General features: G+C 36.0%; 1 protein-coding gene across 1 annotated transcript; it reads left to right on the top strand.

Moving 5' to 3' along the window:
* Nucleotides 1–31,325: 31,325 nt before the first annotated feature.
* Nucleotides 31,326–53,299, top strand: LOC132550172 (transcription factor SPT20 homolog). Its single transcript, XM_060214200.1, has 24 exons — nt 31,326–31,343; nt 32,618–32,700; nt 33,621–33,691; nt 34,275–34,341; nt 35,415–35,570; nt 36,537–36,572; nt 37,272–37,310; nt 38,932–39,039; nt 39,253–39,446; nt 40,095–40,245; nt 40,660–40,716; nt 41,468–41,524; nt 42,282–42,439; nt 42,973–43,005; nt 43,134–43,332; nt 45,164–45,254; nt 45,343–45,463; nt 46,428–46,480; nt 46,775–46,978; nt 48,133–48,461; nt 49,777–49,900; nt 50,149–50,297; nt 50,942–51,086; nt 51,303–53,299. Exons 2-24 carry the CDS (start codon nt 32,665–32,667, stop codon nt 51,560–51,562), a joined length of 2,838 nt encoding a protein of 945 aa, XP_060070183.1. The 5' UTR covers nt 31,326–31,343; nt 32,618–32,664; the 3' UTR covers nt 51,563–53,299.
* Nucleotides 53,300–72,089: the final 18,790 nt, after the last annotated feature.

The following is a 72,089-nucleotide window of genomic DNA, read 5'->3' as shown; positions in this document are numbered from 1 at the left end:
AAAATGAGATGAATTTCTAGGATGTTAAAATGAGACAATTGCTAAAATGTTAAAATGAGACAAATTTCTAGAACAAAGTACTTTACTACAGCAGTCTTTAAGTATTGGTACTTTGAGCTCTAAAACAAATGTACTGAGAATGTTCCACAAAAAAATGTTTAAGAAATGTCAAGGATGTAAAGTATTCAGAAAAAGTTACCAGCTAGTCCACATATGTGTTGCTAAGACTAGAGTAACAAATCTAAACCTAAGTATACTAATTGATTTCCTGGATTTTGATAATTTAATCAGAAGGATTCATCTCACCAATGGAATATGCCACAGATGCCTACTTTTAATTGAGGACATTTACAATGAGCTATTTGTTAATAACTAAAATCACCAAGTATGGGGGAAAATGGATTATTTGAAACATAAAAACATTTCAACAAATAGCTATCACCCAAGTTCTCTTATTACCACATTGATTGAACTGGAAAAAAAATCTAGATGGTAAGATTAAGGAAAAGTAGAATAAGGAATGAACTGTCAGTACATTTGTATCCACATACTGATAACACATCATCAGAATATTAAATAAATAAATAGACCCAACGTCAGTATCAGGTAAGTGGTTTCTTCAGTGAGGCGCTTCACTTAAGCTTGGATACCAAAGGTATGCAGGGCGATTAACGAAATATTAAATAGTAGACAATTAGTAAAAATTACCCACTAACTGGTGACACTTGTTCTTGTTGCGATTGATTCTCCTACGGTTTTATATCATCAGAATATGTCATTTCAATATGTTTTAAAAACAAATGTCTGTCAGGAAACCAAGATGTCAAAAACGTGAGAAAGCTTATTGTGCTACAGGCCCTAACAAACTGAGATAAAATCAGGTGACATCACCATAAATACAAACATTACATCAATAAAACAGGAAGTAAACTGTCCTACAGGCAAAAGGGAAATAACTCTGTACCAGTATAGAAAAAAACTCTGTACCTGTAAATAAAAGAACTACCTGTACAGAAAAAAACTATTGGTATGATAAAAAGATAGACCTGTACAGTAAAAAAACTATTGGTATGATAAAAAGCTGGACCTGTACACAAAGAACTACCTGTACAGTAAAAAAACTATTGGTATGATAAAAAGATAGACCTGTACACAAAGAACTACCTGTACAGTAAAAAAACTATTGGTATGATAAAAATATAGACCTGTACACAAAGAACTACCTGTACAGTAAAAAACTGTACCTGTACAGATAAAACTATTGGTACAGTAAAAAAAATACTGGCAATGTACAGATAAACTAAACTTTACCCACGCTGATAAAACTAAACTGTACCTATAAAGTAAAACCTGGACCTGTAGAGATGAAATTGGACCTAAACAGAGAAAACTGGCCCTGTACAGAGAAAACTAGACCCAAGCAGAGAAAACTGGACCTGTACAGAGAAAACTAGACCCAAGCAGAGAAAACTGGACCTGTAGACATAAAATTGTAACTGTACAGTGAAAACTGGACCCATATAGATAAAAGAATGCCTGTACCAAAAACCTTGTACTGTACAGAGAAAACAGGCCCAGGTAAACTAGCTATTGTCCAAACATAGTCATGTATCCATCAACTTGATGTTGATTTTATCTGACTTCTGTCACTTTTATTTAATATGCTATACAGTAGATGACAATCTTTTAATTATAATGTGAAAGGCTGTATGATTTATGATACACATTATCGGTGTATAATTATAAAATTCAGAAATCAGAACTTATTGGTAAACAACCAACAATCTAATCTTAAATGGAAACAAAAGTACCATCATAAGTATATTAACATGAAAACAATTCTAATTAAGTAGGGATGGGAAAAACCTAGAAACTTTTATACTAATTCCTCTGTAAAACATTTGATCTTTTTGATATAACGTTTTTAGATTTGTGATCTCAATTAGAAAAAAAAAGTTAAAAATCTTTTCACCTTACAAATTCGAAAAATTTTGTCCTTACCTGACACTTGTCACCTGGCGAGAAAGTGAAATGACGGAACTTTTCTCTGTGAATTGCTTCTGAAAAAAATAAAAACCTTTTAAAACAAAACAGATTATTTCCTTCTGTATACTTAAGTACATATATAACATAAGTTGTATAATGGATCTCAACCAAAAGAAATCTTATCTACAAGTACAAACATGTAAATGACTTATTACCTTTTTAAAGGCAAAACATTAAAAAGTTAATAACTTCCCTCTGTCCTAAACTGGTACACTGTATTGCCTATGGTAATTAACTCAATCTATGTCTACAATCATTCTATAGTTTTAGACAATCGTTAAAGAATGAAAGTAGAGAATATTTTACTATTAATATCACCAAAAGTAAAACAAAAAGTTTGATCAACCGTAAATAAAAATTGTGATGGATAAAAGCATAAAATTTCAAGTTTTTCAATAATTATAGTACACTTTATCAATCTGAAAATTAACAATAAGAAAACATATGGCAATTTATATAATCTATCACCAAAAACCTGTTATATATAGTTTTTTTCTTTTTGAAGGTACACATATATATCTTTTAAGATACCTACCTTTGTTTGTATTTTATGTAAAGAATACGAATGTAAATGTAATATACTTCCAAAATATATGATACTACTTGGCTACTGTGAAGTGCATATTTCAATAGCTGGAAGAGTATTGAAGTGATACTGGTAAGTTTTCCATATTTAACCAAAGTTACTCCAGTATAGCCCACAGGTTTAGAATTGTTGTATGCAATTTTGAACATGCTTATGACAATAACTTGCCCCAAGGCTGGACAACACACTTAACAGTAAAGTCAGTTGTAGTATTGTTATGAAATGCCCAGCAGCATATGATATCTTAAGGTTCATTTCTCTTTGCTAATGGAGCAAATTTGTTTTCATTTAGAAAATTATTTCAGACACTGATAACAGTTTTGCTGTCAAATTTACTGTTGAATGTAACTGCGGTCTCTTCATGATATGACTTGTTGGACACTTAATTGTTAAGATAAGATCAGATTTCCCATCATTGGAGAACATCTAATACAAGCTATATCAATATTGACCCTAGGAAAATCTATTACTAATAGTGTACTTCTGATCAAAGATATTCATACAAAGAAAATTTCACCATCATATCTATAAAAGTAGAAATCACTCTCAACAATAAATCTCATCAAAATACACATAATTGTTTGTACCAATTTTGTCAACTACAGAGAATCTGAGTTCCCTTTAAACTACAATGTATTAATTAAAAATCCCCTTCCAACAAGATTTATAAAAAAAAAATCCCATCAAACAATGGTAATTACAGTTCCCTTCAAACTATGTTGATCATATCAAAAATCCCCTTCCTACTATGGTAATCAAAAGTTTCCTCCCAACTATAGTTATCTATTTTCTCTTTCCAACTTAGGTAATCAACGATGCCCTTCTTACTAAGGTGCTGAAAGCTTCCTTCCATCTAAGGTTATCAAGAGTCAACTTCCAACTTAGGTAATGAAAGGTTCCCATGCATCACACTAAGATAATCAAAGGTTCCCTTCCAACTCAAGTAATCAAGTCCCTTTCCAACTTAGCTAATCAAAGATGCCATTCCAGCAAGTGAGTGGGGACATTTAACATAGTTGGAAATCGATCTAAATCACAAGGTATCAGATCAAAACAAAACTATGTTTATTTCTTCTCATCATGCAATCATATCCTGATTACAAGGTAAATGTTTGGATAGCTTCCACTTTATGTGGGAAAACTCAGAACCAAACCTTCAACATTATTAACACAATGTCCCAAATTCTGGTCATAAGGCAGTGTTTTAAAAAGTTTCCATACCATAACACAGGGATAAAACCTAAAGCTGATGTGTCCCAGTTATGTCCCAAGTTATAACCCAGATAGCAAAGATCAGGTCCTGACTTTGACCATGGGGATAGATCTGGTAAGAAGAACAAGTGCATCTCCTTGTGTCTACTATTTATTGTTACTGAATGACCTAATAACAGCCAAGGTCATGTAAGGATGTGTCAAGTTTGAGGGTTGGGGGAAAGCCCAAGTTTCTGAAAAAAAAACACTGACCTACTGCCATGTTAGCTAGTGACTGTTCCACCTACTTTGAACCCACCACCAGAGGTGGAGGGCTAGTGATAAAGACAGTCTGACACCTTAACCACTTCGCCACCGCAGCCCTGCATCTCGTCGATACAAGTTTTAGCAGATATTTGGTTATATGATAAGGACTGGTGTAGCATTGTATTGTGAAGCATGTGGAAATGTCCCCACCCATGTAATTTTTGTTTTGTTTTATTATGTATTGTGGAATATAATTAAGTCAACTGATAAAAAATTTAGTGAAGAAAAATCAATTGAAATCAAAGTGTAAAGCAGCTCCACTTTACCTTAGGGGAGGGGGAGGTTCACTTAAAACTTTGGCTTCACTTTACCATACTACATCAGAAAAGTATCAGTTTTATGACCCAACCACTGTGACATTCAAAGTATGTAGGACATTTATTTAAAGAACTAATACAAATTGTATTGAACTTTACCAGAAATATCAGCATCACTGACTCCTCTGATTTTCTGGCACCCTCACCTGTAGATTGTTCAGGTGTGTAGTACTTTACATATGCAAAGGAATGTCACAACCCTTTTAATAGCAACAACTTTGTTATTTATGATTATCTTTGAACAACTCCTTGAACAACTCATCTTCATATGCTCTGTATATAAATACAAGTAATAACTTGACTCCAATTAGGATGGACTCTTTAACCTACAGGTATTCACATCTTTAAAGGTCAAAGGTACTAATAAGGGGTTTTTCAAGACAAGCATGATTACCCTAGAGGTAAGTATTACATGTAAGCCCATGTAGACAGTATTTTTTTTAGTTTTTGCCCCAGTAACTGGATTTTACACCCTTACTCTCATAACAAGAGTACCAGAGGTTGAACAGCATTCATTGCATATGGTAACATGAGATCCCAGAGGGATCTTGGCGCCCACCATTTGAGGATCTGTTTTCAGTTCTTGAAGATTTGTTTATTTTTTTTTGTTTGTTACAGGTGTTGTTAATGTTCATGAACTGGTCTTCATTGAATGTACTCAATGACGGCACAAGATATTTTTATTAAGCACCTATTAGCAAATATCATTTGAAAAAGATCCCAAAGTATTATTAGATAGCAGTCAGTTACAGGTGGATAATGGACAATATGCTTGTGCTGTATTACTGTCGACATCCAAGATGGCTGACTGTGGGCCACCTTGATTTCAAATCAGTCCAAAAAAGGTACAATGCACAACTAGGGACCAAGGGAAACCAATATCTATGAAATATCAGAAGGATCCATCCAGTACTTCCTCAGATATAGCAGTAACAAGATTTTACTCCCAAAATCAAAGATGGCTACCTGTCAGCCATCTTGATTTCGGATCAGTCCAAAAAGGTATAATGCACAACTTGGAACCAAAGGGAACCTGCATATGAAATTTGAGAAAGATCCATCCAGCACTTTCCAAGAAATAGCAGTAACAAACTTTTACATTCAAAATCCAAGATGGCCACCTGTCTGCCATCTTGAATTCGAATCAGTCCGAAAAAGGTACAATGCACAACTAGGGACCAAGGGAAACCAATATCTATGAAATATCAGAAGGATCCATCCAGTACTTCCTCAGATATAGCAGTAACAAGATTTTACTCTCAAAATCAAAGATGGCTACCTGTCAGCCATCTTGATTTCGGATCAGTCCAAAAAGGTATAATGCACAACTTGGAATCAAAGGGAACCTGCATATGAAATTTGAGAAAGATCCATCCAGCACTTTCCAAGAAATAGCAGTAACAAACTTTTACATTCAAAATTCAAGATGGCCACCTGTCTGCCATCTTGAATCCGAATCAGTCCAAAAAAGGTACAATGCACAACTAGGGACCAAGGGGAAACTGCATATGAAATTTGAGAAAGATCCATCCAGCACTTTCCAAGAAATAGCAGTAACAAACTTTTACTTCCAAAATCCAAGATGCCTGGCTGTCGGCCATCTTGAATGCGAATCAGTTCAAGAAAGGTACAATGCACAACTAGGGACCAAGGGGAACCTGCATATGAAATTTGAGAAAGATCCATCCAGTACTTTTCCAGAAATAGTGGTAACAAGAATTGTTTACGGACGGATGGACGGACGGACCACGGACGCAGGGCGATTTGAATAACCCACCATCTATTAGATGGTGGGCTAATAATGAGTCAAAAAATCAAGAGTGCTATATATTTCAATGGTTTGGTGGGGAGGTGGAGAGGCTGAAAGGAATCTGTGGAAAAGATTAAAACACTGAAATGAAGGAAAGAGCAATATGAAATATGGGAGGGATTGGGAATCAAAATGCTCAGTTTTCACAAAAACAAGACTATCCAGCTTCAAAGAAACTGGTTAAAAACTCAGAGAGGAGATATCTGAACAAGAAAAAAAATGTTAAAAAAACACAATCGTCAATAACTCTTTCCAAAATCCCAAAATCAAACGGCCATGAAGGTACACACAATTTCATGTCATGGTTTTAAAGTCTACAATGTTAAAAGAGAAAATGTTGTAAAAATGAGGAAGGATCTCATTGCAAAATTAAAATACTAAAAAAGCAAAGGGCAATAACTCCTTCAGAAATTGTTGAATCCAACTGCTATGAAAACAATAAGAGACAGTAACTCTTCCATGTACAGTCAGATAAAACTGCCAATCAAGAAAACACAACTTCATTGTCATGAGAAATAAATCTACCAATTTTGAAAGAAATATGTCGAAAACTGAGAGAAAAGCTTGACATATGAGATTATATCATTATGAAAACACACAGGGGAAAAGCTCTTTCATGTCATGGTGATTAAGCCTACTAAGTTTCAAAGAAACAGTCAAAAACTAAAAAAAAAAATCTCTGGACAAGATTAATATTAGAAAACAACAGAGGACAGAACTCTTCCATATTCAGTTGCATAATGCCATTCAGGAAATCACAACTTCATTGTCATAAGGTTGAACCTACCATTTTTGAAAAAAATTAGTTAAAAACAGAGAGGAGAGATTTCCAGATAAGATTCACATTATGAAACCCACAAGGGGCAGTAACTCTTCCGAATACAGTTGAATCAGCCTACCAAGAAATCACAACTTCATGTCATGGTGATTTGGTTAGAGCAAGATCGGATAAAAACTGTGAGAGTAGATCTGTGGAGAAATAAAAGTTCATGAGGAATGCACCATACCGAAGTACCTTCTGTGAAAATGTCCAGTATAAAATGATTTATGTGATAAACTTTCAATTCAATTTTCTGAAATAAAGACAAAGTGAACAGAATCCCACAAAGATATACCAGTCAACACAATCCTAATTGAATCAGGAAGGGGTGTATAGGATCTGTAACCTAACTCACTGAATATTTCAAGAATGGTAAACTGTATTCATAAAGCAGTTAGCCTCGACAAATGACCTACAAAATAAAAGGTTTAAAAACCATGATCGGAACCTGAAGTACTAGGAATGGCATAAAATTTACCTCTACGATCTTCTTCCCAGATGTCTAGCTCTGTATTACGGTATATGAGAGGATCCAACGCCTTTGCTATCCGGTATGGTAGGGGTGGTGTTGTCTTCTTAAGTTGTCTGTCCTGTCAACAAACCAAACCATGACAAATCTATTAAATCTACAACATAAATCAGTTTCAAACTTCTGCTTGTGATTACTCCATTCTCTTTTGTCTAAAATTATACGATTTCCCTACTGTCATGCTGGTAGATGTCATAAAAATATTTCAACAGAAAATTCTTTATTTCAGAATTATTTAATTAGCTGAGAGGTGATTTACTTTTTATTATGGAATTACTTCAAAGATTATGTCAAGATTTACTTTTTAAGACAAAGATTTGAAAATCATGAAATCAACAAAAACTTTAACAATAATGACATTCTTCCCAAAATGATTCCCAATGTAAAGTAAAATTGCAAATTTTTTTCGACAGTAAGTCGGATAGCACAGGCTCCATCCCTAATCCATTAGAAGGCGAGGAAGAAATGACTGACTATAAAGCACTTGGATATAGGAGCAAGGGAATGGACTGCTAAGACAAAAAAAGACTAATATATATATATAGATATAAGGTAAAACATAGCATTACAGCATTTTAATCACAATGGTAAATAGGATAATTGTTATATTTTGAAATCAAGTAAAAAAAAATGTACATTTGAAATAATGTGGTAATTAGAGTTACTGCACCTGTGAAAATGGAACAATATGATGAGGGTACCATTTTGAGGGTACATTAGGGGCAAAAAAATAGTTGTAATTTTACCCTGATGAGCTGTAACTGGCAAAATATTTTGCAGGTTGGCAAAGAATTAAATTATACCTAATACTTAATTTGCTGAAGCTGGTTGATGTTAAGAAAACTCCTACTCATGATGATTGGTTTCCAAGGGTTACGAGACCAGCAGCAAGAATATCTCATATCATTTTCCTATGGTTGGTAATGTATATTGCATAGATGTTCTAATATCACAACCAGTTCGAACATTTATGCAATATTTCAATAACTACATGACACCATGTAAAGATGAAACTGTATAGTATAGTGGTTGTGATATAAGGGTGTGTTTTTAATAGCAGCAGGAATCACAATTCCATGGATTTTCTGCAAATTTTTCATCATCACGCTGGATCTACATAAGGATTTATAATTATATTTAATATAGCAAGATCATATTCCATGCCTGCCAAACTTTAATACGGACACATCTAAAGTTAAATCTGGAATTTTGTATAAAACCCAATACTAAAAAATATCACAATTTAACACAATTCAATTTTTAAAGCAATATATGACAAGATCAATTTTGTCCAATAACCACTATTGATCTGATGATGAATGACCTGTTGAGACTTGTCAACAGTAGTTTAAGTATGCTTCACCTGGAAACCCTGAAATATAAGCTCATCCAAAGTACTTCCATTCTTTATGCTCAATACTCAGGTATGAAAGATGACAGCTAAGATGTGACAGCTGGAGGAACAAATGCTCTGCCATCAAGATAAAATTATTTGATCTTCTTCAATTACCTAACATAGAAGTTACAAGAGCGTATGTACCGAATGTCCTAATTATAAAACTGTCAGAACAGTGAAATAGATAATCCTCATACCTGAGACTGGTCTGATTGAGGACTGATTCAATAGTTTGGTTTTCTTCAAATTATTATTTCAGTATTAGCTTTATGAATGAACAATATCTTATTTATGTGTGATGCAAATAAAACCAATGTTTTCAATAAAAACAGAAACAAAGCTCACACATATATTCCCACTTCTAATTCATTTCTATTGACAAGGGTAACCTTTGATACCTTGACAAATGACCACCAACAGATGACGAACTTAGTGTGGTTATGCTATGGATTGAATATAATTTATCATTCTATGGGTTCATGAGATCTGTGACTTACTGTTCTGAAAGAAAGTAGTTAAAAAAACGGGGCTAATTATAACCAAAATAAATCATGCAGAGCAGTGCATTCAATTTATATCAATGACAAATCATGTGTGTAAAAGAAAGTTTAAAATCCATTATGCCTAGACTACAATACAACCTGACACAGGACAAAACTACAGCAAGAACTGATATCACAGTGGACATCAATTCTGTAGATTTATCTGCTTTGTCAATTTTTATGATGTTTTCCCCAAATGTGAAATGTGAAAGTAATGGCTTTCATAAATGGCATCAGATTATGTCGGAACAACATATCTATTTTATGTTGTTGAAACCATACATACACCTTGTTTGCTAAGCCTAGTACCGCTTCCCTGATGTGCTCTCCGTTTTACGTTGGGCTGTGTACACAGACTACAACTGTCTGTGTTTTTTGGAAAGATGTCCACGATCACTAACTCTGTCAATATTAACAGAGTGACATCTGTGTATACAAGCCAGATTGGAGACTTCTAGACACAATATTGTTGGGTAAAATCTCTTCTACTAGCGCTACCCTATCTTTACAGAATTCCTATTTCGATTAATAGCCAAATTTGCATAAAACAATACACAAGATGAACCTACATTGCTCATCTGGTATTCAAATCATTTCACAAATACATCTACATCTCTGATTATTGATGCTACATGAAGGTATTCAAACCAACAAGGAAAATTATCAGGCATGCATATAGGTTAACATACTTTTTCTTATCTTATGTACAGGACATTGATGTGGTTTTTTTTTAGCATATTAAACCCATAACCTTGAAAGTAGGATATCCATATAATCCTTCAGCTATGGAAAATAAACCCTTCACAAAATATTTTTGGAATTGAGATATTGTTTAAAGGAGAATGTAACAAGAGGCCCAAAAGGTCTGTATCGCTCACCTGGATATTTAAGTCAACAAGAGGCCTATGGGCCTTAATGGTCATCTGACTATAAAGACCTATATATGAATGAGGCAAAATAGGCCTAAAATAAATTACTCATCTACTCTACTGCTTCCACAGAAGATATTGTTGGTTCATCAAGATATTTTCTGCAAACTTGAAATCATATTCTTTATACATGCACTACACAAATGCCATTACTCTGGACACATTGCTTGTTGAAAAAAAACTACATGCCCAATGTCTAGACCCTTGGCCTCTCAGTTATTGGAAAGAAGTTGTTTAAGCATTTTAACACATTTGACCCCTGTGACCTTGAAAGTGGGTCAACATCATCCATATTAACAAAGTTGTTAGCCATACATCCTAGCATGCTACAGGACCAATATCATCATCCTGGGCCTTCTGGTTATTGAGAGGAAGTTGCTTAAGCATCTCAACACATTTGAATTTCTTAATTTAAGAAATGATTCCCCACCCTCTATGAAATTTAAGACTAAATTTGGTTGAAATCCTTTCAAGCATTAAAAAATTTTGAAGCAATATCTTCTCTAGCTTCCCCTTTTGGGGCCCCAAAGTCCCTAGGGGTCAAATCAACTTTCTGAATTCAAAACATAATTTCTTACTATCAATGATGTTTCAAGCCAATTTTGGTTGAAATCCACTCAGGCATTAAAAAGGAGTAGCTTTATAAATCAAAATATTGTCTTATTTTCAATTTTGGTGCCCCGCTCCCAAGTCCCTAGGGGTTGAATCAAATTTCTGAATTTAAGAAATGATTCCTCACTTTCAATGAATTTTCAAATCAAATTTGGTTGAAATCTATGAGTCAAATCAAATTTCTGAATTAAAGAAATAATTGCCTACTCTTTATGATGAATCAGGCCAAAGCTTGTTGGAATCCACCCATGCAGAAAGGAGGAGTAGGGTTTTAAATCTAACTCCATTACCTCCCCCTTTTGAGCCCAGTCCCTTGACCCCTAGGGATCGAATCAAATTTCTTAATTATGGAAATGATTACACTCACCCAATGGTGCATCAGACCAAATTTAGCTGAAATCCATCCGGGTACCAAAGAGCAGTATGTTTTTCAAGAAAAAATTTACGCATGACACATGACAACAGATAAAACACAATGACTCTTAAGTCATCTTGACCCTTTGGGCCAGGTGAGCTAACAAACAACTCAGGGATGTTGTGCTATAGAATAAGCTCACTTTATCATTCTAGTGAAATAACATCGGACAGAAAACAGATAATTATTGGATTAACATTAGCTTGACTACATCCTTGTATCGCCATCTGCTACATAACTTGATAGTTTTTTCTGGACATTTCTTAGCTTGATGTACTCTTCATCTCAAGTTTGTTCAAAAGTATGGAATGGCACATATCTAGGAGAAGGGTACAGATAGCCAAGTACCTTTATAATTCCTGTATGTTACATTTTTCTGTGAATGAACAGTGCCTTGAACGACAAATTTTAATGTATTCCTCCATTGAAATTCTAAACATTGAAATTATGAATTAATTAAAAACTAAAGACCATGATAGAAAGGATTGATCAAAGAACAGAGTATTGAATATACCATCCACAGACACTTGGTTTCATTTGTGAGGAGTAAGTGATGGTCTATAATAAACTTCTGATTACTAGAATACCCTTTATTCCTCAAACTAATGACATGGCTCCAAGATATCTGCCTTAATGAGGTTTCATTTACAACAAATCAAAGGGTTATATATTAGGTAATCAGAAGAACAGGTACAGAAATATCTAGTACATAATAAACAGTACAGGTGAATCACAGTACAGGTGAATCACAGTACAGGTGAATCACAGTACAGGTAAATCACAGTACAGTAATATTTAGTACATAATAAACAGTACAGGTGAATCACAGTACAGGTGAATCACAGTACAGGTGAATTACAGTACAGGTAAATCACAGTACAGTAATATCTAGTACATAATAAACAGTACAGGTGAATCACAGTACAGTAATATCTAGTACATAATAAACAGTACAGGTGAATCACAGTACAGGTGAATCACAGTACAGTAATATCTAGTACAAAATAAACAGTACAGGTGAATCACAGTACAGGTAAATCACAGTACAGTAATATCTAGTACATAATAAACAGTACAGGTGAATCACAGTACAGTAATATCTAGTACATAATAAACAGTACAGGTGAATCACAGTACAGTAATATCTAGTACATAATAAACAGTACAGGTGAATCACAGTACAGGTGAATCACAGTACAGTAATATCTAGTACATAATAAACAGTACAGGTGAATCACAGTACAGTAATATCTAGTACATAATAAACAGTACAGGTGAATCACAGTACAGGTGAATCACAGTACAGTAATATCTAGTACATAATAAACAGTACAGGTGAATCACAGTACAGTAATACCTAGTACATAATAAACAGTACAGGTGAATCACAGTACGGGTGAATCACAGTACAGTAATATCTAGTACATAATAAACAGTACAGGTGAATCACAGTACAGTAATATCTAGTACATAATAAACAGTACAGGTGAATCACAGTACAGTAATATCTAGTACATAATAAACAGTACAGGTGAATCACAGTACAGTAATATCTAGTACATAATAAACAGTACAGGTGAATCACAGTACAGAAATATCTAATACATAATATCAGTACATAATAAACAGTACAGGTGAATCACAGTACAGAAATATCTAGTACATAATAAACAGTACAGGTGAATCACAGTACAGGTGAATCACAGTAAAGTAATACCTAGTACATAATAAACAGTACAGGTGAATCACAGTACAGTAATATCTAGTACATAATAAACAGTACAGGTGAATCACAGTACAGTAATATCTAGTACATAATAAACAGTACAGGTGAATCACAGTACAGTAATATCTAGTACATAATAAACAGTACAGGTGAATCACAGCACAGTAATATCTAGTACAAAATAAACAGTACAGGTGAATCACAGTACAGAAATATCTAGTACAAAATAAACAGTACAGGTGAATCACAGTACAGAAATATCTAGTACATAATAAACAGTACAGGTGAATCACGGTACAGAAATATCTAGTACAAAATAAACAGTACAGGTGAATCACAGTACAGGTGAATCACAGTACAGAAATATCTAGTACAAAATAAACAGTACAGGTGAATCACAGTACTGAAATATCTAGTACAAAATAAACAGTACAGGTGAATCACAGTACAGAAATATCTAGTACAAAATAAACAGTACAGGTGAATCACAGTACAGGTGAATCACAGTTCAGAAATATCTAGTACAAAATAAACAGTACAAGTGAATCACAGTACAGAAATATCTAGTACATAATAAACAGTACAGGTGAATCACAGTACACGTGAATCAAAGTACAGTAATATCTAGTACAAAATAAACAGTACAGGTGAATCACAGTAAAGGTGAATCACAGTACAGTAATATCTAGTACAAAATAAACAGTACAGGTGAATCACAGTACAGTAATATCTAGTACATAATAAACAGTACAGGTGAATCACAGTACAGTAATATCTAGTACATAATAAACAGTACAGGTGAATCACAGTACAGGTGAATCACAGTACAGGAATATCTAGTACAAAATAAACAGTATGAACATTTCTTTGAAGTTCACAGCATAATTTCAATTATGTATTAATCCATCAACCAATTTATAAATATATGCTGTAAATTAGCTAGACATTTGAAACAGAAATAGTGAGAGAATAGAATTAAAGGTTTTGATGTTACATTGTCTACTGTAAGTAAAATACTCACCTTGTTCCGCTGATCCCTTACTTCACTGTTGCTGCTGCTGCTGCTGTTACTACTGGTAACAGATCTAGGACTGTCACTGAAAAAGTTAAGAAATTCAAGAAGTGAATATTAAGAAAGAAATTAGGAATTCAGTTGGATAATGGAATAAAAATTGTACTTCTACATTTTACCTCCCATATATTGATTGTTATAATATCACCTCAATGGTAACAGCACCTTACAGCATGCATTGTCTGCTCTTCACATTACAGTCTTTTTGATTGATTTACTCAATGCTCTGAAATGTTATAATCAATGACAATGTATAAAACAGCTGTGACAGGATAAAAATTTGTCATTGTGGTGTCTGTCTTTATACAACAATGACAGGCTAAAATCTATTTTGTTTTGCATGCTTAACAGTACCTATATATTAACTAAAACAATAAGTTTATTCACGGAAATGTTCAAGGTTTTTCATACATCTGTTTACCTTTACATTTCATCATTGATACTAATTTAATATCTATTCTTTATAACAAACAATACATGGATATCCTTAATAAATCAGAGCTGGTGTTGAACACTCAGGAATCTTATACAAATACAAATAAATCTGCTTTTCCGATCGATTTCATTCTGTGTATATCACTACTGTATAACATGTTGTTGCTTTATTTCCTACAAAGAAAGTACATGGTGAGACCTAGCTACAATATAGTACAACAGTTACTTTGATTATCTAATCACTGCATCAGTATGATGGCTTATTGTAATACCTACACATGTTTATTTCAAATCTCAGTTTTGCTCTTTAATCAATTGTACACATATGTTCTGGTGATTGTTACAGTGACTATGACTGATTAGACTTAAAGTTCTCCAAATAATGATACAACTTTAGCAATGAAGTTGTAGTTATGTCATTTTCTGTTTATTGCATGACACAGCAGACTAGGCTGAAGATTCCAAAAGTCAATTATTTCAGTACCACAGATCCTGAGCTAATGCCAATGTCAAAGTGTTCTAATTTTTCTTTGAGTACATTCATCAATCATTATTTCAAATTTTCATATTGATGGATAGTCTTCTGAAGAGCATCTTCATGAATTTATAAGAATTAAACTTTATTTCTTTACTCAACCACTCAAGACCTGATTTTGAGTCTCTCAGCCTACAAGCCTACATCTAAACCCTTGTTTTCAAGAGATTTTTTCACACAACACAAACATACCCTAATGACAAACTCTGTACTTCACCATCAAAGGGGAACTGCTCTACAGCACAAGTTATGGATCATTCACAACAAAGCAAGATCACATTTGTCAAAATATTACGAATCTATAATACAAGCAAAAACATGCGTGCCATCTGTTTGATAGCGAAATATGATCTACAATTAATGACTTCAAAAACATGATTTCTATTCAATAAAGGTTAATTTCTCACACATACAGCCAGAATGAAAAAAAGGTTCCTTGGGCCTGCATCACGTTTCTTTTGTAATCTGACAGTGAAATTGAAATAGTGCCTGCCAACACTACAAAAAACCTTTCAAATTTTCAGAGAATTAATATCATTTGTAAAACAATGACAAAATCTGTTATATTTGCCGAGTTTACATTCATCTTGTGCAATAGCTATTACGCTTGTCACTTCTTTTCAATCCTTTTTTTCATCTCTATACATCTTTATATTCATTGTTTCAATAGTGTGACCAACATCTATGAGTACTTATATTCAATTGGTACTCTTGTGTGCTCCTACATGGTTGTAACACTCAATCAAGTATTATGTACCTTACCTCAACCACTAGAGTGACTAAAATAGACAGCAGTCATCAAAAGCTCCTTCCAAACTTAGTGATTAATGAGTAATATTTTTTAAATGTATGCCTTATAATGGATCCATCAGAAGAGATTAACCTTCATAAGATTAAAGAATACAACACTGTTACATTTAATACATTACATAAATTTTTCCCTATGCAGTACACTGTATGGGTGACTATGGAGGCAAAAAAAGCTATCATGATAGTATTGTGATAGCAAAACGTATTGTGATATTATTGTGATAGTCAAGTGACTATTGTGATACATTAGTACATTTAAAATATATTTTTTCTAACCCAAAAATAAAGGCCACCGAACAATTTAATGCATCGGTATGCATATGTAATAGCTGACAAAAATTCTTTAAAATGTTCATATAATTGAGTAGCTTGCACAGTGATATTTGTTCATTTTCTACCCAGACAAACTATTCTGTGATATTTGCTGTAAAACTCGTACACAGACTCAAAAGTGTAGAATATAATTTTCATGTAAGTCTTAGTTTTACAGTAAATTTAGAATAATTTCTTCTTCATTTAAAACTCATTTTATGTTTTAAAAGATGATCCATTCATTCAACAATGATATTATTATTCCATTTTGATGTTAAGTTTGACTGGCTTCATACATCGTTGGTAGAGCGTGTCAAAAAAAATATATACCTATTTACCAAATGAAAGTTTCTGTACTTTCACAAATGGGAGTGTAATTGTGATTAGTTTTGAGACGCTTTGTCATACATTTTCACATAAACCAAAATGCGGCCCAACCCTTGTGTTTGTAATTTATTGGCAAGGGAATGCTTTTATAATGATGCTGTCTTTCATCATGTTGTTTTTCGAATTGGTCATTTCTGGAATGGGTCTAAGACATGGACCAGGACTTAAAGGAGTCACCATGCTATGCTTTGTAGATTTAATTAGATCATACAAGAAACAATAACAATGTAACACTTATTCAAGATATAAACTTTCATCAATGTAAAAACTTGCACTTAACTCCCTTGATTGAGGTTTCAAAAACACTTTCATAAATAACTGAAGGCATGCAGCCATTTGGCAATAATTCAATGAAAGATCTTGTATTAAAGAAGCATTTCTTGTTTATTTAAAAAAACTATTGTTAACAAACACTTCACCAAATTATCCTAATAGTTGTTGACTTGAATATATGCTACTGACCCACTGATATCTAGAGCAGAGTTATCCCAATATGCTGATAAGTGGACGTGGTGACCACAAGTGAACTGTACTATAGAATGTATACAGTATATCTCATGAGCAGAGTTATGGCACTTGGCAGCTCAACCTACTTAACTTCACTTACTTCCCAATATGCTGATAAGTGGACGTGGTGACCACAAGTGAACTGTACTATAGAATGTATACAGTATATCTCATGAGCAGAGTTATGGCACTTGGCAGCTCAACCTAATGAACTTCACTTACTTCCCAATATGCTGATAAGAGGATGTAGTGACCACAAGTGAACTGTACTATAGAATGTATACAGTATATCTCATGAGCAGAGTTATGGCACTTGGCAGCTCTACCTACTTAACTTCACTTACTTCCCAATATGCTGATAAGTGGACGTAGTGACCACAAGTGAACTGTACTACTTATATATCTCATGAGCAGAGTTATGGCACTTGACGGCTCTACCTACTTAACTTCACTATTGAGACCAACCCTCTATGAAGACAACATTCACCCAGTCCCTCAAGGTGATCTGAATAGTAAGGTTCCATTACATAATGAATAATCACTGACCATTTCAACTGGTGTTGATGTTAATGAGCAACTTTAAATGATTGTACACTATATTGTGCAACAAGCAAAACCAAAGTGTTGAGTTTATAAATGAAATTGAAATGCATTGAAGATAAAGAATTTCCATTTGACTGTAAGTGACTTTGAATTTTGAATTTTAGACCAAAAATCAATCTCAAGCAAGCACTTTTGAAGAAAAATGGTCTTTTGACTCCATATTGAATTTCAATCATCTTTGATCAATCATATCACAACAAATCATTTTCCCATTTAGAGATCCATCTACAAATCAAACTACAAGCCGGTCTATAAAGTCAAATAATTTGGACTAATGTCTAACCTACACCTTAAAATAAAATCTCCAATAGGCAGGGATGTACCCAAACAGGTCAAGTATTGAAATTTTCCCAACTTTTCCCTGTAGACTCTACCGTCCGATACTCTTGAACAGTCACATAATATACAGTTCACAGCTAAATTTTCTAAACCAACCCTTACAGAAATTTAAATTTACAATAAACTTGCTGCAAATTTGCTACAAACTTAGTTTGCAAGAACTTATTGTAAGAAGTTCACAGGTTATGGCAACTAGCTAAACAACTTTTGTGTGAAGACTTTGTACCCATTTGTCTCAACATTACACGACATCCAATCATTAGAAATGCCATGGTGCCTAACAGTCCATTAGACCAATGGAGTCAAAACATCACCAAGTCTGAATCACTGACTAAAGAATGATTCATTAGTGTCACTTTTGTTTACCTTAGAGACAGTCGATCCCAGTCTGTATTTCTCTTTTTGTTCTGTTCCCGTATTAGTTGCACTGCTTCCTCAAGCTCTGATTCCAGTTTAAAGACACCACGGTACAGAATCTCGTAGATAATGGCTGAAATTAGGGTCAGAAATGGAAAATTTTATCAAAAATAGGAATTAGGGTCAGAAATATTTTTAATTTTTTGTTCATTTTTTAAATGTAATGCAAACATTAATAACAAATGGTTACCACCTACAACTGGTATAAAGCACCTCCAGTTACTGATGTAGCACTGGACTTATATATAATAGGGCCATATTGATGGAGAGTTCACAGTCCCATACCATGTAATAAACAAGTATATACTATTTGTTCATACATTTCCTTTGCTTAAGGTAAATTTCTGATGAGCACGTGCTTCTGTAGAGGTCAAGATGAATATGACCTTTGACAAATATTTAACACTATATATCAGATAAAGATGTACGTTGCTGATTTTAAGCTGCATGAAATAAAGGTTGGATTCATCATATACTATGATGAAAGCTTACATTATGTTTATTGGGAAATAGACAGAGAATTATACTTACATTGACAAACAGCAGCATCTTGCATGTATGTCTTACTATATACACAGTCCAAATGGTTGTCCTCTAGTCTACAAAGTAACACCTGTAATACCAACACACATCAATCAGTCCTACAGCACTACTACCCACAGGCTCTACAACACTCAACCCATATATGATGGAACACGCAAGGTCAGAATTTATATCTACATTCACAACACAGGGTAGCTGTCGAAAGAAGGATGAAATATATTCCCCTAGGTAACTTCATGTTTCCTGGGGACGGAGAAACAACATCTGCATCAATATAACAGCAAGACAGACTGCAGACTGGTTGAAGATCTCCGACGGTTTCTTTACCGATTCCATTAACATACCAATGGTAAATGACCCAGTCCAGTCAGCAACACCACGGTCACAATAAGGTCTCTGCCCTAAAAGTCAAGCAAACACCTGTGGATATTTTTCTAGATTTACCAAGATTTACCCTGACCAGGTTTCAGTAAAGACCCTCCAAGATTTTCAAAGTCTGTGAGTTACCTTAAGTATTTCTATTTTTAAGTAAGATTGGGGAACTGTACAGGAAACTAAATTTGTGAATGTCAGTCTACAGTTTGTAGTACTAGCAAACCAGGTGACCTGTACTTTAAACTTCCTTTCATAAAGCTTTACAAGATCAAGTCCATCCTTAAAGACATCAACAATACAGATTCTTTAGATACAATGAGGCAACTCAATGCCCTATATCTTTTAAGCCTCAAGTGGTCAAAAGCACCAAAACTGTAACAGTTAGAATGAAAAACACCCTGCCACAACCCTTTGGTCTCTAGTCAGACACAAACCCATTTCAGTAAAGGGAAATTCCCACTAGCTGAGACTAGTAATAGGTGGGCTTATTACCAGGCATGGGCTTATAGCCAGAAAAATACAATACAAGCAATTGTTGCATGAATTCTAATGGTTTGTGAAACTCATAATGTGGTCATCCCCAAGTAATCAGTAATAATATTCACAGGTAGTAGATAGTACTACTCTCACAAATCTATAATGTACCTGGGTACTGATAGCAACTATAAGGTCATTCTTTTATTCTGTTTAAGCAGGAGTACTCACCCTTCCTTCAAATCCATTCTTGGTAACACTTACAGGAGGTTTGCCTGGACTCTCATAGATGACAAACTCTCTCCTGCAATAATTTTACACAATGACTAAACATATATGACAAACTCTCTTCTGCAATAATTTTACACAATGACTAAACATTATGACAAACTATCTCCTGCAATAATTTTACACAATGACAGAGAGCTGGGAATTGAACTCGATCTGTAATCTTCTACCAAGGAGCCATATACAACATTTCATTATGTTAACTCAAAGCATAATTGGGAAATATTCCCAAAGAGTTCAAAGGGGCATAACTCTGCCAAGAAGGGTTACAGACAGCCAGGAATCAAATTTAATCTGTACCCTTCCAACAAGAAGCCGTATACCAAATTTCATTTTGATCACTCAAAGCATTACCGAAAAAAGTCCAGAAAACTTTCATACGGACGATGCCGAGGATGCGTGACGACGGACAAAGTGATCCCCAAGTGTCTGCCAGCTCTGCAGGCGACACAATGACTTTAATGAATTCTTTTTCCACATTAATAAACACTTGTCTATATTGTTAAGCCACCACAATGCTTCATACCTGTATATCTTTGATAGGGTCTGTATCACATCTATTTCTGTCCAGAACTGAACAAAAGAAAACATTGCATCATATATATTTTATGAGTTAAAAATTTTTCAATAGAGTAAGCTCTGAAATACTGAAGATTTTTATATTCATAAATATGACTTGAACAGCTATACCCAGATATTTGAATGCAATTTGGATTTTAAAAATTTACTCCAAAAACTATGACTTAATTTTCTGGCATTGAAAAATGCTCACTGAATTGCGACAATTTTCAGTTTTATATCAGATATCTATCAGCATGTGTGCAACATCTGAAACTCTGAAAGCAAGTTTTAACAACATGTATAATTCTGGAGTTTCAACAGTACAGTTAACAATTTGTAAACAATAATTCAGGTGTGTAACTATTACATAGATGGTTTGCAGCAATGAATTACTAAATCAATCATAATTTACAAATTGGTGTATGTGTTGGTGCTACTTAAATTGGTGGGAGATTTAATACCATCGAGTACTTTTGTATTTCATGTAAAGTTGATGTTTCATTTGCCTAGCATCTAGTCTAAAAATTTCTGAAATGAAAAATTTTTCATTAAGTCAGCATTTATCTATAACCTGGAATATGGAGTGTGGTGACTGCCGAAGGCCTTTACGCGGTATGAATAGTAATAAGCAACGATATTTACCTGAGCAGACCCAAACGTTACATTATTGGCATTGATTCGTAATGTGAAATTTGTTTAAATTTGAAATATTACATACATACATGAAGGGTGCTTGGTGGGGTATACAATGAAAGCACAATGTTAAACCCATCAATTCATTGTAAGCAAGTTTACTGTAACTTCCTACAGCATTATTACAGAACACAGAAATTATAAGCTTTTTTCTGTTTTTACTAATATGACAACAATGTCCATATTCTCTGCATATTCCAGTATTCATTTTGACCTTGACCTTGAAACTATGACCTATGATATTGTTGTAGTTGAAAAAGATGAAGTTGCTGGAGTGACGATTAGTGATTTGGAAATGGACGGGACAGGATGCAGGATGCAACAGGACAAGACAAGTAAAGTATGAGAGAGTGAGAAACAGCCTTTGTACCAACTGAGCAAAAGCCAAAAGAGGGAAGATATTTGTTTTTAGTCTAACAAAAATAATGCTGTAGCTCAAAAATTGACCATTTCTTTCATTGTTTTCTCACTTTGTCAATTGTTCTTGAATTTTTCAAAATATAATATATATATTATATATATCTGTAGGTATTGGCGGAGTTCCCACTGGACTTCTGATATCTCAATATTTTAGACAGATTTAAAAGTTTTTGCACTCCCATTATAATGCATTGTATGAGACCCAAGAATCGAGGCTTGTGCACCTGTTTGGGGGTGAAATTTCATCATTCAGACGTTACTGATCAGGCTATCATGGAAGAATTTTTGTACATATATTACCCACACAAGCCTTATAATGCACTTTTCTGCTCATCTAAGCATTTTATCCAGTCTCTTTTTCATATTAAAATGCACATTAGCCATTTATGTTAGTTCTCATGAACCTCCTGAGCTGCTCATGTGCAGATAGTATGCAAATATTGTAATGGGAAACCACCATCAGTACCATATTCTCAACAATACTTTAATTCTCATTTTATCAAATGTTATTACCATGAATCACATGTCATGAAGATTACAGACAACTGTGTATTATTAAAATATCAAAAGCCCTGACTGAAAGATTTGTAAAATCATCATCAAGGCAAGCAGCTGTTGAAATACTGATCAAAATACTTAAATATTTACAGATTTGAGACTTTTTTAATTACAAATTTTTAACTGCTTTATTAAAGACCAACTGTCTATATCACTTCATTCATCCTATTTTAATATGTAATTTGATGCGACAGCTTTGCAATTTGCCATTATACTGTTAACTGATATGAAAAAAAAACTTGTAAATAACGAGATTTAATCATGTTTGCAATTTATTTTTATCATTTATATTGCTTTGTTTGTACACTTATACATTGTACATACTGAAGTAATATATTTATATATATTTATATATATACTCAACAAAAAAAAAAGGTTAACATGTTTCCTTGGCGAATACCTGTAAATGAGTGACAACAAAATGACGTTTGTGCAATATTAGAAAATGGTAATGTTTTACATTACAAAATCCAAGGGGATTACCAAAATCATTCAAGCGTGAAAGTCTGTATAAGCGAAAGAGATGCACGAGGTTTTCTGAGACTAACTTGTATCTTCGCTTGAATTTCATAAACATTCAAACTGACAACTGTTCCTTAGATCCTTAGGACTTAGAAATCACCGAATCTTGCTATCCATCAACTTTATCATTATGCCCCGGCTGTCACAAGTACAGATAGAAAGGGCTGTAGGCATGATCCAGACTGGGGAGTCTCGCCGTCGAGTTGCACAGCATTTTGGTTGCAATGTTAAGACAATTTGCCATTTGGTAAGTCGTTTAAACCAAACTGGGTGAACATCCGATCGTCCCCGAAGCGGCCGACCCCGCAAAACGACCACCAGGGATGACCGTCGTATACAATTGATACACTTGCGCAATCAATTCGTAACCGCAGTAGAGATTACAAGGACATTGTTTGGGCATCGTGTCTCCCCAAACAGTCCACAACAGGTTGAGGGACTACCAATTGAAAGCGCGGCGTCCCTACACTGGACCCAATTTGTTGCGACGTCACCGTAATAATCGGCGTAACTGGACCCGTGTTCACCGTCGTTGGGCCTTACGACAATGGAACAATGTTCTGTTTTCAGATGAGTCCAGGTTTTGTCTGCAACATGGTGACGGAAGGCGCAGAGTGCAGAGGCGACAAGGGGAGCGTTTTCGAACTGCTGCATTGCAGAACGGGACCGCTTTGGCGGCAGAAGTGTAATGGTTTGGGGTGGTATTTGTGGGGGGATTCATACCAGGCTTGTTGTGTTAAATGGCAATTTAACCGGCATTCCATATCGGGACAAAATTTTAAGACCAGTGGTTCTGCCATTCTTAAGACGCCATGGCGGTGGCGCTATTTTTCAACAGGATAACGCACCAGCGCACACTAGTCGCGTCAGCAGAACTTTCTTGCAGCAGAATAAAGTACAGGTTTAGATTGGAAATCTAAATCACCTGATTTGTCACCAATTGAGCATGTCTGGGACGTTCTTGGGCGACGCGTGAGAGAATGTCAAAATCAGCCGTCAAACTTGCAGGAGCTGGCCCAAGCCTTGATCGCTGAATGGAACATCTCTCCTCGAATTATCCAACGGTTTACGAGTTCCATTTGACAACGCTGCAATGCTGTTTACTTCGCATACCCGTTACTAATGGTGTTACCTTTGAAATTGACCCCAACGTCCTTTACAGTCGAATAACATCAACTGAACGCAAAGTTTTATAATGAACCATGACTGCAGTTTTATCAGAATTGATCAATTACTTTATTCGTACATGATTGGTAAGGATTTATTAAGGTGGTTAATTAATCAATCACAGAATAAAGTAGTGTTACCTTTCTTTTTTTGTTTAGTATATATACTTATCATGACTTCCTACCATCATCTCCCTATTGGGAATTCGAGGCAAGTCTTCATTTCTAAAACTTGGTTCAGTTTTGAAAGATATTTAAAAAGGAACATCATTAAAAAGTTAAATGACAGAGTCTTAATATTGGTGGAGTTAAATTTAAAGACAAATTACATGTCAATACTTGTTGAACTTATTTATAACACTTGGGTAACTTTAACTAACTGTTGAAAAAAAATACAAAGGTACAAGCACAATATGTATTATACTGCTACTGAAACCTCGTTTCATAATGTTTTTATATCATTTTAACAATTCTGTGAAGTTTACTGTACTTCTGGAATTTCAGCAACTTTGTAATTTTAATCAGGTATATCTATTATTACTGTTGCCATGATTATCCAAGTATATATAACATAGATCTATAACATGTAAGGACAACAACCAAGTCTTCAGGCACATAAAACTGCTATTCATGATCCATATCTTCTAAACCTAATTTACATTTTGTATAAAACTGCATTATCAACCAGTGAGAGAATCAATAAACATTTAGTTTATGGGTCAAATGAGGCGAGGGTACTCCCAAATACACAGAGGGAATCCCAAAATTATCTAAACAGCTACCTCTCCACACAAAAACAATTAGAAAAAAAAATTTCCAGGTGTACCTAAAGAACTATTTTACATAAAAAGAACCAACAAATCAAACTTACATATCCGTCTTCCTCCTTGCTCCACTTCTGGTAGTAGAATTTTGCTAATTCATATACATTCTGGTGAAATGCTTGAGTGCAGTAAACCTACCATAAAATAGCAAAATAGTACAATATCGATTTGAACAAAATTTTGCTGCATTCTCATTTACAAATCCTACTTTTTTTACAACTGTTAATTATTTAACTTTTTACATATAAAAAAAACTTGTACATGTAGAAGATCACTATCAGCATCATCATCATCTAACACCATCATCTCACGGTCATCATAACCTGTAAATATCAGCATCATCATCATCTAACACCATCATCTCACTATCATCATAACCTGTAAATATCAGCTTCATCATCATCTAACACCATCATCTCACTATCATCATAACCTTGAAATATCAGCATCATCATCATCTAACACCATCATCTCACTATCATCATAACCTTGAAATATCAGCATCATCATCATCTAACACCATCATCTCACTATCATCATAACCTTGAAATATCAGCTTCATCATCATCTAACACCATCATCTCACTATCATCATAACCTGTAAATATCAGCATCATCATCATCTAACACCATCATCTCACTATCATCATAACCTGTAAATATCAGCATCATCATCATCTAACACCATCATCACACTATCATCATAACCTGTAAATATCAGCATCATCATCACCTAACACCATCATCTCACTATCATCATAACCTGTAAATATCAGCTTCATCATCATCTAACACCATCATCTCACTATCATCATAACCTTGAAATATCAGCATCATCATCATCTAACACCATCATCTCACTATCATCATAACCTTGAAATATCAGCATCATCATCATCTAACACCATCATCTCACTATCATCATAACCTTGAAATATCAGCTTCATCATCATCTAACACCATCATCTCACTATCATCATAACCTGTAAATATCAGCATCATCATCATCTAACACCATCATCTCACTATCATCATAACCTGTAAATATCAGCATCATCATCATCTAACACCATCATCACACTATCATCATAACCTGTAAATATCAGCATCATCATCACCTAACACCATCATCTCACTATCATCATAACCTGTAAATATCAGCTTCATCATCATCTAACACCATCATCTCACTATCATCATAACCTGTAAATATCAGCTTCATCATCATCTAACACCATCATCACACTATCATCATAACCTGTAAATATCAGTGTTGTCAAAAAAAAATCATCCACTTTTGTCAGGTCAACATTGGCTGTATCAAGACCTGCTCAAATAGTGAAAAATACTAGAATTACATGATATTTCATCATATCTGATCAGATATCAGTTTAGAAAAATAAATTTCTGAACCTAATAACATGTCATCATCTAAATGCACAGAGATGTAGTAACTAATTGATTTCAAGGTCATTTTTCTTCATGATCATTTTTAAAAACTCTTGTCAGACAGAGGATGGAAACACTGAAATATATCATGCTTCAGTTATCACATTAGTTCTCATATTTGTCCTCATCATCGCCGACATTTATCGTCACTCATCCTATAGCCTAGTAAAATTGAAACATGTACAAAACATTCAATAATAATATAGGTAGTATGGGCAAGTTTTAACATTTTCAAAAACCTTTTTTTCTTAGTTCATTGTGTTTTAACACGGAATAAATATATGTTTGGATTCAACGGGGTTGGTTGAAATCGACACCATGCATATACAGTATCAAACAGTAATTTACAGTTCAGAATCAATTATGGCGCGCGTTTCCTCCTGGAATCAAAAATACAGGGAATGTGTTTTCTACAAAAACGGGTACATAAAAACAATAACAATGCCATAATTATGCAGCAGATATTCCAGAATATATTTTTACAAAAGGGTGGATTTTACCTGCTCGGAAACTGCACGAAATAAACAAAACCCGTCTCTTGCAACAGGTTTTCGCCATAGGCCTAGAACTGCGAGAAAGCTGTCCATTGCTGCTTCCGGCTTTACTTGCTGCATCTTCTTAATCATTGTTTGATCTCTTGATCTAAAATGGATCATCGGTTGTTGTATAGCTTAACCATATAAGTCTGCGTTTCTGCCGATAAGGCTAACAATCGCTATAAAAATATCCCGGATGCTGTGTTCTTCATTATTCTATACGGGTTATTTTTATAGAGATTATTACATATTCTTATTGACAGAACCTCAGACTCCTAACTGGTTTACCTGTCCGTAAGTAACGGTACCACATGAAAATAAATGGATAGTACTTCGAGCACAATGCCGTCTGTTACCTGTTTGTGTCTGCATGAATTTCGCAACCGCACGTGCAACTGAAAGGCAAATCACGTGTTTCAACCAAATGCCGGAGGCGGTTAACAGACGTGTACATTCTATTCCGTATTAAACTATTTGTTTTTCATTAAAACTTTTAAAGATTTTCATACAGCGAAAGACAACAGACATTTCCCTTCAGGTAAAAAAAATAAGCACAATCAGTGTTTTCGTTGTGACGTCAGAACAAATGGTGTTAATTTCCAGTGGTGAAATTGTATTCGGAAAGTAGAAAATTTAATTATAAATTTTTTGAAAGCTTATCTGAAAAATTGTAATCACACCTCTGAAAATCATAAATTAAACGCGATTTTTTTTCACAATATGATAATTATTTTCGTTAATACGTCTTAAAATATATTTTAACCTTTTCACCGCCAAACAGACATTCTACGCACACTGAATGAGCTCGAATGATTCTGTCTATTTATCCGCGATATTCTTGTCTTCCAAAACACTATCGTTTACCATGAGACAACGCCTAGTAGTTTGTAACCAATTCCGCTAACTATTTTCTTTTCATACATGTCTTATATAAAAAAAATGACAATCAGGATTGGTGACACGACCTGTTCAACATCTGGATTTGTGACATCACCTGATCGACATCAGGATTTGTGACATCACCTGATCGACATCAGGATTTGTGACAACTGATCGACATCAGGATTTGTGACATCACCTGATCGACTTCAGGATTTGTGACATCACCTGTTCAACATCTGGTTTTGTGACATCACCTGATCGACATCAGAATTTGTGACATCACCTGATCGACATCAGGATTTGTGACACCACCTGTCCAACATCTGGATTTGTGACATCACCTGATCGACATCAGGATTTGTGACATCAACTGATCGACATCAGGATTTGTGACACCACCTGTCCAACATCTGGATTTGTGACATCACCTGATCGACATCAGGATTTGTGACATCAACTGATCGACATCAGGATTTGTGACATCACCTGATCGACTTCAGGATTTGTGACATCACCTGTTCAACATCAGGATTTGTGACAACTGATCGACATCAGGATTTGTGACATCACCTGGTCGACTTCAGGATTTGTGACATCACCTGTTCAACATCAGGATTTGTGACATCACCTGATCGACATCTGGATTTGTGACATCACCGATTCAACGTCAGTGATGGTGACACCACCTATTTAACGTCAGTGATGGTGACGCCACCGATTCAACGTCAGTGATGGTGACGCCACCGTTTCAACGTCAGTGATGGTGACGCCACCGATTCAAGGTCAGTGATGGTGACGCCACCGATTCAACGTCAGTGATGGTGACGCCACCAATTCAACGTCAGTGATGGTGACGCCATGGTGACGCCACCGATTCAACGTCAGTGATGGTGACGCCACCGATTCAACGTCAGTGATGGTGACGCCACCGATTCAACGTCAGTGATGGTGACGCCACCGATTCAACGTCAGTGATGGTGACGCCACCGATTCAACGTCAGTGATGGTGACACCACCTATTTAACGTCAGTGATGGTGACGCCACCGATTCAACGTCAGTGATAGTGACACAGCCGATTTGATAGATTCAACATTTATCAGCTATTCATGCCGATATCATATGAGTAATAAATTGTGTATTTTCATCGAAATTCCAAGGCCATCCATTTATATATATATATACTTTCATAATTTACTTGTAAATACTGTTATTAAATGGATACATTCACCATTTGTCGACAGCATGGTCAGAGTTAAGCAGTGGTTAGTGGGAAAAAATAATTGCTGCCATAGAAAAGCAAACAAACAAGAATTTTCAGAGCAAAAAAAATCTATGTGGCCAGTCTTAACAAAGCTACTGTGAAATGATAAAGAATATTCCCAAAGTTAATTCATTCATATCCGATTAATTATTATTTCACTAACCACTGGTAATCTCTAACGGAACTGTGAACAACCGGAACGCTCCTATACCCACCTTTTGGGGAGTGGGTGACCGAATATGGCCTCTCTCATCCCCCTTCGCCCTTCACACCCTTACGTACACGCAACTTATCTGTCGAAAGAGTTTACGCAATTTACACCCTACATACAGACATTTTTTCATTTAAAAAGAAAATGTTATACATTCGAAACAATATTCTTGGATCCAATCTGGGAAACCCTTCCACTGTGATGAACAATTAAACGGTTTACAAACATCGGACTTTACAATATACGTAAACGTGTTGTTTGTGCCTATTAACACCCCGAAAAACAATACATACCTGTAATTATCTTGTGACATGGAGCTCCCGGGAGACATACTGTGATATTCTAAATATGGATTTCGCGGGAAGACTCGGACTGCTATCATTCATGAACTGTCTGTATGTCTACCGTGAGAAAAATATGAAAACATTGTAGCAAATTTCTTTGTCTTGTTATACTTTTGTTTTCTTTCCTGATTACAATAATCACATGCTGAACTTTCGACTCGTTTCCGTTTTTCTTCAGATAAGACACAAAAAAGACAAGAAACTAATCATATATGAACTTGATGAATGTCAGGAAAAAGAGGCTTGATAAAAGCAAACAAATTAATTACGCGATTCCAGAACAATTGATAGTATCAATAACAAGGACATGTGCTTTCCGAGTACAAGTTTCAAAGCATCAAGTGAATTGGATATCTCAACAAAACGCTTTACTCAAGGTCGATGGCCAAGAACAAAAGATGAATAAATGAAAATAATGCCACGCTCTCGAAATGAGAACCATGACCATAACAATGCTACCAGGTATGGTGACAAGCCTGCTGAACTTTATTTCGCACAAATACAAGAATATACCCTCTGACATTATCACCTCGACCATAAAATTCTCCCATAGCCTTCATCAGCTTGTATATATCTGTCGGACTTTGGCATTTGTCACGGTACCTGTGACAGCGGGGTGTTCATCTAGATATAAATATACAGCGACTTCAAACATTTTAAATTGAAGAAACAACGAGTTTATTAATTACATAGCAATGTTAGAGAAGGAAAAATCATAATAGGAAAATTTGATTCCTTGTGTGTATCATACAGTCTAGAGAAAAAGGCTTCCAAATTTGTTTTGTTACTAAAATAGTATAAATTAATTTACAAATGAAATATCGACATTACTCATCACTCATAATTGATAAAGCAAAGATGCGTAAGAGAAGTTAGCACTCAACCAAACTAAATTATATACCGGCTAAAAGCAACCATTACATCCAACTTGATACACGCTTTTTACGTAGTGATTTCAAACAAGTTAAAGAAACTGATTATATATATATATGCCTCGGCTAAGCTAGGAACTACAAGAAAATGTAGACTGGTGTGAGCTACCTTTCTTTACTTTAGCCATCACCTCCATTAAAAAAAATCCAATATTGTTCCTTTCCCAAACTTTTTGCGTTATGTATTTAAGCTATACGAGAAATCGATAGGATTGGTCGATAATTCTTAGTTTATCATTATATTTTCAGCTGCACGGAACTGTTCCATCAGTAATTCATAACATTGTAACAATATTCTTCCGTCTCGATTTGGAAAACGACCGACTAACAGACATTGTTATACAACATAAATTTGGATATCAAAGGCTTCTGTAAACATTGTATTATCATATATAACAATTTATTTTAAATGTATGATATAATTAAATAACATGGCACAGGTTATGAGCGATTTCGCATGCCAAGGGAGGTAAATGGAAGTAAGTCGTTATCATTTGAGTGAATGGTGAGAACTAAAATTGAAATATATATGATCTGGGTCAAGAAAGTGCTTCGCTTCTACGAAGTGGAATGCTACAAAACGATGAGAATTTAATACATTGATTTATGGTAAATGTGAAAATGGCAGGTGCGAGATTTGGTAAATAATAATATTTCAACCATTGTTTATTGCATCAGTATGTATGATATTGATAAAAACTTAAAGACTACCTATTGTAACTCGGTCAATATGTTTTCACAAAGGAAAAGCACCACTTTTGTCATCGTTAAGCGATGTATTTGTGTCGGGAATTTCTGGTTTGTTTACGTCTTTCTCGGCATCGGTATAATTTTATTCTTTATATTTTTATGGTAAAATGGCGATTTTTCAATTGAAATATCTAACACCTCCTCATTCTTGTGTGACTTTACTCGTGTTTTTTTCAGTATCGACTTGATACAAACTTTTGATGTGCAATATCGATCACAGTTAAACATTGACAGACTGCATACATGCATACGGTGAAGCATCGACCGTGATGTATCGGGCAAATGTAGACTCCTATCTAAATTCAATGATTGCAAAGTTTGACTTAATCTTTCATTGTTTCTCCAGGCTCCTGCTTACACTGGTTATTAGAAATTTTAATAGAAAGAATGTGTGGTAACCATCTCTGTCCATTAAAATGTTGTAATATCTCTGGTGTGGGAGCCGGAACAAACAGGCAACTTGTTATCCCCACTTTTCAAAAGCAAAAACAGAAAAAATGGCATTGTAATAATTTCATCAACAAAATACCACATGCATAGATTTTCATATATAGCATATAAATAATTTTGTATTGCATATTAACAATTAGTAATATTGGCTTAATATTAACTGTTGACGACACACTGGCACCATATAAACTTATGCAGAATTGTTTGTTTATCAAAATATATTGAATCGATTAAGTCATTGGACATTTAGCATTCTCCACCATTTGCAACAGACTTGATTCATACATTATGTACTTGCCAGGCTTTTGTTTTATTTAGGAAAAAGTCAGATGTTTTTGTGACCAATTTTAGAAAATGCACTAATCAGAAGTTCTGAGCATGCCAATTTCAATCTCTCTATCATTTTTTCAAGGTGGTAATTACTACTGTATTAGTTGCTCAAAATAATCCCATGAATTTGATTATTATTATGCTGCCAGATTTACTTACAATAGTACATGACACTTAAGTTACATTGTAGATGCTCATTAGAATAGCACACAGAAATCTTTGGTCCCTAACATGGATAAACTTGAAGGAATGTGTTATCATTTGCATCAGTGCTCATAGTGTGGTACCTATACATCTGATTTTAGATTTTATCCCGTGACTTATTATCAACATCCTTTGTAACTTTGTCGTCTTATAACTTACATTTCGTCTTTATTTTGGCAGTTGAATGATACAAGAATGACACTTTCACTATGTACCATTAGCTGACCATGGAAAAGCTAAAAAGGGATGTTGAATATGCTGAGGTAACCATGACCTGTATCACTGATTATTTCATGCCAGATTTATTATAACACAATTGTAACATAAAATCCTTGATTTTCTGTGAATTATTATCACACAAACAATATCCACACCAACTTTTAATATGTCCATAGTCCATCCAGAAAGAATTTTGTTTGTTGAGAAGTACTGGATGAATCTTTCTCAAGTTTCATATGTACGTTAATCTTTGTTCTTTATTGTGCTGGTTTGATTTTGGGATTGATAAAAAAAACAAAATGGCTGACAGATGTCCATCTTCAATTTCGCTTATTAATCCCTCTTGGATCTCTTCTTACATTATACCACCAAACATAACTACTAGTACATGTATTTAGTCAAGTAGAAACTGGGTTAAAATGAAACTCACCATAAAATTACTAACAACTGTTTTTTTTTCATTTTTCTGTAATAAGCCCAGATTCAGATGTTGTGTGTTGGTTCCCCTCCACTTATTACAGACTGAAAAATTCCTTGATAAATAAATTTCTTAAAATTTCATAATTAATTGTTTTTATAAAGCTGTAAGTGGAAGGTTTTGCTTTTTTCACAGTTATGTATAATTCATTTATGTATGTTTTACTTAGAAAATAATTAATAATTTCCATTTATATATTAACACGTATCACAGAATATCAGTATAATCTGTTATATGAGTGAGATAAAAGACAGTATTGTAGAAAAAAGAAAACTATCAAATTATATTTCTTGTACATTAAAGTGCCTAAGATATGAATATGTTGCTCATTAAAAACTGCAGAAAGTCATTTGTTTTTCATGTCCTGTTCTAATAACTATACTCACCATTATCTTTCTGATCTTGTTTTGTGCTCTTATAAGGGTTGGTTCAAATAAAAATCAGTCATTAATGGTGTATAATTCATGAAATGTAATATTTTTTCAGTACTTGATTGAGACCGCCAAACAGAGACCTACTCAGCTTCTGAGCAAGCCAATCTCCAGCAATCCTAAAGGGTACACATATAAATACAATATTAGATAAGTAAAGAAATGGACCATATCCTTTAATCATTTAATCATTTAAATTTTAGGGATTTTGATTGGTTGTAGTACCAAATATAAAGACAGAGATCTGATAATTTAGAACATGAATTTATTCAAAACTATCATGTATAAGCAAGTGGCTAAATCAGCCAGGGTACATCAGAGGTACTGACAAACTGTTAGGGGAGGAAGACCACTGGGGTGGTCAGGTGGCGCAGTGGTAATGCACTCGCCTTTCACCTAGCCGACCAGGGTTCGATTCCCGTAACGGACGTGAAAAGGTTAGGGGTCACCTGCCCGACCACGTGGGTTTTCCCCGGGTACTCCGGTTTCCTCCCACTATAAGACCCCTTGCGCGCTTACATCCAGGCCAACAAGAGTGATTAGTATAAGTTGGTATAACTTGTTTCGCAATTGTTGTAAAATAAATAAAGTTTATTATATATGACCACTGTGATCAAAGTCTTAAAACAGAAAATGAGCTCTAACTTATCAGAACAATTTGATCAGTAGTGTCAGGTTCAATTACAGTTCAAAATATCCTTTGTTGTAGGAAGTCTATTCATCAGAAACTCTTGGAACTGTACATCGAAGAAACCGGATCACAGCCAGATGATACAGTAAGTTAACTGTGCATCATACCTAGATGGACTGATCCCATGGTGTTATGTGAACATATTTATCCACTTGTTTGCTGGGGTTCTTTGGCCCATGAACAGCCAGAGTCTTTTAAGGTAGAGATAAGTGTCCTTGTAGAAGCTGGTGACTTTCTCACTGATGAACACAAACTGGTCTGTTTCTTAGCCCCTGAAAGACACAAACTAACATAGGTAGAGATAAAATGTCAAGTCATGTACCTGTTATTTTCACTTGAGTATTAAAATGGCAATGCTCTACTGACAGTGTCTCTTAATACAAAGCAATAAGCCCATCATCATGGTTCGAATCAAGCACTGCAAGTCAAGTAGTGACTTAACCTAATGGATGTGTTTATCTTGAGAAATCAGACTGAAATCATTAAAGGTCATGAAGGTCAGTCACTGTCACCAGTAGTTCTGCTTCACATTAACTTTAACTCCACTGAAGTTGGGTGATTGTTATGTTTTCATGGCATTTTTTATGTTTGCACATCAAAATCGACTAAATACTCCTGTATCATATAACAGATAAACTTGTACCTCTAGATCTGGTTTACCAATAATAGAATGTAATGGTTTAATCAGGGATCAGGAATATATGAAAAATATATTGTTTTTATTAGAAATGTTGTAGTCTTTTGAAAAATAAAAACAAAGTTGTGTCTACAAACAGATAATTACGATAATATTGTAGCAGCCTTTCTCTCATGCTTCAAAGGATGATGGTTGCTAGGGACTTTTTGTCTCATACAGGAAAGGGAAAGACAGCTTACACATGCTATGATGCTGCTTCACAATAGAGTAGCATCATTTTATGTAGGTTAAACATATCGCAGATTGATAACTTCATCAATATTGGTACATATTTTATAGGATGTTGATGTTAGAGTGATAAATAGGTTTTAAGGCTTGTAATTTGTGATTTTTTTTATTTAACTAAAATTATCAAACATGGATCACCGAGTCTCACGATGACCAGACAACTCTTGCACTTGGTTGGAGTTATCCTTGTCCACATTATGTAATATATGTTTAATGAGTTTCATGTTCTTTAGGATCTTATCCGAGCTACCAACCTACTTCCCAAGCTTGTGAGACGTGACGGTCTAAACTGTCTGATACTGAAGCTATACCCAGGCAATGAGGGCTACTCTCTGATGCTTAGAGGTCGCAGTGGTGTCGAGTCAGAAACATTTAAGTTACCGTATGAGGTAAGATATCTTGAATCCATGAAATGATTTACCAGAACTTTAGTTGCAAGTATTTAATGTATCTTTTCAAACTGAAAATGGCAATATGACATGTTTGTAGTCATGAATTTGACTTTCAGATATCATATGTCTCACCCCATACTGTATATGTGAAATGATGTTTGAATTTATGAAATTAAGTTACAGATATAACTTAGACTGAAAGTGGCTTCACTGAATTGAAACAAGTAGCAAAGTACCATGTACTGAATTTGAAATGGTAAACATATGTCAAGGTAAGGACAAGGCTTGAACAATAAAACCATAGCAACAGTCAATATATACTCAATAGATAAATAATTTTCTGTAACTCTTTTAGTCAGTCAGAAAGTGATTTTTAAAAGAGATATAATTGCTTTATTTGAGAAATGTTGTATTGGACCTAAACACCTAAGTACTGATTATATACTTAGATACAGAGCAGTAAAATATCTAAATGGTCAGTAATACTTATTTACCTATATATCACACAGGGTAGGGAAAAGATAGTTCTATTTCACACAGATTAGAGAAACTGGAATACACTGTAATGCTACTCAGACAAGGGTTGCATCATCATTTTATGTAGTGTAACCCTATCAAAGTTGGATAACATCATCAACATCTATGCATTTCATGAACAGTTGATGAAGAAATGATGTGTACAGTTCATGGCAACATCTTCCATTATTTTACAATTAGAACGTATGTAAGGAACATATTCAACCATGGGTCGTTTCCTTGGACATGGATACTTCATAGATTAAGCTGAGAAGTACATGACAAACCTTGTGCTGTCCAGCCAACTCTAACATACCTACTGTCCACAGTTACCCCTCAGGTCTTACCCTCGTAAGATTCTATCATATATCCTTTCTGAAAATATTGGCCATAATTATCAATTTTATTATGTTGTACGATACAATAAATCCTCCATTTATATTTCAGGTATCAGAATTGCTGGAATATATTGATTCATCAGAGGTCAGTGGAGACTTTTATTACAGTTTTTTGTTTATAGTCATTATCAGATTAGGTTTTACATTTACATAGACCAAGTATGATATAACAAAAGTGCATTATTTGTAAGTATGATTCAGTATATAGCAGTGGTAAGTGATTGCAGTATATATTGTGTACTCACCTCAACATTCATTTGCTTTTGATTTCTGATTTAATTACTGCAGAAGAAAAAGCTGTGGCTTATAATATGGAAACTATGGTAACACAAAATTGTATGATAAACATGTTTTGCAATGGAAATTAAAATTAATTTTGCATATGATACCGTAAGGCATTTGTAAAATTTAGGTTGAAAGCAATGAAATGTTTTAATATATGTATATCTGTACATACATGTAGCATATATAGAGAAACATTGCCTCATGTTTTTTGTGCCTTCGGAAGATTCTGTTCAATTCCATTCAGTCTTTTAACAATAATCTTTTACCCATAGTTTATTTTCACTCTATAACTCAAAGTGTGACATGATTGAAAGTTTAATTGCAGAGAAAATTTTCCAGAATACAGTATATATTTACAAATAAATCAACCAGGAGTCAGACTTAATAATTTTCAATTTCAAACTTATGAAAACAAGAATTACAATTGTACTTAAAAATAATTCAGATATAGGTATTTTTATACCTTACAACTTTGCTGATGATATGGAATGTATTACAGCTACCTCCGTTTCTGGTGGACTTGTTAGAGCGGGCTCAGGTAAGTTGTTACCTGTCAGTGAATATTGAATTGATGATAATATTGAATGATAATTATGTGTGTTCATAGCTGTGTCATTACCAGAGTGACCATAAAGGTCAGAAAAGAGTATTGTATTTTCCTACTCTAGACAGGTGTATCCACACTTTTACAGGTGTGAGATGTTCCAAGTGAAAATATGTGTGTTCATGACTGTTTTATTGTTTGTGGTTAGAAATAGGTACAGTATTCTCCTACTGTAGACAGGTGTATTGTCACCTTTACAGGTGAATATGTGTATTCATGGCTGTGTTATTGTTCCTGTGATCAGAAAGAGGTATTGCGTTCTTGTATTCTAGACAGGTGTATCCACAAACTTTTACAGGTGTGAGATTTTTCCTTGTCTCGCTCCAAGATTAAGAAGGGAATTTTCCACTCATAACAACTCTATGACATCATATCAACAATATATTAAATTAATGATAACATGATGTACATGTGGCCAGCAAGGATTAATGATAACATGATGTACATGTGGCCAGCAAGGATTAATGATAACATGATGTACATGTGGCCAGCAAGGATTAATGATAACATGATGTATGTGTGGCCAGCAAGGATTAATGATAACATGATGTACATGTGGCCAGCAAGGATTAATGATAACATGATGTACATGTGGCCAGCAAGGATTAATGATAACATGATGTACATGTGGCCAGCAAGGATTAATGATAACATGATGTACATGTGGCCAGCAAGGATTAATGATAACATGATGTACATGTGGCCAGCAAGGATTAATGATAACATGATGTATGTGTGGCATGATAACATGATGTACCAGCAAGGATTAATGATAACATGATGTATGTGTGGCCAGCAAGGATTAATGATAACATGATGTACATGATTAATGATAACATGATGTATGTGTGTCCAGCAAGGATTAATGATAACATGATGTACATGTGGCCAGCAAGGATTAATGATAACATGATGTATGTGTGGCCAGCAAGGATTAATGATAACATGATGTATGTGTGGCCAGCAAGGATTAATGATAACATGATGTACATGTGGCCAGCAAGGATTAATGATAACATGATGTATGTGTGGCCAGCAAGGATTAATGATAACATGATGTATGTGTGGCCAGCAAGGATTAATGATAACATGATGTACATGTGGCCAGCAAGGATTAATGATAACATGATGTATGTGTGGCCAGCAAGGATTAATGATAACATGATGTACATGTGGCCAGCAAGGATTAATGATGATGTATGTGTGGCCAGCAAGGATTAATGATGTGTGGCCAGCAAGGATTAATGATAACATGTGTTTGATAACATGATATACTGAGTGTGTTTTTCCTGTTAACTTTGAAGATTAATGTGTTTGGAATGTGTTTTGTGTTTTGTACTGAGTGTGTTGTAACAGGTGAATGTGTTTTATACTAAGTGTGTTGTTACAGGTGAATGTGTTTTATACTTGGTGTGTTGTAACAGGTTAATGTGTTTTATACTGAGTGTGTTGTTACAGGTTAATGTGTTTTATACTGAGTGTGTTGTTACAGGTGAATGTGTTTTATATTGAGTGTGTCATTACAGATGAATATATACTGAGTGTGTTGTTACAGGTAAATGTGTTCTACAGCGGCTGTGTTATAGTTGAGGTGCGAGATTACCGCAGATCTGCTAATGGTGGACATGACACTCAGTATGTACTGCTCAAACCCTCACAACAGGTAAGTCTAGTTATATGACTGTAGTCTAGTGTTAATGCCAAATAACATGTAACATCATTGATATTTATTATTCTTTTTACTTATGTTTAATTAAAAATATAAGATTAATTGTCTATTGATTTTTCTGGTGTATGTTTTTTAAGAGATTGGTTATTCTAACACAAACATCCAAGGGTATATTTCATTTGACATACTTCTTGTTTTGCCTTTCAGTCTTTGTTATCTGACATCTACAATCTATCCAGCGATGGACACAGATGGACACCGGATGACCTTTTGACCTTGGAGAGTCAGTTGATCCTGGCAACAGAAGACCCTATCTGTCTTGACCCCTCCCCCTCAGTGTTACTGGTGGCTAACCAGCAGCAATATGATCAAAAGAAATTCAACACTCCCCTACTGAAGAGGTGTGTATCCTTATTTTGATATATAACATGTTTTGTTAAGAGGCCCTCACATGGGTTTCCTTTTGATGGGAGTTCTCTTATTAAATGTATATATTACACAAATGAAAAATTCAACATCTAAGTTTGATTTTTTTGTTTTGAAATTTTACTGTAACTTTGTTTATTTATCAGGTTTATATGAAAGAAATCTTTGTGATATTTGACACTATGTCATTTAGTTTTGACTATACAACTGAAATGACACAAGTCAAGAGCTTATTACAGCTGTACTAGGTGTTGCTAATGGGTGTTTTCACTGATAATACTGAAAATTATTTTTTCACCCTTCTATCTGTCTATGCGTTACTTTGCCTGAAGTATATTTCATGTCTTCTCACGTACATCTACTGAATCTTGTATGTATCTCAAGCTATTGTGAAGAGTTGTGATATTAGGTCTGCCACCCCATACTATATTATTTCTCTGCATTCCTTGTAAGTCAATTTGTCCAGGACTTATCACATTCACAATGTCACGTACGATTACTGAGTTCTGTATGAATTTCTCTGGAAATGGTGAATTATAATGAAGTTAAATGGGTTCTTTCTGTTATTTTTGTTACATTTTATTACTTTATTTCATATACAAACATTTTATTTTTGTTTACAGATCTGTAAAAAAATATACACAGGCTGCCATCAACAGGAAGAGAAAGTTTGCCCAGGCTGCAGCACCCAAAGAACTTCGACTGTTGGACTTCTTACAGAAAAAGAAGTCACGCACACACACTCCTAATGTTAACTTAAAGATAGGGAAACCGGTAACAGTATTTACTTCAAAGGAAATCTTCGTTGTCTTAATTTTACATTGATTGGTTGATTAATAGATGTTTCTGCTCAAATGTAAATGTAATTGTGAAGTATCGTAATTTCCTCTAGAAAATGGAAATCTAAGTGAATTTGTGTGCTACAATATGATAGACTTGTGGATTCCTGATATCTTTTACACGGTATTATCATTGTTCAACATATTGTCTTTAAACACATATTTATTTGAGGAATAACTTACAGCCGATAAATCATATATTGAACTTTTAAATGTTTAAAATACATTGTGTTGGTTAGTTGGATATATCACACAACACAAATGATAAAGGAAGGCCAATTTTTACTAAATATCCTGTCTTTGCTTTGAGATCTTGTTCACCTGTGAGATCTTGTGTTGTACTTGACAGTCAGTAGACATGTGGCAACAGAGGACTGTCCAGCTATCAGTACCTGAGACTCTTGATGTAAGTATTACCACTTAGAAATGAACCTGAGACCTCTGGCTTACTAGCAATGTAGACAGTGCCAGTACAAATACCAACCTTCCTGATCCAATGTACTCACTCCTTCTGTGTTGCTGTTACACACATACAAATGTAGGTACTTGTGTTCCTGGTACACACATACAAATGTAGGTTCTTGTGTTAATGGTACACACATACAAATGTAGGTACTTGTGTTCCTGGTACACACATACAAATGTAGGTACTTGTGTTCCTGGTACACACATACAAATGTAGGTACTTGTGTTCCTGGTACACACATACAAATGTAGGTACTTGTGTTCCTGGTACACACATACAAATATAGGTACTTGTGTTCCTTGAAAAATACAAACAAATCTAGCCTATACACCTCAGCACTGTTTGTTTTGATGGGATATTCTCACAAGTTTGCTCCACAAAAGTATATATACAGATTAAAATCAGATAAACAAATTAAAAAGGAACATTGAGACACACTGTATAGAAAATCTGTCTCTGTATGTCACTGTACCAAGTGATTTATTTTCTTTTTCAAACGGACAAAAATAAATGTATTCCATAACACTCAAAGTACACAACAGCACATCAAATTTTCCCATTGTCTCTATGGCTGAAATTTATTAACACTCACAAAATTATCTAATTCATGCAAATTATCCAGATTTATGTTGATACAGACTTCAGATGCAAGAAGACATTGACACGTAAAGATTTGTGTGAATTTTTACAGGTGGAGAAGTATGCTACAGTGCACGAGCCTCCTGAAATGACTTCCAACAATGTTCTGGTATGGCCTTTATTTCTATATCTATATAATGTAGAAAACAGTATTAGACTGTTTCTAATTACCACGGAAACCATTTAATTTTATACGATGAATCCATGTTATATTGCCTCAATTTGTGTTATATTCTATTGCCACCATTTGTTGAGTAAAACCTTGTGATACTGCCACCGTTTGTCTAGTAAAACCTTGTTATACTGCCAATTTTTTTTCAGTAAAACCTTGTTATACTGCCAACATTTGTTCTGTTAAACACTGTTATACTGCCAACATTTGTTCAATAAAACATCGTTATACTGCCAACATTTGTTCAGTAAAGCATTGTTATACTGCCAACATTTGTTCAGTAAAACATTGTTATACTGCCAACGTTTGTCCTGTAAAACACTGTTATACTGCCAACATTTGTTCAGTAAAACATTGTTATACTGTCACCATTTGTCCAGTGAAACCTTGTTACACTGTCACCATTTGTCCAGTAAAACCTTGTTAATCTGTCACCATTTGTCCAGTAAAACCTTGTTATGCTGTCACCATTTGTCCAGTAAAATCTTGTTATACTGTCACCATTTGTCCAGTAAAACCATATTATACTGTCACTATTGTGCAGTGAAACCTTGTGATATTGCTGCCATTTGTCAAATAAAACCCTATTATACTGTCACAATTTTTCCAGTGAAACCTCCTTATATTGCCACCATTTGCCTAGAAAACATTATTCATTTACAAATTACCAATTAACATCCCTCTATTATGACAGGAATTGGTTGAGGAGACAACACTGGAGAGAGACATTAACACAGAGAAGAAATTATTGGCACGACTGAGTATAAGGAAACGAAAGTCAGACGACGTGTACTTTGGCACGCTGTACCTCGACCATGACTACAAAGAAAACTCTAGAGGAAAAACCTGCACGTATGTGAAGACAGGCTTAGAAATAAAGTAGACAGATCCTTACATTGTAGGAGTGTTTGGCATATCTGAAATAATACAATTTTGCATTTGATTTTTGTTTTACAGTAGGTTTGCTGTAGTTTTTAACTGGATGCAGATTAAATTACTGCACTGTTCAATAAATTTCTACTTGTCAATATCACTACATAGATGTAGTTATCATGTTTGACAGACATCTGTTCAATCTTCTTTTTGCTGTGGCATATGTCTGGTATAACATCACTGATAAAAATGTTATAGATAAAACATGGCCTTGGAAGGTTTAACATTGTTTACAAATAGAAGGCTTATGTTACAGGATTGTTTGAAACAAAAATGATGAAACTAAGTTATACAAAGTTAGATAATTAAACCAAAACCTATAACATCTAAAACATTTTCATGTGACATGAAAAAGGAAACCTATTACAGAAATCCCCACAGCATCGGACAAATTTCATGCATATTTTACCTCATGAAGGGTGATCTTTCATATTTATTCTTCAATATTTCAGGTTCAACTTGAGAACAAAAATGGTTGTTGATAAGTAAGTATAATTTTGAATAAAATTACACAAGATAAATTCCATGCATTTACTCTATCAATTTGCATTTTAATAGTGAAACAGATTCCCAGATTACTTACTTAGATTTCATCGTTACATTATGACTTTAGATACTTACAGCAGTTTAAAGAGATCTTCACAGAGGAGGGGCGTCGTGCAGTGAAGATAACGACCCAGAAGCCTGGCCAGACTCCCCATATAGAGTACACACAGACCACACTGACAACATCCACTCCTGGGATTACCATCACTGCTGCCCAGGCTCTGATGAGTCGGCAAGCTGTCACAGCAACCCTCACTACAGCACAGGTATGTCATCTCTCACTACAGCACATGTACGTCAGCCTTCACTACAGCACAAGTACGTCATCCCTTACTACAGCACAGGTATGTCAACACTTACTACAGTACAGGTATGTCATCCCTCACTACAACACAGGTACGTCATCTCTTACTACAGTACAGGTACATCAGCCCTAACTACAGCACAGGTACGTCATCCTTCACTTCAGCATAGGTACGTCAGCATTCACTACAGCACAGGTACGTCAGCATTCACTACAGCACAAGTACATCAGCCCTCACTACAGCACAGGCACGTCATCTCTCACTACAGCACAAGTACCTCATCCTTTACTACAGCATATGTATATCGTATTTTCTAGGTTATAAGCCGCATCGGTATAGAAGCTGCAGAGCTGATTTTTTCGATTCATCCTGTTATAAACTACACCCTTTCTTACAACATGATGACCACTATTGTTGGCATTTGATATAATGGTTACAGATAGTGGAAGGCAGTTCTTACAAAGTGGTAATGGTTATGTAGACCAAAATTTGTTGATACAACAGACAATGGAGGGCAATTTATGAAGATCGTCGGTGAAACATTTAATAAAGTGTGCAAATGAATTATACACAGATTATCCTTTATTTTATTGATGTAGGTAAAAAAACCTAAGATAGCAAATATGGAACTCGTTGGACTTGGGTGCCTTCACAGATTATCTACACACAAATATAGGGCCTGAAAATATGTCTGTTTACTTAACAATCTCTCCATCGGTGTCTGTACTTTCGTAAGCAAGCATTGTGGTCATTCTAGAATTTGACCTGTGAACCGATGACCTATCAATCCCAGAATGCAAAAGGTATGGTAAACTTCCACTATGGCTTCAAAGTAACCATGGAAATCCAGAAGATATCATAGTGATTCATATTAAAAAGTATGATTAATTAAATCCACAGGAATGTTATTTTTATTTCAATCTTCAAATCATCTTGTATACAGTTGCAAATGATGGTTCTAAATAATATGTTTCAGTCACAAAGTAGTGACGGGCAGGTATTTGTACAAGAACTAAGTAGCGTCTGTACGTCAACAATGTTAGAGGTTTTACATGGCAAGAAACTTACGACAGGTGCTGTGTAGTCGCAGTTTACACAATAATGACAGACCTTTTTACCGACCAGCAGCCTCTTATGTTACAGGAGTACTTGTACTGGTGTACTGGTACACTTCCTGTTTTTTATTATTTATTTTCTATTTTTGTTCCTGTTGATTTTTTTTGTCCACATATAATCTGCACCAGTATATATATTACGAGAAAAAAAGGTGCAGCTTATAATCCAGAAAATACGGCACAAGCTTGTGTTGCTATTGTAATAAAAGCCTTAAGACACCTAATTAATTTGAAAATCAATTTGACTGGTTCATTCATTAAGGAATTGTACCACTTTGCTATTTTTTGAAATATCAAAAGTTTGTCTTGTCTACAAACAAATCATTTACTGTTCTGTGTCCCTAAATGTCCAGCGGCTGGCTTACTTATTGTAGCCAAGCTATTGACTGGGAATTCGAACTAAAATGAAATGAACATTGTTTATTTCAATTTTAAATTGTTGGTTCAGAATTTACAAAAGTCAATCTCTGCAAATTTGTTGTAAATTTCTGAAGCTAGAGGATGTAGAAGTTAGCTGCCAAAGATTTATCGTACATTACATGATTTCAAATATCAATACAGAAAACAAACTAACACTTGAAATTGTTTTTTAACTAGTAATGATTGGGATGTTAGGTGAGCTAAGTTGGTGACTTTTTATACTTCATGATAAGAATGTTTGTATTTGGTCATTACAGCCTGACCTCCAGAGCGGAACTACAGCGGCTGGACTCTTGGCTGGCAAAAGGAATGTGCCCATACAGCTCTCACTGACCATTGCTCCAGCAGGTAATACTGTTACTTTGTTTAGTCAAACTTCATAAAAAATATTGTGAATTTCAGGTAGTAATTCATGATTATATTTTATTCCTTTCAGCCCCAGGAAGCACTTCACAAGCACCCAATCAGCTGCAGCTTAACATACAGAAACAGCCAACAGGTCACCAATCACAGTCACTGTCTCGTTCCAAAGTTGGCCACCATGGAGTCGGACAAAGGTCTGATTTAATGTATATGATATTTCAGGTTTAGATAAAATAAACAATTTAAGGGATAGAAGTGCTACCCACTATCCATTGTATACAAAGCTACAAAATACAAAAACTTTTATTATACCTTGTATAGGAGGAAATATCATAAATTTCATGTTACAATACATATCATGATACAGAAATAATGGATACAACAACATCATAATAAAACTAAGTCTTCAGTTGTACTGACTTGAAACTGTCTTTACTCAGTGAATCAACACTGTTATACCATGTGTCAGAGAATCAACACTGTTAACCATGTGTCAGTGAACCATTACAGACCTTAGGTATATAAAAATTCAACACTGTTATACCATGTGTCAGGGAATCAATACTGTTATATCATGTGTCAGTGAATCAGCACTGTTATACCATGTGTCAGTGAATCAACACTGTTAACCATGTGTCAGTGAACCATTACAGACCTTAAGTATATAAAAATTCAACACTGTTATACCATGTGTCAGTGAATCAACAGTTATACCATGTGTCAGTGAATCAACACTGTTATACCATGTGTCAGTGAATCAACAGTTATACCATGTGTCAGTGAATCAACACTGTTATACCATGTGTCAGGGAATCAACACTGTTATACCAAGTGTCAGTGAATCAACAGTTATACCATGTGTCAGTGAATCAACACTGTTATACCATGTGTCAGTGAATCAACAGTTATACCATGTGTCAGTGAATCAACACTGTTATACCATGTGTCAGTGAATCAACACTGTTATACCATGTGTAAATGAATCATTACAGACCTTAAGTATATGAAAAGCCAATGTACATCAGCTTGATATTCTCGATATATCCAAATATAACCTGTAGTAAGAAATCCATTTACACCATAACCAGCATAATGACTACACAGACCTGTTACACGTCTAAATCTACATATAAACCTTTAACTATTTAACTTTAACAGGTCTGTACCCAACACCCCTGATCAGAGTCCAGCATCCACACCCACATCTACAGGTATGGCAAGTTTTATGTTGGCATTACAGTATATGTTGCTTTGAACTTTAGCATGTCTGTCAGAAGGTTAATTGAAGAGAGTTTATTAAGTGTGGAATAATCTTATTTACTGTCAATAAATCAAAATTTGTGTAATTGTAGTGAATGATCCTTAGGACCAGTCAAGTGGTTATTGGTAAGAATTTTAAATTCAGTTCAAATGAAGAGATTTTAAGCTTAATTCATATAGGGTATGCTTGGGTCAAAGGGGTTTATTGTTGAATAGCATGTAAAACTGATGGATTTTCCTTGCAGTTCAGGGTCAGCTGTTTCCCCAGGGTCTGACTTCTGTAACTTCAGTCCATAGTGTGAAGACTCCGATACCCACTCCTACACCTCCACCTAACACTACACTCACCAACCCAAATGTTCAGGGTAGAAAGTCAGGGGTAGATAACTCCAATATCACCCAGCTTCAACAAAGCCTCCAACAAGCTGGAAATATTACATTTGTACAAAGTAAGTATGTCAGTATGCAGTAGGTATTATGTTTCAGTAGAGAACATTTCATGATACTGTATTATAATTTGTCATTCCAGTAGAGGTCCTTTTATTGATATCTCCACTCTCGGCGTAATCGTGGTCTGTTCTATTAATCATTAGATATGTATCATAAACTTCATTCACACGATTTATATTGAAGTTAACTCTACAAAGTTTTGTGACTTTTTTATTTTACCTGGATTCTTCTGTTTTTTCTTCTTCCACCTCCTACCTTAAAGTTCTATGATACTTTTCTTCAAAACTCTGACTTTGAACCAAACTTTTAGAGATTAATACTGATGGCCAGGTAATGTGTAAACAGGATCTGATTTCTGACTTGACAAGATTGCCACCATTTTCTAGCTCCTAATTGGTTAATACCATTTCACCAATTCATTTTGTATGGAGTTTTCCTTTTATCATTGCTATGTAAAATGTTTGTTACACAGGCAGTTAGGCTGACATTCTGCCAGCTGAGTCACTGATGACATTAGTGATATATGAGTTACTTCCCCTTGTTTTAGTGAGCTTGCCTCGGCAGATTTAGCTGTCATCTAATGATCACTAGTGAAAAAAGGGTCATCAGATAAAAAACTTTTCTTGCTCCCCCAAACATTTTTCGGGGAGCATATAGTTGCCACTTAGTTCATCTGTCCTTTCATGTCAGGAACATAACTTTGCTTACAGTTAGGCAAGGATCATGAAACTTGGTGTATACAATGGTCATACTAAGACAATGTTACAGAGTAACTGCCCTGTGTTAAAAGTTCGTGTTTGGAGCATAACTTAAAATTGCTCTCATTTGAATTAGGATAATGAAGCTTGGTGTAAACATTAGTCATGCTAAGACAAGATGTTGTGTACCATATTCCAGGCCAGAAACCACTCAGTTACAGAGTAATTGCCCTTTGTAAATATTTTGTCTCAAATTGAATTGTTTCCAGAGAGTATTTATCATTTTCACTGATACTATTAATTTTATGCCTACAGTACTTATCTGTTTCATTGTAAAATATGAGCAATATATAACATGTGCTATATATGTTATGAAAGAATCTAAATAGTAATAGACAGTGATTTAGTTTTGTGTAGAACTTTGCAATAATAAATATGTTTTGTTTCTGTTTTAGCTACAGAGGGCAGCACTGGTCAGCCAACGCTAAGCCAACAGCCAATCACTAACATTAACATAGCTAATATTGGCCTGCCGTCCAACCTCATCCAGAACATTACAGGTATACAGGGCATGAATATTACAAACCTTCAGGGCATACAGAACATGCAAGTATCCCTATCTGTCCCAGGGGGAAGTATCCCGGTCCCCCTCAGCCTCATCAACACAAATGCTGGTGTGCTTCAGAACCACACTGGAATCTTTGTCAGCTCCTTACCCAGCGGCATCGTGTCATCATCAACATCCACGTCATCACCCATAGTGTCCTCGGCTTCCATTGCACAGGTAAGACAGATGAAACACAAACTTACCTGTGTCTGGTTATCTACATATTGACCTGGTACAGCAACTGTGTATGGAGTGAACATTATACTGAATTGTTGCCTTGGTACTTAAATTAGAAATGTACATAAGAGTCCTAATCATTAAATGTCTGTTGTTCAAATGTATCCTTTACATTAAATGGTGACAACAGAATTAAGGAAATGTTTGACTTGTATGATAAAGTTACCATTTTGGCTTTCTGTCCGTCCTTCCTGTCTGAAACATAACATGACTTTGCCCTTAGTTAAATAAGGATAATAAAACTTGGTGTATACATTGGCCATACTATGGGGATGTGTTGTGTACTAAATTCAGAGTCTTGATCCCTCAATTACAGAGTCCTAGCTCTTTGTTAAAATTTTGTTTCGGGAGCATAACTTTGCTTGTGTTTAAATTAAGATAACAAACTTGGAGCAAACATTGATCATACTAAGATGTTATGCACTGTACCAAATTCAGGACATGCAATCTGTAAATTATGAAGTTATTGCCCTTGGGTAAAATTTTGTGTCACATGCACAACTTTAAACTACTTGCATTTAAGCAAGGATAATGAAACTTGGTGGATACATTGATCATGCTAAGACAATGTGCAGTGTACCAAGTTCAGGGCTGTTGATCCCTCAATTACAGAGTAATTGTCCTTTGTTAGAAATATTTCCAGATCATAACTTTGCTTGCACTTAAGATAGGATAATGAAACTTGGTGTATATGTTGATCATACAAAGAGAATGTGCAATTTATCCAAAGTAGGACCTGCAACCTCTTAATGCAGAGTTATTGCCCTTTGTTAAAAAAATTCTTTCCAAGGCATAACTTTTCCCATATTCAAGCAAGGATCATGAAAATTGGTGTATACAGTACATTGACCATTATTAGACAAATGTATGTATTAAATTTAGGGCACTTGATCCCTTAGTTATTGCTCTTTTTTTAAAGTTTGTGTCCTGGGCAATACTTTGCGTGGATATTGAAACATGATGTATAAATCAGTCATGAGAAAGCAAGGTGCAGTGGATCAAAGTCTGGACCCATGAACCCTCAGTAGAGCATTATTGCACTTTGTTGAAATTTTGTGTTATGAGCAAAGCATTGCTTGCATTAAAATTAAGATCATGAAACTTTGTGTAAACATTGGTCATGTTAAAAGAATGTTCAGTACAACATATTCAGATTTGTAACCCTTTTTTAAAATCTTGTGTCCAATAAAATTACTTTCAGGGAACATTCCTCAGTTTCACTGATATTCTTGGTAACATTTGTTTTTCTGATCAGACATCCTCATCAGGTGCTAGCGCTCCAACAATGGTTACCATGGTAACTTCAATTCCATCAGTATCTGACCATTGTACCACTACAAATACGACAACGGTAGCATCCAGTGGTGGTCGCACTTCAGGTTGGTGGTATTGTAATGATTTTCATTCAGTCTTTAAAAAATCAGATTTAAATATAATATAGTGTTATATCTTAATCATGGAGATTATTGATGAAGGACATGATCATAAATCTGTTTGTCAGCATAAATGGTCTTGAAGCATGGGCTTTTTGATATTTCTTTAAAAGCATAGAAAAATTCTTTTGTTCATAAAAAAATAAAGGATGTACTGGCAGCAGTATTTATATTTAAGCATTTATTTGTTGTAGGTATTGCAAATAACCCAACCTCTGTACTTCCCCCAGCTGGTATGCTGTCTCTTCCACTAGGATCCATTGGTCTGGGTCCTTTCATGTCTGGGATCAAACAACAGACGAGCACCAATATTAGGGCACCAACTACTCTACCCCTGCTGCAGGTAAGTCAGAGCTGTTTCCAATCAATAATATGTAGTTCAAACACTCACCATGACATTTAACAGGATTATTAGGGCACCAACTACCCTACCCCTGCTGCAGGTAAATCAGAGCTGTTTCCAATCAGTAATACATAGTTCAAACACCCACCATGACATTTAACGGGATTATTAGAATTAATGATCTGAAAGGAATTTTCAAATTTTGCAAAATTTTACAAAACACAAGTTTCATTATGTAATCCTGTTAAATAATTAGATAGATTTAGATATAGTAGAGTCAGATAATCACTGAAACTGCAGGATACAGCTATTTCATCTCTCTAGGACAAAGCAGTGATGCTAAGGGCCTGAATGTTAAAACCTAGGAGGCGACTGAGGAAAATAAGCATTGATAGAAAAAAAAGTGAAAATTTTGATGCGGAGGTTCACTAACCCCATAATACAATAAATTTTATAATTTATGTATATTTGATCATTTCAGAAAAAAATACAATAAATTTTATAATTTACGTATATTTGATCATTTCAGAAAAAGTATATAACATTGTGTATATTCTCATGCCATTACTTGAATAAACATAAACATTTAAAAAGTGCGAAAAATTGAGCCAGTAAACTAATAAAATCTCCTGATTTTATCATAGATCCAAGGACAGCATGGTGGAATACAACTTTTAGGTCTTCCACAGCAGAGAGCTCCACTGAAAACAGGAACAGGAAATCTGACATCTCAGCAAGCAGGTCAACAGCTAAGTGGCACAAAAGTAGCTGTCTCCATACCAACAACAGGTGTGTTGCCACTGAAGAATTTCGAGGCCTTAACCTTCTTCCATTGTCCATCAGCCTATTGTCTGCCATCATATATCTGTCCTTGATTAATCATGTTATCACTCTTTCCATAGAGATCATTGAGACACCTAGATCATGTCTTCTAGTCCAATTATAATGATATTTACTTAACTGGTTTATAGATTTTTATTTAATCATATAATGTGTCTATTTCAGGGGTGTTGTCAGCACAGAACTTGGCCGGCCACCAGGTGGCCACCTTATCTCAGTTAAAGCCAGGGCAGGCCCCAGGGGCCACACTGCAGCCTCAGCAGTTGATAAACCTACAAGCAACACAGCTGACATTCAACAAACAACAACCACTCCAGCTTCACCCAATACAGCTGAAACCACAACAACCACAACAGTTAGTCCCAGGGAATGTCAGCAAGACCAAAAGCAAGAAACGCACAACTCCCACCCCACCTAAACACTGATGTTACCCTGACAACTGATACCAGTTGTCCCTAGAGGCACCTACAGGTCCTGTAAAACCCCATGTTCAAAGCCTATTCCTAAAATTCTTCTCTTTACAGCTGACAGAACTCTGGACAGTCCAAAAGCCTCATTTTTCAGTTCTCCATGTGTTTTTACTGGTCATATTTTTACACATAAACATTAATCACAAATTAAGGATCAAATCCTTCGATCAGTTCTAGTCACACTGTGTATACGAATGTTCAAGTCTGATGTGGGAAGAAATATTCTCAGAATTTGAAAATGAGTTGATGTGAGTATGAAGTATTTGCATACTTGATTTGATTTAATTGGACTGACCTTAGGAAACATGACCAAAGGTGTATGTTTTTGTTAGGAGTACATATTAATGAGAATGTCAATAGTGCTTCATTGCAGATAAATGAGACATTTACCATAGCTTATAACATCATAAACTTTTGATTGACAGCTGGATGGGAAAGATGTAGTATTATAGGATGAATATGATGGAGAGGTATTAACTACACTTATACTGTAAAACTGAATTTTGATAAAGAAATTAAATGGGGTGATCTTATAGGGAAGAAAGCTCATTTCCAGGGGTAAAGAATTTCACATTGTCTTTTTATGCCTGAAGTATACTGCCTTAGATTTTGGAGACAAAAATGATTCACTGGACTTAATTGCCCTTTCTAAATAAAAACTGTACAAGTCTTAAAGAGAGTGTGGGCATATTTCTAGACAGAGCTTGATTAATTTATAGGGAGTATAGGCATATTTCTGGACATAGCTTTGTTGATCTATAGAGGTTATAGGGATATTTATGGACACAGCTTGGTTCTAAAGAGCAACATGTGCTTTCTGGGAAAAAGCATTCTAGAGTGTAAGATCTGATTTCTCAGGAAAATAGTTTGTCTTAATCTCTTTCATTTATTTCTGCATATTTATTTTCATAAATCCATTTGAAGAAACATGAAAATGATGTAGTGAATAATCAACTCTCCAATACATCTCAAGGTATATGTACCTTATTTACCTGTTGTAGATTTCAGGTCACTGTGAAGAAACAAATCTTTAGAAATAAGAACTAATGCTGAGAATTAACAGAAGGGAGATAACTCTTATATATTAGCCTATCTGACCTAAATTTTATACAGTTTACCATCTAATCAGTTGGTAAAGGAGTTCAGATTTCTAGATTTGGTCAGGCTGGGAACTTCTAGGTTTTTAGAGTATTCTTAAAGAACCTATATGATATTCTAGATTCATTAAACAAGAACCAAGAATTTCTTAATTGTTATGATTTGATACTACAACGGTAAAGTTAGTTCTCACAACATGAGATTTAGGGTATACAAGTTTTAATTAAGACCAGATTTTGTTATCTGAATTGATACGAGATTGAAATCAATATCACCAACAAATCTTTGCAGGTGTGTAAAAAAGACATGGCCATTGTAACTCTGTGTCATCTTGGAATCTAAACTGCTGAAGGACAATAAATTCACCAATATGATACATAACCGTAACATGTAGGAATGTTTACACTACATGTTGGTCTTCTGAAAGTGGAGATTACATACTGTTTTCTATATATTACAGAAGATATTGGACAGATATCAAGTCTTCTGTCCTTTGTTTATGAATTATTTTTAAGCATTTTACATGTGTAATATGAATTGAGTTATTTTATTGTGAATATTATAACTTTTTATATGAAATACAGCCATTTTAACATGTTGTCAAATGAATTATAAAGTGTACATTATACTCACTTGTAAAATAAACAATTTACAGAGTATATTGCTGGTTGTTCTTTACTGCATGGTATAGCTTAATTATACAGAGGTTGTACCAACAGTGAACATTGAAACAGTCAATGTTATTTTCTATGTGGCTCAGAAAATTATTATTCCCCACAATAGAAGGTTGCAAAGGAATATTGAAATTTCCCTCATCTTTCTGTCTAGCAGTTCATCCTATAATTCCACACAGTATCTCCAGTACTGTTTGACCAATCTATTAAGATTTGATCCAGCTCTTCATGGAATAATATGCTAGCTTAGGATTATTTTATTTTGTAAGGAAGTCAGAGGTCAAGGTCACTTTATAATAGAAAGAGAATTCCTGGCAGAATTCCACACGGACTGTAAGTGCTTCCTCAAAAACTGTTTTTGCTTGTGACTGCTTTTCAGCAATGCATTTCAATGTTATTTGCCAAGTTTTTTTTTTAAATCTGTATACAGTCATATTTCTTTTCCTTCTTTGACTCCTAAATTTTACATTATCATGATAAGTATCAAGCACTCTGTATGGAATTTAATCCAAGTATTTCATGAGATATAGAGGATATTTCATGGTTTCCTATTTAATATCAGTAATATTTTTGAGTTTGACAGAATATCTTTATCCGCACAAGTGAAAAATATACATATGTGTCATACCAATCTGCTAAGGTTATATCATCAGTAGTAATAATATGAGATTTCATATATTGTCACTGATGGCACAGGTTCTATCAAACTGATTAATTCCCATATTTCAAGAGTAAAACTTATCGTCATTCTTCTACTTAATGGTTTTATATGCTACAATTGAAATGCCTAAACATCAAGAGAGTGGATTAGTAAAGATTAATATTCAAGTTTAGTTAGCAAATATTTATTACTGTATAACATTTTTAGGTCACCTGAGACAAAGTTGACAATTTCGACTTCTCAAAAACCCTTGAATGGATTTCACTGAAATTTAACAGAAACCTTCCATCAGCAAAGGTACACCAAATTTGTAAATGATATGGTTTCCACCCTCCAGGATAGGAGGGGCAGGGCCAAAAAGGGTAAAATTCATTAAAACTTCAAAAATCTTCTTCTCAATACCCAAGCAGTGTAGATTCAAATACTCTTTATGGATGGAAAGGTCTTAAGATGCTTTCCCTAATTTGTAAGTCTCGTACCCCATGGTCTCACATTTCCCCTGATGAGGGGGTAAATTTTACTATAGTTTATATAGGAAAATGACATTTTTTAGTATAATTTGTTTATTTTCTACCGGAAATAGTTCAAACTTGGTTAGACTTGTTACTATAGGATGACAGTTTGATGAAATGCACATATTGACCCTGGCTGACCCCCAATGGCTGATGGATGGAGCCAAAAAAGGGTCAAACTGACTGAAATTTCCAAAATCTTCTTTTCATTAGACAGATAGGGTAGAACAAAATACTCTTTATGGATGAATATTTCTTAAGGTGCTTTACGAAAATTGTAAATTTTATGAACTAAGGTCTCACGTTTCCCCCTGGAGAGGGGGTAAAGTTTATTACAGTTTATATAGAAAATTACATTTATTTGCATAATTTCTTTTTTTTCTATTGGAAATAGTTTAAACTTGGTTAAAATTATTACTATAAAATGACTATTTAATGGTACACACTTATTGACTCTGACTGACCTCTAGGGGCTGATGGGTGAGGCTAAAAGAGGTCAGATTGTCTCAAATTTCAAAGATATTCTCAATACCCATATGTGATAGAATCTATTACAAATACTGCTCATGGATAAAAAAGTTTATAAGGGAAAATTACATTTATTGTCAATATTGCATTCCTGTGACGGCCATTGTTACATATTTATGAAGGTCATTGTTATATAGCTATGGAGGTCATTGTTACATATTTATGACGGTCGTTGTTATATAGTTATGAAAGTCATTGCTACATAGTTATGAAGGTCATTGTTACATAGCTGTGAAGGTCATTGTTACATGGTTATGAAGGTCATTGGTACATAGTTATGAATGTCACATTTATATTTCTGTGAAGGTCATTGTTACATAGTTATGAAGGTCGTTGTTATATAGCTATGAAGGTCATTGCTACATAGTTATGAGGGTCATTGTTATATAGTTGTGAATGTCATATTTACATTTCTATGAATGTCATTGTTAGTTGTGGAGGTCTGCAATACTTGACTTTAAAGGTCTTGCACGCCCCTTTTGATGATTTTACAGCTGCTTCTATTGGCACGAGATTGCCGGGGATGAATGAGACAGAGTTTTATAGGTCCGTGATAATGGCGTTATATTTCGTGAATAGCTCCGTCACGATCGAGAGCTTTTGTCAGTCTCCAAAAACATCAGACGCCAACAGTGATACCGGGAAGTTGAATATTACAGAGCCAACTTAGCTTTCTAATATATATAAACGATAAATACTATGATCTGTTAAAAAATGTGTCTTTTATCATTCTAGGTTTGATGGCGACCATTAATTATGTTGTACTATACACTTCAGGCGTGGAATACCTCCAATATGGCATAGTCGTTAGATATAACGGTATTCATTCCTACGTCCTTTACCCGACTTATAGATGAGGTATTGCCGTGCCAAACACACTTTTTGTTGGTTCCAGAAGTATGAAGAATCTGAGATCTCGTGATACTGTTTCTCGGTTTCTTACTCCACGACAAATATGCACATCTGATCTATACCAGACTCATGTCTTCAGCGCCAAAAATTAATTCCCATGCGTCAACTATTTGTTGAGGCCATTTTCTGCCTTCACGTCATGCTGTACAGTAATAGATATAGTTAGGGCGTCTTAGATCTCTGAATGGCTCAACGTTTTATATACCCAAACCAACTATTAAATAAAATAATGGAATAATTAATGTTACATTTGTTTTATCATAAATGATTTTAATAGATAATTAATTAAGATGAACGATTCCCTGTTTACACGAAACGGTTCCTGACTAAAATGAACTAAGCTGTTATAATCTCGCTCATTTCGGGGAGGTCTCCGATCAAACCTTAATGTAATACCATTGGCGATGTAGGTTGAGAACTCTCGACTACAATTTCCATCATAGGCTAAATTGCAAATCAACAACTTTATGCCAGTCAGGAAAGTACCAGGCTAGAGCCAGAGATAAAAGCCTGCCAGAAAAATAAGGTCTATGACATTAGAGATACTGTGATGCTATGAAATTAAAGCAAGGCATTTACTAAAGTATATAATTTGTAATAAACTTGTGGTATTTTCACATATTTGCCATAATGGCTGGACTACATTTTGAACCGTGTCCATGCAAGCATTCACCTAGACACCACCTTTCACTTAGTGTCATCAGGAATCAGACCTGTCGGACGTCTGTGTAGACCTCACCTTTCACTTAGTACCATCAGGAATCAGGCCTGTCGGGCGTCTGTGTAGACCTCACCTTACACTTAGTACCATCAGGAATCAGACCTGTCAGACGTCTGTGTAGACTTCACCGTTCACTTAGTACCATCAGGAATCAGACCTGTCGGGGGTCTGTGTAGATCTCACCTATCACTTAGTACCATCAGGAATCAGACCTGTCTGGCGTCTGTGTAGATCTCACCTATCACTTAGTGTCATCAGGAATCAGACCTGTCGGGGGTCTGTGTAGATCTCACCAATCACTTAGTGTCATTATGAATCAGACCTGTCGGACGTCTGTGTAGACCTCACCTTTCACTTAGTGTCATGAGCTTGGACAAGTTTTTGAATGAAATAATGCTTGAAGTATCACTAATAATAAAAAAGAAAGGACCTTCTCTATCCGTTTTTTTTAATTTATTTCGTGGTCTTTGATGTTATGAGGAATGACAACAACTTAACCCTCGGTCACCTTAACGATCAGATCAGCAAGACAAGCAATACAAAAGCCGAGAATTCACTGTAACATCTACCAAATGGAGACCGTCACAATGTCACAATCCTTGTTGTACTGTTTTTAATGTGACCCAAGAATATCTTCATATGTCGCATTGCCTCCCAGTTCACGGACGACATAATCTTCACAACCATTAGGCACATACACTCAAGATTCAAACCACAAGTCACACGAAGAGATGGAAAGTCACCATCTTGTTCAACGAACAACCGAGGCACAAAAGTACCCTCCATAGTCTACCATCTCATCTTGTGTTGCATCAAGTCAGCCTTTAATATAGAGACAACGACCTTGACCCTAAGAGAATACGAATGATGACCTTCTTAGGATTGAGAAAAGAGATATATGTATAAGTTAAAAACCTTCACACATGAACAGCTGGAATGTATATTTCACGAATTTCACAAATTTCACAAAAGATAGTTTCGTGCACCGTCTACCTCTCAAGTATTAAAGGAAATCGAAAAGTTAGTGCAAGGATGAAAAATAGTGAGCAAATGGCACAGAACAGAAAAGGACCCAGACACATAGATAGTGTAGAACAATAGAAACAGTGAGCTAGAACATCTACAACTTTTCAGTCAGTGGGCAGATTGAAAGAATGATGTAGCTCGGGCAGATCGGTAAGTCAGGAAAACCAGAACCAAATGAAAAGCAAATAAGATGGGAATAGAGAGAAGTTATCTTGGAATGACTTGAGGCGAATGGAACTACGTCGATCTCATACTTTTGGTATGCGGTCATGTAAATCTTCGGCATGCCTTGTCGTTATACAGTGCTGAATTTACTCTAATGAAGACTAAGTTAACACACATTATTGCTGCAGCAATGCCTACTCTAGGATTCGAACTCGGGACCTGTGATTTACTTGTCTGACGCGCAATCCTGAATCGAACTAAACAGAAGTTCTCTCTAGCCGAACGGTATATCGCGGCTAATATTTACCAGGGCTACATACATTTGTACTTCCCACACAGGAAACAACTCGCCTTCAAGTTTCCAAGGGTTACAGCGATGCTTGTGGAAGTAACACTAAGTATTATTCCCGTTACTAGTCTGACGCTCAACCAATCGAGCTGGAGAGAAGTTCTCTCTGATCGAGGGGTATATTGCGGCTAGTATTTCATCAGGGTTATATCTCCAAAACTGAAAAAATATACGATATTGTCTAAGAAATATAAAGTTTTACAGTAAAAATTGTAAGTGATATTTACACTCAAGTGGAAACAAAAAGTCATGATATTTTCATTGGTTATCAACAATCCAACCACAGTTCATGTATTTTCAATGAAAAAAATCAGCCTCCCAGAGCACATTGTGGACTTCAGGAACGATAACTCTGGTATAGATAGCACTATGAATTAACAGGAAACGCTCGCTTAACTGACGTGTATTGATCCTGGCCAATCTGAATCTGATATACTCACTTTATATTAAATCATTTGAAGACACATATGTCTTAGCTGTAAAACTATATATCCGGCGGAGTAACGATGATGGAACACACGATACATATGTAGACAGAATGGCGAATTCAAACTGACATCCCCTGAAAACATCAAACTCGATGAAAATTGTTCATTAAAAAAAAACAATTAAAAAAACGCATCTACTTATCAACAAAATAGTATTTTCTAGCCAATTTCTTGCCGCCAGTCTGCAATTCCTCAAAGGTCAGGGAGTGGTCAGTTTTTGGTGGTACTGTAACGTAATTCTTTCTCTCGTTGATGTGAACACTATGGTGGACAGATTAGGAAGGCCGAGTGATGTATGTAGATGTCAGATAAGGTAAAATATACATTTAATACACACCCACGTGAAAACCTAGAAAACATTGTTTCACATTTTCATGAATTAACTTTACTTTTCACAGGTTTGGTGTTCGTAACCATAGCGAATTCGTCGGGTATATAGATATATTTCCAGATTTTTGTGTTAGCTGTAAAACGGGGCTAGGTTAACATAGTATATGGCTCTTTTGTTCTTCCGTAGTTTTAATAACTAGACCTAAGGAGGCGCGGAGAGTCTGCAGTGTTTTATATAAGAACGCTACAAGAAAACACACGAGGCGTGTATAGCTCCGTACAGAACGGAACCACAATATTGGACTGTGTTAGCTCTGTAACTCCTATTGTAAACCGTGTCCTAAATGATGATTATCTAGATGCACCGTTTGGATAACAATTTACGTATGGCGGGTGAGTAGGAACTTTTTACTATCATTTTATTCGTTTATCTGTAGATTATACGATGTTTACCTGGAATGTTGATGATGTTGTGCCCTATATCTGTAACACAGAGGGATATTGGACAATACTTAACGATGATAGCCGTACAGCTTAATTACACATGTCACATCAATCACGATCGTAACGATCTGTGTATCTTCTGTTGAATCTCAAGCATTGAGAAAAATTAATTAATTTCACATGACGAAAAGGTTATAATACATGGAGAGAGATGACAGTGCTTTACGTACCATCAACTTTTACTAATGTAACACGTACCTTAAATGATTGTACAACAATGAAGAATATGCCATCAATATATGATAAGATGTTGATGACCTTGTTGGAGGGACAGAGGGATAGATCGGTTCTATATTGACACAGAAATCCGATCGACCAATATGTCCCTCCTTTGTGTACCTAAGGAGACATCAACTCCTTGACAGATATACGCTATTCCATTCAATGGCTTTGTTAAATGTGAAGAACGTTGTTAAATTATCAAGGAAAAATAAGTTCATGAACAAGCTTGATTGTATAAATACATATACCGTATACAAACCCAATGTCATAGTACTAGATACCGTATACAAACCCAATGTCATAGTACTATATACCGTACAGAACCAATGTCATAGTACTAGATACCGTACAGACCCGATGTCATAGTACTATATACCGTATACAAACCCAATGTCATAGTACTATATACCGTATACAAACCCAATGTCATAGTACTAGATACCGTACAGAACCATAGTACTATATACCGTATACAAACCCAATGTCATAGTACTATATACCGTATACAAACCCCATGTCATTGTACTAGATACCGTACAGAACCAATGTCGTGATACTATATACCGTACAGAACCAATGTCATGATACTATATACCGTATACAAACCCCATGTCATTGTACTAGATACCGTACAGAACCAATGTCATGATACTATATACCGTATACAAACCCCATGTCATTGTACTAGATACCGTACAGAACCAATGTCATAGTACTAGATACCGTACAGAACCAATGTCATAGTACTATATACCGTATACAAACCCAATGTCATAGTACTATATACCGTACAGAACCAATGTCATAGTACTAGATACCGTACAGAACCAAAGTCAGAACCAATGTCATAGTACTAGATACCGTACAGAACCAATGTCATAGTACTATATACCGTACAGAACCAATGTCATAGTACTAGATACCGTACAGAACCAAAGTCATAGTACTAGATACCGTACAGAACCAATGTCATAGTACTATATACCGTACAGAACCAATGTCATAGTACTATATACCGTACAGACCCGATGTCATAGTATAATATACCGTACAGAACCAATGTCATGATACAATATACCGTACAGAACCAATGTCATGATACTATATACCGTATACAAACCCCATGTCATAGTACTATATACCGTACAGACCCGATGTCATAGTACTAGATACCGTACAGAACCAATTTCATGATACCATATACCGTACAGAACCGATGTCATAGTACTATATACCGTACAGAGCCAATGTAACAGTACTATATACCGTACAGAACCAATGTCATAGTACTAGATACCGTACAGAACCAATGTCATAGTACTAGATACCGTATACAAACCCAATGTCATAGTACTAGATACCGTACAGAACCAATGTCATAGTACTAGATACCGTATACAAACCCAATGTCATAGTACTATATACCGTACAGAACCAATGTATATACCGTACAGAACCAATGTCATAGTACTATATACCGTACAGAACCAATGTCATAGTACTATATACCGTACAGACCCGATGTCATAGTATAATATACCGTACAGAACCAATGTCATGATACAATATACCGTATACAAACCCAATGTCATAGTACTATATAACGTATACAAACCCAATGTCATAGTACTAGATACCGTACAGAACCAATGTCATAGTACAATATACCGTACAGAACCAATGTCATAGTACTATATACCGTACAGACCCGATGTCATAGTACTATATACCGTACAGAACCAATGTCATAGTACTATATACCGTACAGACCCGATGTCATAGTACTATATACCGTACAGAACCAATGTCATAGTACTAGATACCGTACAGAACCAATGTCATAGTACGATATACCGTACATAACCAATGTCATAGTACGATATACCGTACAGAACCAGTGTCATAGTACTATATACCGTACAGAACCGATGTCATATTACTATATACCGTACAGAACCAATGTCGTGATACTATTTACCGTACAGAACCGATGTAACAGTACTATATACCGTACAGAACCAGTGTCATAGTACTATATACCGTACAGAACCAGTGTCATAGTACTATATACCGTACAGAACCTATGTCATGATAATATATACCGTACATAACCTATGTCATAGTACTATATACCGTACAGACCCGATGTCATAGTACTATATACCGTACAGAACCAATGTCATAGTACTAGATACCGTACAGAACCAATGTCATAGTACTAGATACCGTACAGAACCAATGTCATAGTACTATATACCGTACAGAGCCAATGTAACAGTACTATATACCGTACAGAACCAGTGTCATAGAACTATATACCGTACAGAACCGATGTCATATTACTATATACCGTACAGAACCAATGTCGTGATACTATTTACCGTACAGAACCGATGTCATAGTACTAGATACCGTATACAAACCCAATGTCATAGTACTATATACCGGACAGAACCAGTGTCATAGTACTATATACCGTACAGAACCTATGTCATGATAATATATACCGTACATAACCTATGTCATAGTACTATATACCGTACAGACCCGATGTCATGATACTATATATCGTACAGAACCTATGTCATAGTACTATATACCGTACAGAACCTATGTCATGATACTATATACCGTACAGAACCAATGTCATGATACTATATACCGTATACAAACCCAATGTCATAGTACTAGATACCGTACAGAACCAATGTCATAGTACTAGATACCGTACAGAACCAATGTCATAGTACTATATACCGTACAGAACCAATGTCATGATACAATATACCGTACAGAACCAATGTCATGATACTATATACCGTATACAAACCCAATGTCATAGTACTAGATACCGTACAGAACCAATGTCATAGTACGATATACCGTACAGAACCGATGTCATGATACTATTTACCGTACAGAACCGATGTCATAGTACTATATACCGTACAGAACCAGTGTCATAGTACTATATACCGTACAGAACCAGTGTCATAGTACTATATACCGTACAGAACCAATGTCATGATACCATATACCGTACAGAACCTATGTCATGATACTATATCCAGTACAGAACCAATGTCATGATACTATATACCGTACAGAACCTATGTTATGATACTAGATACCGTACAGAACCAATGTCATGATACTATTTACCGTACAGACCCGATGTCATAATACTATATACCGTACAGAACCAATGTCATGATACTATATACCGTACAGAACCGATGTCATAGTACTGTATCTTGTACAGAACCTATGTCATGATATTATACCGTACAGAACCAATTTCATAGTACCATATACTGTACAGAACCTATGTCAGTACGATATACCGTACAGAACCAGTGTCATAGTACTATATACCGTACAGAACCGATGTCATATTACTATATACCGTACAGAACCAATGTCATGATACTATATACCGTACAGAACCGATGTCATATTACTATATACCGTACAGAACCAATGTCATGATACTATATACCGTACAGAACCTATGTCATGATACTATATACCGTACAGAACCGATGTCATAGTACTATATTCCTGTCATGATACTATATACCGTACAGAACCTATGTCATGATACTATATACCGTACAGCACCAATGTCATAGTACTATATACCGTACAGCACCAAAGTCATGATACTATATACCGTACAGAACCGATGTCATAGTACTATATACCGTACAGAGCCAATGTAACAGTACTATATACCGTACAGAACCAGTGTCATAGAACTATATACCGTACAGAACCAATTTCATGATACCATATACAGTACAGAACCTATGTCATGATGTTATATACCATTCATATCTTATTTCCTAATACGATACAAGAGAGCTATTAAAACCAAGTATTTAATTATTCCAATGCAGTAAATTTAAAGGTCGTTTGACCGCGGTCTGTACTTATTAAATACAAAGAAATTGAACAGTTGTTTTACTCATTGTTACACTGATATATATAGTCACAGCTCTTTTTGATTCTCTCCGCAGAATAAACTTAAAAAGGCCACATCTATTGAGCCCTAAGTGGGGTTTCCGTGGCATTTTGTGTGATGTGTACTATATCTAGATGGGGGCTATTGGAAGTTGAGGGATACAGAAAAGTTCTCGTCTAAAACGGATGAGACGCTGGTGATTGTCATTGTAAATACAATATCTACTTCTCCTACACAAAGTTTACTTCCTTGTAAACTGGCGTTTGTTCTCACCAGATAAACTATGTTTCTCTAACATATTACTGATAGAAAATAAACAGAAATCACCCCGAGATAAAGTCTGTCGACCAATAATCTTTGTAATATAGATAATACTGACGTAGTACGACGGTGGATCTCAAGACACGCTCATATCAACAAAATTTATCCTCCGGAACTCCAAAACGTATTTGTCTTCAGGATCATTTCTCCTCTTCAAATTATTGCATGATGTCTCAGTTCAGGGGTTGATATCCTAAGTCCGAAATATGATTCTAACTGTATTGATGTAGTGGAGGACACAGCATGTAAATACATACTTTCCTTCAAGTTTTTGACATGGTGTACCGATTTACACATTATTCGTAAAAATGTCTGCTGTCGAGGAACAAGAAACACGAGGTTCTACTTTTAATCTACAATAAATTTTAAGGATATTGTTTGTAGCCGAGTTCTGGTTTGTGATTTGCACATTTGTATATTGGTTCGTGAAGACAGGTTCAGAAGATGCTTAGAATCATCGCCATCGACTTGTACAACTACGATATTTTCTGCTACATTGAATATATGGGGTACTTCGTTTTGTACAAATACCATATTTTTTGCTACTTTGAATATATGGGCCAATCAACTTGTTAATTTCAACTACAGGCTACAAACACAGTTGTGTAGGCCTAAACCCGATTTAAACTATTGACCTTTTTACTTTGTTTTTTTAAAACAAATACGAAACTAGTAGTTCATATCACTGGTTTCGTTTTTTCTCTCTTGTTGGCTCGGTTGAAGCTTGCGAGAGGCGTTGCTGTATGATGGACCTGGGATACTCCTTGGAAGCCTCTTGTGATCGAGGAGGCTAACGCTTACCTTTTCACGACAGGAAATTAAACTGGTAGTATATAAACACTCGAAGTCGAAAAAAGCGATCTTTCTATACCTCCAGATCGAGATAACTGGTAAGACCCAGTACAATTACTGTCATTTCACATGTAAGGTACACCAAGACAGTCTTCAGCGAACCTCGAAAGACAGGTAACACCGGTCGGTCCAGATTCTGTAAGGTTATCTATATAGTCCAGCCGTCGGTTACCACTGTCTACTACAGATCTGATAGTACGATAACAAGTCCTCCTTCCAGACTTAATCGTCTAAATGTTCTCTGTTCATTGTTGCCAACGAAAAATGGCACCGTCTGTCTGTGAAATGAATTAATAATTAACTACTGTTTGAAGAGTCATGTCCCTAAACATGATGTCGATAAGGGATACTGTTCATGAATTCGCTGTTGATAATACTGCCCTCACATACAGTAATTTACCGGTAGTATTATCAACGATATCGTCGTGAAACTTGCTTAGATTCGAAATAGTGGCAAGTTCGCACTACAGTAAAGACGCCAGTTGTGAATAATTGTCTGTCCCAAGGCTTTTATCAAATGTTCGGCTTTTTTTGCTCTCTTTGCTGTTTTGATAGTGGTACAGGGTTTAGAAGAAAACCTCATAAGTAACAAGTAAGTGTTTGTTAACCACTAACTTTATCTTTGGTGCCAAAGTACATGCATTGTCATGCATATGATGTATGATGACGTAGTAAACCTCTCTAAGCCGCGAACACGTTTTTGTGTGTTACGGCTCTGTTATAGCCGAGGTAAGATGGACATTCACAAATTGATTATTTTGTTGCAAGTAATTTAAAATAAAAAAAAATCATTTGTCTATCGAAGGCTGTATGTTCTGCTTTCAACAGTTTGTTATATGATGTTAAAACACGCGACATCGTAATGTGTGTATACGCTTCATGGATTACCTGAAGTAGAGGTATTCATCAGGGAAGGCATTTCAGAATAAAGCATTGCTAATTGAAGTGACTGGTGTGTTAGGAATGTTAAGAAGTTTTGTTATTAACTGAAAATGACTTATTTTCCCCTCCATAGCTCCCATAAAAGTTTCCAATTGACATTGAATCTTAGATCTGCCGCATATAGCAAGTGCAGTTTCAATGCACAAAATAACAAAAATGTGATCTTTATCCTTCAAATTTATGTTGGTACTGTAGCATCGCTGCATGTTGTTATCTTGAATTGATTGTATCTCGGTCCGTCTGTTATATTTTATAATGATAATTCTGCCTAAACCGAAACTAGAAATGAATTTTCGAGGCTGTGCTATATGTTGCTGGGCGTTGAATCATAACTTAGAAAATGAGTTATGTCTAACACACACGTGTTGTATACATGCTTAGCAGTAAAATATATACATTGATTAATTATAAACAACGATATTTGCCATAAAATATGTTGGAATAATGCCAAATGTCTGCGCGCTGCTATATTACTGCGGTTAACTGTCTGAGCATCACATAATTAAGTTTCATGTTTAAGAAATCGACAATACAATAGGAATATATGTTTGTTTGTGTCGCGGTTTAAAACCGTAGATTGTGATACCATGGCTATGTCAAACTTAGTTATATGCTGTTCTCGGGAACTACGTCAGACTTGTCTACGTTATGTGATGTATGTGAAGTTAATAACCACGCGAATAACTACACTTTTTATTAGCTAATTCCGTGTATCTTAAAATAACGCAGAGGACTTGCATCATCAAAGAAAATTAAACTTAATCGTCTAAGTATGTACGCACGTGTTTTGAACAGTTAATCGATTTATTTACAAAACACATGCATTATTTCTATTTATATGAGATATTCTTGGTTCAGTCTTACTAAAACGGTTGGTGATATACCTATAACTCTACCTCTGCCTTTATCAGATAAGCCCCTCCACCCACTGTATAACCGTCCATTACTACTAGCCCCTCCACCTACTGTATAGCCGTCCATTACTACTAGCCCCTCCACCTACCGTATAGCCGTCCATTACTACTAGCCCCTCCCCCTACCGTATAGCCGTCCATTACTACTAGCCCCTCCACCTACCGTATAGCCGTCCATTACTACTAGCCCCTCCACCTACCGTATAGCCGTCCATTACTACTAGCCCCTCCACCTACCGTATAGCCGCCCATTACTACTAGCCCCTCCACCTACTGTATAACCGTTCATTACTACTAGCCCCTCCCTCTACTGTATAGCCGTCCATTACTACTAGCCCCTCCACCTACCGTATAGCCGCCCATTACTACTAGCCCCTCCACCTACTGTATAGCCGTCCATTACTACTAGCCCCTCCACCTACTGTATAGCCGTCCATTACTACTAGCCCCTCCACCTACTGTATAGCCGTCCATTACTACTAGCCCCTCCCCCTACCGTATAGCCGTCCATTACTACTAGCCCCTCCACCTACCGTATAGCCGCCCATTACTACTAGCCCCTCCACCTACCGTATAGCCGCCCATTACTACTAGCCCCTCCACCTACTGTATAACCGTTCATTACTACTAGCCCCTCCCTCTACTGTATAGCCGTCCATTACTACTAGCCCCTCCACGCCGTATAGCCGTCCATTACTACTAGCCCCACCCCCTACCTATAGCCGTCCAATATTACTAGCCCCACCCCCTACCTATAGCCGTCCATTACTACTAGCCCCTCCACCTACCGTATAGCCGCCCATTACTACTAGCCCCTCCACCTACTGTATAACCGTTCATTACTACTAGCCCCTCCCCCTACTGTGTAACCGTTCATTACTACTAGCCCCTCCCCCTACTGTATAGCCGTCCATTACTACCCGCCCTCACCCTACCTATAGCCGTCCATTACTACTAGCCCCTCCCCTCCGTCCATTACTACTAGCCCCTCCACCTACTGTATAACCGTCCATTACTACTAGCCCCTCCCCTACTGTATAGCCGTCCATTACTACCCGCCCTCCCCCTACCTATAGCCGTCCATTACTACTAGCCCCTCCACCTACTGTATAACCTTCCATAGCCGTCCATTACTACCCGCCCTCCCCCTACCGTATAGCCGTCCATTACTACCCGCCCCTCTACCTATCTACCCTCTATCTATTGTATAGATTGCCATTATTAACCGCCCCTCCCCCTACCGTATAGCCATCCATTACTACCCGCCCTCCAACTACCGTATAGCCGCTCATTACTACCCGCCCTCCACCTACCTTATAGCCGTCCATTACTACCCGCCCTCCCCCTACCTTATAGCCGTCCATTACTGCCCGCCCTCCCCCTACCTTATAGCCGCTCATTACTACCCGCCCTCCCCCTACCTTATAGCCGTCCATTACTACCCGCCCTCCCCCTACCTTATAGCCGCTCATTACTACCCGCCCTCCCCCTACCGTATAGCCGTCCATTACTACCCGCCCTTCCCCTACCGTATAGCCGTCCATTACTACCCGCCCTCCACCTACCGTATAGCCGTCCATTACTACCCGCCCTCCCCCTACCGTATAGCCGTCCATTACTACCCGCCCTCCTCCTACCGTATAGACGTCCATTACTACCCGCCCTCCACCACTTGTCCCGTCCTTTAGTGGCGACGGCCCTCAACTTACAGTATAGCTGCTACCTTATCCAAAACCATTTGTCCCGTATCTTACTGACCACGCCTCTCCACCTACCGTATATCTGATACCTTACCCAAGACCATTTGTCCTGTCCTTTACTGAGCACGCCCCTCCACCTACCGTATAGCTGATACCTTATTCAAGACCACTTGTCCCGTCCCTTACTGACCATCGATTGTGAATTATGTCACAGGTCAACATCATTATAATCACGGTAATATCTAGTTGTCCTTAAAGATAAAAGTTTCATGGCTAGATTGAACATTAAGTCCAAGACAAAGTAATTGTCTTAAAGGAAGAAATTTCATTACCAGACTGTCCCCTTCACGTGCCATCTATCGCTACCTTTACCGCCGTGCCCCCTCCACATGTCATCTATCGCTACCTTACTGGCCGTGCCCACTCCACCTATTGCTGCCCTATAGACCATTTACGATTTCTCTTCTCCACCTACCGTTTACCGCTACGTTAAAGGCCACCAAAGACATATATAACATATGTAATATATACGTCTCTGAGGCCACTTACCCCGTGTCCCCTTCACCTACCACATAACTGTCCTAACTGGCCTCCAACAAAGTCGTTTGAGTACAAGACTTGATTCCGCTTGCAACTCCGGTCTTCCGTTCCTAAAAGTATCTAATTAAGAGGAATCGTGTTCTCCCGTGTTATTGCTCGTGTGAGGAAAAGGGTACTTAGGTCGTTCTCCTCCGTATGAAACAGACAATTGGAGTCAAAAAAGCGTATTCATGTTCTGTACGTACACTAGCTTACACGTATGGGAGAAGTTATAGAAGTTATCTGTCAATTGTAAAATACTCACGGACTCATTAGATGGTTACTTCATGTGACGGAGAGAAACAGATAATTTAATATGGACGCGAAGTACAGCAGTACCTCAAACAGGTTTTCTTTGTACCATTTTGTTCCATTTACTTTTTTTCCGTGATGATGCTGGACTAAAGTTATGTCATCAAAACAAAAACTGCGCTTATTCGATAAAGCGTTGGGCTGTATCGAGTGAAGATAGGGGGTGTGAGGTTGGATCATTCGATCGAGTTAAGATCCGGGGTGTGAGGTTGGATGCTTCGATCGCGTGAAGATCGGGGGGGGGGGGGGGGGATCGCGTAATAAAGAAAGCATTGAAATAACAGCAAAGCTCATCTCAGGGCGGTTTGTGTCTTATCTACAGTCTTTGTAAGTCTTCGAAAAAAATAATTTAAAAAAATCAATTAACTCTTGGACATTAGAGTGGAATAGCATCCCATTAGTATGTATTTCTAAGGTGTTTAAACTTTCAACTATAGGCAACGGAAAATAAGTATACCAAATACGTTTCATTAACAATTAATAGCTTTTCTTTTGTTTTGTACTTGTCATGAAAGGCTACTTTGTGTTTTACGTCACGACACGGTGGTATGTGGTGTAGAGTAATGCGAGCGCTGTGGAAACCGACGAGTCGGTGAAAATGTTACATATTGAGCTGTGAAGGAACCAGAGAACATGGAGGCATTGGGATAGGATGCGTAAACCATTAGAACAGGTTTTCCATAGACCCATTTTTCTGTTACGTTTGTTAGGATAACACGTATAAATATGATGATACATATGAGTGATGTATAGAAACGTCGATCAACATTACAGATGTAAGGTGTTAAAATCATACAAGTAATTACAGTAGTCCCAGGCATGTAGCGCTAACGAGAGAATGTTTTCTGTGCTGGCTGTGGGAGATATATTCTTTGTATCGGGATAAATTCACACCCTGTACACATGTTCTGTGTAACATATGTGCTTAGATTAGTAATACAGATACAAGCCAGTATAACATAGGATTTTTTTGTTAAATTTACGACTACTGTCTAGCCCAGATCTCTTGATTTATCGAAAGCTGATGTCTCCAGCAGTACGTAATGATGTCATCAAACTAGAGTTCGATATTGCGTATCTGTGTTAAAACCATCTTTACACGATGTGGATGGTGCATTTTCTCTTTCACAAAATGGTTCTCGGTTCATGTTGCTGCTGTGAACAAGATTTTGACCATTCAGCCAGTTAGTTTTCTAAAATGTCTATTACTGTCACCAGGTAATATTTGAAGTGTGTAGGATTAAAAATATGACTACAAGATCTATCGTTGTTTTCACTGTCACTGCTGTACAAACCTAGCATGTTTTGTCTGTGTCACTGTCTGCTGTACAAACCTGACATGTTTTGTCTGTGTCTGTGTCACTGTCTGCTGTACAAACCTGACATGTTTTGTCTGTGTCACTGTCTGCTGTACAAACCTGACATGTTTTGTCCGTGTCTGTGTCACTGTCTGCTGTACAAACCTGACATGTTTTGTCTGTGTTTCTGTCTGCTGTACAAACCTGACATGTTTTTTCTGTGTCTGGATCACTGTCTGCTGTACAAACCAGACATGTTTTGTCTGTGTCTGTGTCACTGTCTGCTGTACAAACCTGACATGTTTTGTCTGTGTCTGTGTCACTGTCTGCTGTACAAACCTGACATGTTTTGTCTGTGTCTGTGTCTGTGTCACTGTCTGCTGTACAAACCTGACATGTTTTGTCTGTGTCTGTGTCACTGTCTGCTGTACAAACCAGACATGTTTTGTCTGTGTCTGTGTCACTGTCTGCTGTACAAACCTGACATGTTTTGTCTGTGTCACTGTCTGTTGTACAAACCTGACATGTTTTGTCTGTGTCACTGTCTGCTGTACAAACCTGACATGTTTTGTCTGTGTCTGTGTTACTGTCTGCTGTACAAACCTGACATGTTTTGTCTGTGTCTGTGTCACTGTCTGCTGTACAAACCTGACATGTTTTGTCTGTGTCTGTGTCACTGTCTGCTGTACAAACCTGACATGTTTTGTCTGTGTCTGTGTCACTGTCTGCTGTACAAACCTGACATGTTTTGTCTGTGTCTGTGACACTGTCTGTTGTACAAACCAGACATGTTTTGTCTGTGTCTGTGTCACAAACCTGGCATGTTTTGTCTGTGTCTGTGTAACTGTCTGTTGTACAAACCTGACATGTTTTGTCTGTGTCACTGTCTGCTGTACAAACCTGACATGTTTTGTCCGTGTCTGTGTTACTGTCTGCTGTACAAACCTGACATGTTTTGGCTGTGTCTGTGTCACTGACTGTTGTACAAACCTGACATGTTTTGTCTGTGTCACTGTCTGTTGTACAAACCTGACATGTTTAGTCTGTGTCACTGTCTGCTGTACAAACCTGACATGTTTTGTCTGTGTCTGTGTCACTGTCTGTTGTACAAGCCTGACATGTTTTGTCTGTGTCACTGTCTGTGTCACTGTCTGCTTTACAAACCTGACATGTTTTGTCTGTGTCTGTGTCACTGTCTGCTGTACAAACCGGACATGTTTTTTCTGTGTCACTGTCTGCATTACAAACGTGACATGTTTTGTCTGTGTCTGTGTCACTGTCTGCTGTACAAACCTGACATGTTTTGTCTGTGTCTGTGTCACTGTCTGTTGTACAAACCTGACATGTTTTGTCTGTGTCACTGTCTGCTGTACAAACCTGGCATGTTTTGTTTGTGTCTGTGTCACTGTC

Source organism: Ylistrum balloti, unplaced genomic scaffold, assembly GCF_031769215.1.
Source record: "Ylistrum balloti isolate Yb309-2 unplaced genomic scaffold, AGI_CSIRO_Ybal_v1 Utg370110, whole genome shotgun sequence".
In the NCBI taxonomy this organism is placed as follows: Eukaryota; Metazoa; Mollusca; class Bivalvia; order Pectinida; family Pectinidae; genus Ylistrum; species Ylistrum balloti.
Note: the sequence above shows the minus strand (reverse complement) of the source record. Positions and strands in the feature narration are given on the sequence as shown.

Bases quoted from the DNA above. Each gene is read 5' to 3' on its own strand.
- LOC132550172 (XM_060214200.1), top strand. From the start codon at position 32,665: ATGGAAAAGCTAAAAAGGGATGTTGAATATGCTGAG. The intron at 40,717-41,467 runs GTAAGTATTACC...GAATTTTTACAG, and splicing joins CAGTACCTGAGACTCTTGAT to GTGGAGAAGTATGCTACAGT. The intron at 48,462-49,776 runs GTAAGACAGATG...TTTTCTGATCAG, and splicing joins CCTCGGCTTCCATTGCACAG to ACATCCTCATCAGGTGCTAG.